General features: G+C 32.6%; 3 protein-coding genes across 3 annotated transcripts; all 3 read right to left on the bottom strand.

The window, feature by feature from the left end:
• Positions 1-8,081: 8,081 nt before the first annotated feature.
• Positions 8,082-9,902, bottom strand: LOC106717271 (carcinine transporter). The gene has a single exon (XM_014511075.2). The coding sequence runs from the start codon at positions 9,818-9,820 to the stop codon at positions 8,090-8,092; it is 1,731 nt and encodes a 576-aa protein (XP_014366561.2). The 5' UTR covers positions 9,821-9,902; the 3' UTR covers positions 8,082-8,089.
• A 6,157-nt stretch (positions 9,903-16,059) lies between these two features.
• On the bottom strand, positions 16,060-31,886 carry LOC106716998 (fer-1-like protein 6). The gene is made up of 31 exons (XM_045686132.1): positions 31,767-31,886; positions 31,217-31,357; positions 30,492-30,636; positions 30,065-30,218; positions 29,699-29,858; positions 29,320-29,506; positions 28,748-28,938; positions 28,301-28,442; positions 27,717-27,743; positions 27,453-27,625; positions 26,545-26,775; positions 25,919-26,089; positions 25,677-25,829; positions 25,268-25,450; positions 24,511-24,624; positions 23,967-24,098; positions 21,844-21,993; positions 21,462-21,601; positions 21,010-21,359; positions 20,627-20,880; positions 20,346-20,390; positions 19,823-20,037; positions 19,287-19,478; positions 18,872-19,042; positions 18,461-18,597; positions 18,094-18,248; positions 17,729-17,910; positions 17,409-17,529; positions 16,923-17,043; positions 16,435-16,607; positions 16,060-16,191 (listed from the first exon to the last, which is right to left on the bottom strand). Exons 1-31 carry the CDS (start codon positions 31,884-31,886, stop codon positions 16,093-16,095), a joined length of 4,929 nt encoding a protein of 1,642 aa, XP_045542088.1. The 3' UTR covers positions 16,060-16,092.
• Positions 31,887-35,507: 3,621 nt separating this feature from the next.
• Positions 35,508-54,678, bottom strand: LOC106717091 (LIM/homeobox protein Lhx9). Its single transcript, XM_014510804.2, has 7 exons — positions 54,579-54,678; positions 46,574-46,829; positions 45,964-46,098; positions 44,315-44,551; positions 43,464-43,615; positions 35,940-36,175; positions 35,508-35,794 (listed from the first exon to the last, which is right to left on the bottom strand). Exons 2-7 carry the CDS (start codon positions 46,654-46,656, stop codon positions 35,555-35,557), a joined length of 1,083 nt encoding a protein of 360 aa, XP_014366290.2. The 5' UTR covers positions 46,657-46,829; positions 54,579-54,678; the 3' UTR covers positions 35,508-35,554.
• Between the last annotated feature and the right edge of the window lie 17,411 nt (positions 54,679-72,089).

Genomic DNA, 72,089 nt, shown 5'->3' with positions numbered 1-72,089 from the left:
TTTATTTATGCTGGTATCTAGTACAATTGTTTCCGTCATTCCAAGTAAATTACTTAGAGGGAGCATTTAGCTTTTACAAGACGAAAGTTTTGGTGGCTCAGGGGTTTAAGCACTTGACTCGTAATCTGCAGATCCTGAGTTCAAATACCGCCGTGTACCAATGTGTCTTTCTATTTTCAATTAACATATGTATGTTAATCCGAAGTTTTTACAGTAAAGGAAAACATCGTGATACAATCCACATGTATCAGCAAAAAGAAATTTCAAAGATAGGTGTGAATTCCCGGGAGAAAAATACGCGGCTCGCCACCCGTCACTTTCCGTCTCCCGAAATGCGTTTGACCACATAAAATGGAAGTCCGTGATATCTGCCTACCACTCTAGGCTACAGGCGTGAGATTTGTATGTGTATATGTAAGACGTAAGAAAAATACTTATAAGAGTTCTGTGTTTTCAACATAATTACAAAACCAGGGACATACCGTGGTATACATCGGTATGTCAATATCGTGCGATGAAGAAATTATCTTTCGTCACCGACAATTTGCGAGTTAGATTAGAGCGCCAGGTATGGTAATCAATTTATGTAATTTGATGGTGACAGTATCAAGACAAGCATCGTTCATTGCGCTAATGGGACCACACCTTTGGTAAACTTTGAATGCTATGTGAATAAAAAACTGCTAGTTTATTTCAACGTGTGGATTTTATATGTAAACTCGTTTTCAAATTATTTTAGGTATGAAACTCTAAACATGTTATACCAGTAACTGTAAGAATAATCATTCATGTTTCATACATAACTTGGTAAAGCTAAAGTTAAATAAAATGAGGGAAAATTTGCTTCCATTTGAAATCAGGGCAAAACTTAATGTGAGATCAAAGATGTTTTTTTTTCTAAAGATAACATCTTATCCGCAATCGATATATGTCGGTCGGATGCAGATCTTAAATCATTAGAATTTTCGATTTCTTTGTATTGTTATCACATTTGAGATAAACACTTATCATTGTAATATTTATTATTTGTGGCAGAAAAGTTGAGATTTTAAAGATTTTATCAAATCTTGAATCTTTGTTATCGTCGCCTTAAATCAACTGCCTCTTACTTCTTTTATTGTTATTCACTTCATTGTCAATCATTTTCTTACCAGAAGGCCTAGCACGAATATGTGAAAATTAGTATGAGATATGTTGGTGTATTTTACAAATTAGTTTAAATTGAAATCCAATAAATCTATTACCATCTGCAAAAAATTTAATATAAAATTTTTCGACGACGACACGAATATTCGTGCTTATACACTTTAAGAGTTCGTTGAATCACTAGTTGCTGTACAAATTGATCGTTTCTTCAGAATAAGTTTACTTGACATATTTTTTTATATACATCATCAATCTTCCTGCCCCTATTCCAGGGTAGGCAATCTAACCATACTTTCGTCTGTCTTATTTTATTTTTGTAGCCAGCTACAATCAATGTCTCTACTTTCACATACATTTCAAGTCAAGATGCAAAACATAAAGGTGTATAATTGAGAAGTAATATCCTGGTCATCAGCCAAAACTTTTATCTATAAGTATCGTTAATACTATTCAATGCACGATAAATAGTAACCCAGTTTACACAAAATCGGTTATTTACTTTTGCTTTCAATGTCGATGCCCGCTAGACATTCAAAACTTTTATCATTTATCTTCGGCATTTATTGTCGCATCTTGACAGGGAATTTAATCTTAACTTGACATGATCGACTTTCGATATGTTAGAAATATCCTCTAATTTGTAGCAAACGGAAATAGTACTATTTCTTTGAAATAATCTTTCTTCTCAACATAAATATTTTAGTTGTAAGGGATTTTATTTCATTTTTGTAACATTTTGTGTCTCTTATAATGTTAAACTAGTATCGTATTTAGTAATCCATTAAAGCCGATGCAACATAAATTGTAAGATGGCTCATATGGTCGGAAAAACACACAAAAAAATTAAATCTATGCATAGGAAGGCCAATCGACACTCTTTCCCTCAGACAGCTTTTCGCCTAATCGACAGTGGCGCTATATTAAAAATAAATAGTCAAAAGCACGAGTCAACATAAGTAGTTTCATTTAAAATCCAATAAGCTGAATAGATGTATTAAAAAAAAACATAAATGGTATCTTTAAAATTTTAAACCGAAATACATTTTTTGGATAGAATACAATACGTTAAGATATTAATAACATCGAATTTGTGGCTTGTATATGTATGTATTTTATTTTAATATAAAGCATTGAATCCCCTCGATGTAGCCGATTGAGCGGGATAAAAATAATTTTGTTAGCAAAACGACAAGGTATTCTCCCGCAAGGTTGACGACGCGCGTTCTGTGAGGCGTCCACTCGCATTTAACCATTTAATATGCGCGACGCGGCGACGAGAGAACACCGCGGCGATCGCGAAGCGGGCGATTCCAGGTGGGCGAGGAGGGATCGAGTCCGCGTTAACCTTAATGAATTATTTGTTCTGTCTTCAAAAATCAAAGAGGAATATGAAACTGTTATAAGTTTGTGTTTGGAATGCATTATTTGTAGATCTGCTATCTAGCGTTTATTGCAGTAACAGCTTATGTCACCACAACACTTAACCTCGATAGTGACCGCCAATCCCACATGCAGCTTTCAATAAAATTTTACATCATTACGGCATTAGTTTTAAGTGCAATTGTCTCCAATGTACTCAATGTTCCTTATTACATCATACTACGAGTATCAATACAAAAGCATGTTTTGTATTCACAGTATGATGTAATAAGGAACATTGAGTACATTGGACAGAATCAAAGAGGTGATTTCTAAGTACTGCCATAAAGAGCGGAAAGATCACAATCATCATCAGATACTTATGAGTGTAACATAACTGATGAAGAATATGGTACAGTTAAAATAATAATAACTTATTTCCTTATGTAACTTATTAAAAAATAGTATTTGAATTGAATATATACCTACCATGAACAGAAACCGTTTTTGTATTGTAATATGGCTTGACGTTATAATAATAATAATTATGAATTAATTTGTGAAAGTGTTTTGTGAAACAATTATTAAGAAAGTTGTATATTAATTAACATTAAACGTAAGTAGTTTAAAAATCTAATAAAGATAACTGTCTACGTACCATTTCTATACAGAGTGACAACAATAAGCGGCATAAGACCTCTATAATTTTATTACTCTATATCATATCTAATATCAAATATTTAAATAGTTTACCTTGTTTATATTTGTACTAAAATTTCTTACTAGAATTACAAGAGGAATTACTTTGGGAGAAACATGGTTTACACCAATACTAATGCAATTATGTACTTACGTCGTTACTTTGCTGTGATATTTAATGGTTTAAGTTCAAGATTAGATTTCTATAACGAGAAAAAATAAGGATTAAATAGCATTGAGTTTTATATCTAGTTAGGAAAATATAGGAAAGAAATATTTATTATAATACAGAGGCAGACGCCAGCAACAAGATCTGTTACCCGAATTGACTGGCTCGTCCGGTGCAATACTACGACCACGCAGAAGACAGGCGTGAAGTGGAAACAATTCCAAGTTTCGTCTGATGTCAGTTGGTAGCGGTCGCTTCACTATTTTGGCCAATTCAGATGGCCGCTTGCTCGTTTGCCACCTTATGATATATAAAAAAAAAACTCTACTACATATTGTTTTGTTTGTATCTCAAAAAACAAAACAACTTAATTATGTAGAATACAATTAATTATTTAATCTTACTTTATCATCATTCATACTATCATATAAATAATAAAAATGCGTATGCTTAGATGGATGTATGGATAGATGGATGTCTGTTTGAAGGTATCTCTAGAACGGCTGCATGGATCTCGATAAAAAAATTGGCATGGACGTAGATAATAGTCTGGAAGAACACATAGGCTATTAATTAATCTTTTTTTATTTCCGCGCAGACGGATTCGCGAGCGACAGCTAGTCTAAAATAAATTGCCTAGTACACTTAACAGTTTAGAAATTTATCTATTCTTTACAATCATAATATTTTTAACGAAGTATCCAAAGTAAGATATCTCAGTACAATTAAATTAATTTCTTTGTAACATTATCGAGGTAACGTATAAAGGAAGTGTGGTTGTTGGAACTCGTACGTGAGACAACAAGACGCCGCAATCACAGACTGCCATCGGAAGAGCATCAGTCAACTGTATTGACAATTAAATACCAAAATGAAGATGTACGGTGTAACATCAATAAAATAATACAAAGTTTAAATGTTTTTCGTTTTATAAAGAATACATTTTTAGATTACGTCAATTAAATTGTGGGTGCCCTTAAGTATTTTGAAAAGTTATTTAAGCCCGCTACAGACGTTCAGTTAAACTGAATAATCGAACTGTTTATGTAAATCTGTGCGTGTGTAGGCAAAACTTTAACGATATCTATATATATAAAAGAAAGTCGTGTTAGTTACACTCTTTATAACTCAAGAACGGCTGAATCGATTTGACTGAAAATTGGTGGGCAGGTAGTTTAGAACCAGGAAACGGACATAGCATAATTTTTACCGCGTTTTCTATTTTTTATTCCGCGCGGACGGAGTCGCGGGTAAAAGCTAGTTGACAAATAAATAACAAAGTTGATCGCGTAGCGTAGGCTTTGTATGTTTACTAATATATGAAAATTATATATTTTTATTGCAATAATCTCGCAATGTACAAAATGACGTCACGGAATTCCCATGTGCGTTATCAGCCGTATTATGTTAATTTTTTGTACATATTTGTTAACTATGTTTATATTCACGTGAATATGCCACACTCTTACGTATATTTTTGAATCAAATTGGTTCTACGAAGTTCAGAGATATAATTTCAAGTGTCATAAGGATCACAAGAACTTTCGTAGATTTTTCTAGCACTAGATGTTGTTACTAGAAGGTTCCACACGGTTCCGCATACTTAAACCAGTTACTGTTTCACTCCAATAAACAGAAATTAAAAAAAAATGTATTAAAAAGTAACAAAAAATTTCATGAATTACTTCAAAAAACAGAAAAGTCTCTTATTGTACAATTGTTGTTATGTCGGATTCGGCTATTGCTAACCATTAGGTTATCCTGTTTGCTTTATTATGGTTAAAACCGGGTACAAAGTTTTATATCATGTTTAAAATGTTCCTATCGAGAATTTCATTTTTATTTTCAATTGAATGTATATGATAAGTACCCCATTGTATTAAATATACCAACAAACGTCAATAACTTAACTCCTGAATTTCTTTAAAATATATTCTAAAAAATCATAACGTGGGTTTCCACTAACACTTGAACAAAATCATATTGACATCATGCTCATTCTACGAGTACATGTAAATAACTGAAAAGACAAAAATTTTTACACGCTTTTTTCAGCGGAAATTGTCATTTACTTCAGACTGCTAGTAATGGTTTACTTTGATTTATACACTTAAAAAGATTAACTTTATCTTATCTACTATTACAATTGTTTTCTAAATCTCTGTGATTGAAACTTCAAGGATAAAATTAACGTAGGCTCCGGTTAAAAATACTCTGATAAAAATGACTAGACTTTGATCGCGTTTAAGATTGCGAATAACAGCCTTCAGCTTCTGCTGATTGTGTATATTGATAGTTTCTCCTATCAATGTAAATGATACAATCAGTACATCGTTTTAGACAGTAAGTTCCTTTTCTTAGACATAAAAACAAACCACTCGAGATTTAAATGTTTTTAGAAAATAGGATAACGTTCTTATTTACGATATTCTTACGGTAAAGGATCTTGATGCAACTTGCACATATCTGCTAAAATATTCAAATATGTGTGAGAAGTTAACCATTCCGCACTGAGCCAGTATGGTTGATTAGGGCCTAAGTGAGTACCTCTAACTTTGGGTAGGTTCGGAGCCTCTCGAGGATGTCGACGACCATGAGCTTGTAGTATGAGTTAGTAGTAACAAAATTACATCTTAATTCTGCTATTTCAAATAATTAATAAATCAAAGCCTTTTATTTCATATTTTAGTATACAATGTTACAAAACCTTCTATTATAAAGTATTACACTTAAAATTTATGAATCCTTGGACGACATGAAGGCTTACGCGTGTGAAATTTACGATATTCGTTTTATTTAGTGTACTTGAGTAAATTAGGGTCAGATTGCTTACTGACCTAGAGGATGAGTATTTTATAGACAATTAGTATTTTAACTCGATAAAGTAACATAGGAATCTTCCCTTCTCGATAGAAATATCAAATCATAAAATGTCGAAGATCTGAGGTAGAAGACATAGAAAATAATACAAGCTTCTTAGTAACTAGCCGTCACCCTCGACTCCGTCCGCGCATTTTTATAAAAAAACTTAACAAGTAGGCTGCGTTTTCTCCCTTGAATATGTAATACATCTGTGCCAAATTGCATCAAGATCCGTGGAGCCGTTTTGGAAATACCATCTAACAAACATACATCAATCCATCTAAACTTTCATATTTAAAATATTAGTAAGAAAGATAATCTATTTTAAAGATAATCTAAATCGCTTAGAATATTACTTATAAGTTACTTTAGTTAAGTATTTTTAATGTCATAAATGACATGTGTATTACAAATAAATACACGTGTATACGTGAATATTTAATCCAAGATCAAAATTGGAATAGATTTATGGCTTATAAGTTTTAATATCTTTATCTTAAGGCAATTCAGATTGCATATCGTAACGCGATATCAATTTTTTTATTTGGTATTGAATATTATGACACATGGATGTTTTACACTCGGTTACGTTTAGAGGATACGTTTATTAATGTGAATTTCAACTATGGTGAAACCTGAGTACTTGAGCTCTAATATTTGACGAAATATATTCATCTATTCGCACTCCATGTATTTGTTTAATTAAACTATTTTAGGTTGTAATTATTGCATGAATGCGGAATATAATATAGTTTAGATCGTCGGTGGCTCAGGGGTTAAGCACATGACTTGTATTCCTGGGTTCGAATCGCGCCATGTACGTAATATGTGTACGATTTACATATGTACATTTATCCGACGTTCTTACGGTGAAAGAAAACATCGTGATGCAACCTTCACGTAATTGAGTGGGGTCAGCGTGGTTGACTATAGCCTAGTCGCCCCTAACTTAGGGTAGGCACCGAGCCCCTCAGTGGGGACGTATGGTGAGCCGATTGTGACTATGAACTATAAATTTAAATAAGAATATGAATTTTTCAACTGTGTCACAATGTATTTAACATTTAAATTTTTAAACTTTTAAGTAACTATGAAGAATTTGGCAAATATTAAAACTATTAGCCCTCTTAGAAAGAATGGATGATGTTCTTAGTGTCAAACGCGCACATATGGGACGACCGAGTGGTCGGCGTCCAGTTGGCCGTTCCAGGTATCGCTGGATGGATGAGGTGGATAGGGATCTTCGGGACCTACAGGTCTGAGACTGGGTCGGGACGGCGCGGAATTGGAGAAAGTGGAGACTTTTGTTGTCGGAGGCCAAGGCTCACTTTGGGTCACTGCGTCACCCTAGTCAGTTAGTAGCCCTCTAAGACAGTAGTAGACTTAAAAGTCAATGAAATATACCAGTGAATATCATCATTTATCACAAAAAAAGCAATTCAGGGCTTACGTTTATGAGATAAGCCAAGGGTATAAGCCAATATGGACTAATAAAACAATAAAAAGAAATTTTATTATTTACGAATTTCGTATATTTAATTTAGTTTTTATGCAATTTGTACATTAAATTATTTGGTTAATCAATATTATTAATCTTACCAAAAATGACATTAAATCTTTACTCATATTTTAACAACCCTTTTTTACACATTAAAATAAAACAATATTAATATTAATACTGAACAGCAGGTATTTCTAAACTTAGTTTTTGGATCTTGTAATAAATATGTTAGATTATTCGCTGAGCCCTTGCATAATTAAGACAAGTTAGAAATATTAAAAAAGCGTAATATTTAAAGACATGTGACATTTCGCTTTTGCATTATGAACAACCAAACATTATGTTTAATACGTTTAACTCATTTGGAATGATGAGTTAATATGACCTGATGTCTCTCGTTTTTTCTTTTCTAAAAATGGGATATCGAATAATTTTTGATCTCTTATTAACTCCTCGGCTTCTTCGAAAGTCTGTGGCATATCTCTTCTTGCTGTTTCTGGCAAAATAAAAGCGAGCACTGCACCCAATCCCGCAAGAGAGCCTACTATGACGAGGGGAAGCCATATGATATAAGTTTCTAAGTATACTACATATGGAGAAATAACAGTGGCAAGATAACCGCAGATATGTACAATCGATGTACCTGAACCTCTCACTGGCGTTGGCAACATCTCTGCAGCCCACTGTATAGAGGTGTTGGTAGCTATGTTCACACAAAACCTGGCAACTACTGCACATAGAACTGATTGCAAGCCACCGCCAACGAAAGCAGTTGCGATACTAAATATACAACACAACGAAAAAGAAATAATAGTTAACCATTTTCGGCCAGTCAGATCCAAAACAAAAGCTACTATCACCAAGGAAGGAAATTCAGTTAATGATACCAGTGTAAAAGATAAGAAAAAGTCAAATCCTAAACTACCGACGCTTCTAACTAAGGCATCAAAAACGATCATACAACACATGTAAACCACACACATGGTAATAAAAATTTTTCTTAAAATAGGCCTTTTAAGTAATTCTAGAGAGCTAAGACTCTTTTGTTTTTTCTCGCTCTTAATTGATAGTTTAAACTGCTCGATAAGTTTAGATGGTATTTCTTTTTTATTAACTTCGCCGATTTTTACAAGTTTGTTTATAGCTTCATCAACCCGGCCTTTTGATAGTAACCATCTTGGGCTTTCAGGAACAATGAATGGTGTAAATATGGCCAATGCCATAGTAGAACTTGTTACCAAGCCAATAGTCTTCCAGTGACCGCATGCGAGGGAAATCCACGGCAGTGCACTCACTCCAAGAGTATAGAAAATAGCAAAAGGCAAATTGGCAATAATAGTTCTGTACTTAGGCGCTACAAATTCTAGTACCAGTAGATACATCATCATCATACAATTATCATAGGACATTCCCATGAAAAATCGGCAGATAGAGAACTCTAAGAATGACGTCGTAAATGTACTGGCCACGCCGGCTATACATCCAATAATGTTTGCAAATACGGCTGCCGGAACTCTTCCAAATTTATCAGCCACCCATCCAACAACGAAGCCTCCTAATATACATCCAAGAAAGAATACTGATTGAGCAGTAGCTTGATAACTGTCCTTATCACATACCCATCCCCAATCACTGGACACAGTTGGGTATGGTATTTCGGACTTATCGAATTCCCATCCATTTTGACAGCTCTCAGTTGGCCAAGATTCGTTTGGTTTTATTCCGCTTATTAAGACGTCACTCCAATTCGCCGAATAGACTGTGCATTGTGAGTACCCGAAACGGCCATCGTTATCTGATGGAATGGCCAAAGTCCGGCGTTCATGTTCACTCAAGTTCGCTAGCTCTGGAACCCAGCACCAATGATTTTGCGCTGGCTCTGTCATAAAAATTTGCGAGTAATATGAAAATGTACCGAAAATGTAGAACGGGAATGTAGCGAAGAATAAAAACCACTGGTATCGTCCAAACTCCCCAGCTGATGATAATAATTGATCGTAGTCCACTTCACCATTTGAGATGTCATCTTTCTCCGACATGTAATTGTTCGATGGTATTTTTTTACTGATGACTTTATCTTCCATTTCTATTGAAAAATTAATGATACTTTTCTTGCTTATATTTATTTTAAATGATATCTGTTCTTTAAGAACGTTTGTTGTCGAGTCTGACTTGGAACTGTGCAGTGTATGGTTAGCATTCTCTTTATATAATTCTCATCAAATGACGAAAAGATAAAGACGTTTATTTGAGTATCGTGGCTTACATTTTGTTTGTACTATCATATATAGAGATTAAAAGATTTTTATGAAGAGCATAGCACAATCCAATATAATAATATCTGTGTACAGGTTATTTTACAAACAATACAATTAAACATTAAAAAATAACTATATTTAAAAATAGATTTTTACATTAACCAACAGGTTGAATTGTAAATTTTCCAGTGTTTTATGATTTAGGTAGAATGTTCTAATATTATATTGTTTTATATATTTGCACTGTCAATGGTAAACTTTTTTTAGGTTCGTTATAAACTTTATCTATGACTAGCAGTTAGCCGCAACTTCGTCCTCGCGGAATTAAAAAAAGAACTAGGAATAAATATAGCCTATGTCACTTGGGGATAGTGTAGTAACAGTGAAAGAATTTTTCAATTCGGTTAAGTAGGTTCGGAGATTATTTATATTTGTATGGTTGGATGTAAAACATAGTCTATAAGAGCACATAGGCTGCTTATTACGTTTTTTTTAATTCCGCGCGGACAAAGTCGCGGGCGACAGCTAGTATTGATATATATATATATATATATATATATATATATATATATATATATATATATAATAAATATGAGAGAAATGTGTGCATCATTATAGTAGTTAATAGAAGCAATATTCTAAAATTAGAACATATTATCATTTAATTCTAATATTAACGTACATAAATATCGACAGTCAACAGTATGTAGTTTAAAAGTTTAAACCTTTAAAAATAAATTAGTAATATCTTTGCGATTTATCTAATTAAGGAGGTATAAGGTATAATCAGTATTCGATATTGTTAGTTTAGGTAAGTAAACCAGCTTATTGTATAATATCAATAGAGGAGATAAAAAAGAAAACATCGGGAAGAATAGAAATATAACGAACCTATAACATACTTTGTTATCACTGTTGATTTCGACTGCTATAAAACAAGCATTGACACTTATCGTCATTCCTAAAATTCTTTTCGGAAAAATAGGGACAACAATATATTGTGTCAATATGAACATGCGTAATCGAAACCATCAGTTATACCTAATAGCTAGTATCCTAACCGTCGATTTTCCAGAAATGCTGAAATACATATAAAAACCTATTTCCATATCTTTCCTTCTCTTTAGAATTACAGATCTAACTACATGTTTTTGTACAGACTTCTCGGCAGTGGAAACCTACCGTAATTGTTTTTTCATAACAATGACAACTCGGTAATAAAATGAGAAGGGCATAATAGGAGCGGAAACAAAAGCTAGCCGTGTTACATGTACAAATTGGTACAAGTTGTTCTACTAAAGAGAAATTATTTCTTAAAGCGAGTCCACGAAAAAAAAATTACCATATAAGATTAATGTTAAAGTAACTCTAAAATCTTAATAAATAATAATATTTCTTTGTTTTTAATTGACCGTTTATCTTGTGCACATTTCTTTAATTATTATATAGACTTTAAGGGCTTTACTATAAAAAACTTAAACGCTGTTTAAAAAAACATTCTAGCTTAAACATATGTCAACCTTTTTATACCATTACTCTAGCGACCGGCGCGGATTTTTGACAAAGGGTGGTAATTGAAATATAGCTGTTGCCCGCGACTCCATCCGCGCGTAATTAAAAAAACGTAATTAGTAGCTTATGTGTTCTTCCACACTATGTTCTACACCTGTCCTAATTTTCATCAAGATCCGGTGAGCCGTTCCGGATATACCTTCAAACAAACATCCACCCATCCATCTATCTTAAATAAATAAATAAATTAATAACATTATAAATAAATAAGTAAATAAATTAATTAATTAATAATACTATAAATAAATAAGTAAAGAAATAAAGAAATAATAATAATAATCCTTCTAAGCACTTGCATTAATAATATTAGTAAGATTATTATGCGTAGGCCTCCGAAATGTGATCTTTACCAATATATGTATAAATATAACCATGGTGACGTCAATAATATTATCAACTAGCTTTTACCCGCGACTCCGTCCGCGCGGAATAAGAAAAGTGCACACTCCTATGTCCGTCTCCTAGTTCTAACCTACCTCCCCATCAATTTTCAGCTAAATCAGTTCGACCGATCTTGAGTTATAAATAGTATAACTAACACGACTTTCTTTTATATATATGAATCAGCAGAGGTCAAGGGTTTAAAACACGTATTTAACTAAAGAGTGTCTAACAGTATTTTTGGAGTAATCCTGAAAACGTCGTTTTGACAACTTACGCCGAGTTTAGCCAAAACAATTTTAAAATCAATAATAAAACCGATCACCTAAATGTATCACATTTATTATTAACTAGCTATTACCCGCGACTCCGTCCGCGCGGAATAAAAAAAATGCACACAAGATAAAAAAGTTCCTATGTCCGTCTCCTAGTTCTAAGCTACCTCCCCATCAATTTTCAGCTAAATCAGTTTAATCTATCTTGAGTTATAAATAGTGTAACTAACACGACTTTCTTTTATATATATATATATAGATTTATCACACAATAGTGATAATGTTCATACATCAATCATATGTATAATAAATAATGAAGGGCTAATTATTTACATAATATGTATTTATCTATTGAGAACGCACATGGTAACTGCATTTCTGCTTATGTTCAAGTAAATTTTCGGTTGAAATAAAATTCATGATAAGATGTCTGGAAGATAATGCTCGAGATGTCAAAATAAAAATTTCGCACTCACTTCTGTTTATCTTGCTTAGGTACTATTTTTCAAACAAAAAGGTTATAAACTCAAAGTTGTACGTAATAACATGATGCAACAAACGTATAATTTGTATCTAATAATAAGAAATTGTATGATTTTACTAGTGCTGTACTATTATTTGTTTTATTGATATTTTAAAAGTTTAAGTCGCGTGACGTTGGATTCTATTTGATATTGAACCTTTGAAAGTTTATATAAAAACTTACCGTAGATGTAAGGACGATTTAGATTCTCGAACTCGATCGTGAAGTTGAAAACAACGAGCACTGTAGCACTTTATTGTAGCGCGGTCGCGTTTACTATGGTCAGCACGCGACGCGCAATAGCTGGGAGCAAAGCCATTCAATAGGCATGCGTGTAAACTACCTAATGACGGGATGAGATTCTCCATAGATTTCCGGACATTCACGATCAGTTAATTCGTTTTTCAGTTCATTCTTTGTAACGTTTGTATTATACAGTATCTAAACTTCTTAATAATAATAAAAAAAATCATCATTTATGGCCTGTATTTTATTTACAATGGTGGAACAGTTATTAAATCGTATGATCTTATTTCACCGGAGCATCATTCACAACTAGCAAATCAGGGTGATTTCAGTTTTGCCGTAAACTGCGCGCGAAGGCAACCTGGACTGTTTTAAGACGGGAACCAGATTCGATTCTTATGATATAAAACAATTTAGGTGATTACAAAAACCCTAAAATTATTTAAAGTGAGACGTCAAAATGCGATAGTTTGATAACTTATAGAGCTTATATCGTACTTCTTACTAATATTATAAATGCGAATGTTTAGATGGATGGATAGATGGATGTATGGATGGATGTTTGTTTGAAGGTATATCCGAAGCGGCTTTACGGATCTTGATGAAATTTGGCATACATGCAGAGCATAGTCTGGAAGAACACATATTGTATTTTTTTTTATTCAACGCACGCGGACTCGCGGGCGACAGCTAGTTATTTATAATTAAGAAAAAATTAATGTTAGATACCATATTCACGCATTTACGTGTTTGTATTTATTCTTAAGTAATTTAAATAACAACTAAGGAAAGTTTATTTTAACGTCGAGGTTTTAAATTATTAAGATAATTGACGACATGAAGTAATGTGTATGTATAATGTGCCATAAATAATTTACGATTATTTGCTGATAATGTAACAACGTCATCGGGAAAGATTACTTCACATTTTAATATTCAAGTAATAAAATTTAGAAGGCCATTGCCAGGAAACGTACATAGCTATTTGTTGATGGATGTTTAATTGAAATATTGTTTCCGTGAGTTTCCATTACCGAAGTCAAAAAAAAAAAAAAACAATTGAGACAAAATTATGATTTTCTTCAAATGTTTCAGATGGTCCGTGAGGAAAGCTACAGAGTTTTAAGACCTCAATCCTGCAGTAACATGTCAGAAAAACCATCTTTTTTTACAAATAATGTCATAATACATACGGAATAAAAAAATACTCACTTCCTATTTTTAAAAACCTGCAGTAGAGATATTAATGCAGACGGCCTTAGATTTCTTTGAAAATTTCGATCAATCTAAGAATTTCTCCGAAAAAACTAATAACACTGATATCGTATCTTTACAGACACTTTCAAGACGAACGCATTTATCAATTTGACAGATTCAGGAAATCGTAAAGACGCGATTTTACATAATGTACTAATCTATCTATATCATAATACAATAACAAGCACCGCTGCAAATTCTGGAAAAGATAGGCTTGATTATGACCCCGTCAGCAATACTGAAAAAATAAATAAATAGTAAGCTTGCATTTAGTTAGCAAAACTCCGATTTAACACCATTAAATTCATGATAAATTCGCTTTATACGAGTAATGTTCATTTACAATAAAAAAATGTAATGAACTCCATTTACTGCCATCTACGTAATATCAAGATATCTATACCTTTTGATCGTAGTACAACATTAATAGCATAGGGGGCGCACTTTGTTACTAGAAATTTATTTAGAAATGGCCACTTGGATATTTGCCAATGTTCACATAAAATTGGTTAAACCCATTGCTGCTTTTTACTATATAATAATATCTTTTTGTAGTGATTCAGCAGTGTAAACCCACAGTGAGACATGCGAAATTTAAAACAAAGTTATAGATGGAAATTCTTATTCGAGACAACCGATAAGCTGAATAATATAAGGGTAATTTTCTTTCTTATTTCAAAAGTGTTGGGGATAAAAATAAACCAACTATATTTAATATAATTTTATTTAAAATTATAGTAAATGCTAAAAATTATAAAATATCTATCTCAATATGACTAACAAATTATAAATATTTATAAAATGTATTTTTATTATGAAGTAAAAACCTATTTAATCGCCTATATTTTTTATTATCGAATTAATTTCATGTAAATGTTCAAAATAAAACAGTGATGTGAATGTGATAATTAGTGCTTTATCAATGTTAAACGATACCAAACAGTAACATACGCAACAACAGTTATAAAGAATACAGTTTCATATTTATAACAACCGTGAATTTAGACTGCAGAAAAACCTGTACAAAAATAGTCTCATTTTTTTTAAAGAATGTGAGCTTTGGCAACATGGTTTGTACAAGTGTTAAAGCAGTAAAAACCCACGTTAACATTAATATATTTAAGCCATATCACGTACAGTTGTGTTAGAAATATAAATCGTGGGTTGCTGAGACTGAAATCTCCGTTTCAAACATATAGAAAGAATCATTTACGAAGTGAAGAAAATGCTTCGTTGGCATTGAAGTGTTTACTTTTCTTAAAAATTAAAAAATATAGAAATTATATTTGTATCGAATTTCTTCAGTGATCAGAATCAGTGAACAAATCTTTTCTAATGGTATACCTCTATTTTTACAAACTTTATCAATTGTCAAACATATCGTAAATGATTTCGGGTAAATTAATTAAACATAGTGATATAACTGAAATTAGTCCGACGAATATTAATAACATAAGAATCCAACGGCAGTTGGTACGTTTTTTCTTAGGGCTTTGATTTTTACAAATCAGTGAGAACCTTGTCTTTTTCGCTGCGCATCTGTTAAGAAATACTGTAAAATTAGCAGTCACCAAGATATTATCTTATTATTTCAAACAAACTTCTAAACATTAGGGAAGTCAAATTCTATACATGGCTGACAGCAAATTATGTAAGAAAAATGTTTAACTAGAAACATTTAAGAATTTTAGACTTGTAGCAAAATATTATTTTCGGCTATTAAATATTTTCGAATTGTAAAGAAACAGGTAATTAGATATATTTAATCCTTGATTAATTATTTTTTCATGTCTGGTCTATCTAATATTAAAATCTATAAACTAAAGCTGCTGAGTAATTAAGTCTTACACTGTGGGGACAAATGAGCAAGACCTTCCAATTCCAAGAGGCATGAGTATTGCAGTTTCCTTGGGCAAAAGTGTCAACTCCAGTTCAATGGACCCCTATAAAATAGTATTTATTATAAAAAAGAAGCCTGACTGAATTTTTCCGGTATATTATAGGTATAACACTCTGAGAAATACTAATCAATTGAAAAAAAAACTTGTACGGAAGGTGAAGGCAGTCCTCGTACGAAGGTACATGCCCACATACATATATATACTCAGAATATAAAATCTTCTTGTCAGTTGGATAACAGTTAAATAGTGAAAAAAAAATAAAGAAAAAAGGGTACTCTTATTTACAGCAGGTTTATCATTTCCAGTATTTCTATCAATTAGTTTCAAAGGCCACCACGCACGTAATGTGCGCACAGAAAAGAGGCTTATCTTCTTTCCTTTGTCCATGGTATCCAATGTGCACAGTTGTGCAAGATTTACTCCCCGTGGCATGCAATTCAAATTCAAATGGAGGGAACCTAAATATACAGATGTCATTAAAAAAATAAACTGCTCATATCGCTTTACATTGCTATACTTAAGGACAAATGTTTAATATCGCTATTACAGATTTTTTTTAAACTTTACAAATATTTATTAATAAGTACAGCCGAGGATGTTTTTGTGCTACTCATTTTGGTGATATGTTACTTGACGATCACAACTCAATTCTGTCAAAAATCGTTAATAGAGACATATCACTTCCTTATTATAGTGACATTCTTATGGTGACAGATTGCAGATTCGATATAAAGTGAGAAGCTCATTTAATTAATTGACGGAACATAACTTACCCAATTCATTTCCCAAAAAATCATCAGATGTCGTAATTTCACCGTCCAATACGTGCACAATCAACACGGGTGGTATACGCTCTTCAACCTCATTGAACGGTCCCTTTTCCTTTATAACTAACTGAAAATTTACAGTTATTGTTAATTTACCATGAATAATAAAGAAGTCATTTGGAACAACCTAAAGAAATGTGATATCGATAACCATCGAGAATGGGGACGCATAGGAAGGGGAAATATCTTCTTTCTGTGCGTCCCTTCTTCTTTGATTAAAGGTAGGCAACGCATCTGCATTTGCGGATGTTTATGGGCAACGGTCGCCTCGCTATTTCGGCAAATCCAGGTGAACGTTTGCTCGTTTGTAGAAGTAGGGAAATATGTATGCCAGGATCGCGGCACGGCAATCCATCATGTCTACTTTCGCCTTTAGGTGACAGGCATAAGTGGTATATTAAAAAAGTGAATTTATAAAATCCTAAACTATACCTTTCCTTCGGCGTGTTGGTATTGAAAGTTGAATATCATACGCCAATTGAAATTGCACACACCACTCTGATAATAAGAGTGTACGTCTGTGTGTTGAACTTGTTCCACTGATCCTATCCAACTACAAAATAAAGATTTAAATTAAAGAAAAAGATAGATAGATAACAATATTTTTGGTAGAGATGTTTTGGCGGTAGGAACTAATTACAAAGTGCTATGACACGTTCATAGTCGCTCAAGTACAGGAGCAGAGTTTATAATTTTGTAGTATTATTTATTTATAAAATCTGAGAAGATCTGACAAGGAACTTTTTACTCACGCTCTCACGTATATATCGGTCGATCTTTTCTTTTCATTATCATAAAACTTTAAGTCATTAACATTCAAAATAACAGCTCTCAATTCAAAGTCCTCAATTTTTCTCGGTGTTATATCTATTGGACTTGGAACACACACATTTGAATCCAAGGGAAAGATGTCAATCCACATTTGAAGTTTACCCTAAAATTATATATTTCGACAGTAGCTAATAAAATTATTATATAAAAAAATTTATTATTGTTAAATCTTTAAGAATAAGATTAGCAGCCCATGGCGGACTACGTTTAAAAGACATAAGTTTCAATTACTCGTATGATTAGGTTCAAGTACATTTTATAAGCAGTTATTGAGTTAAACCAATACCATTTCGAGTCCTGGCTTCGAAGTATTGTATAGAGTTCTGGTCTCAACATGTTCCGGGACCAATTGATATCCGCAAATGGGCAAAGTATGCCAGTTGTGCAGCAGTGTTAGACAGATGTTCTCTTTGCGTTCCACTGGTGATGCATAAACCTTTTCTGTAGCAATTAAACTCGTATAATTAATTTTTGACAATGTTTTCAATTAAATAATGAAGCCATCCGTCATGTTCTCTCGAAATCTAACATTGGAGTCAAAATTTAATAAATTCAAGACATCAGAGTGTGGATTACATGCAAAAATTATCAAAATGAATAGCATAGGAATATTTATAAGACTGACAACAGCGATATATATGTACCTTTTTCGCTCTCTTTATACTCAACGCCGTTCACGAGGACTGTGGTTGCATCAGGATAGACTGGTGATGGAATATAGTTTCTTTGGCACAAATCTTCCAAAATAGCTGAAGGTTTGATGCAGTCGCGCCACTTATTTGGACCCATTCTAGAGTTAGAATTATTACATTTGTATTTTTATAGAGACGATGATCATTTCTTGATTCACCTAATATTTCGTTATCGATGGAAATTTGAAATAAATTTAACACTTCATTTTTATTCTTTTCTGCTACATTCAGTCGAAGTAAGGTTACGCCCTCGGTGTTGATTTATAATACTGATATGTTGAAACTAAATCTACGCTAGGAGACTTGCTTAGTAACCTCTAAAATAAGTACGCCTCTTAGAACATTTCGAGTCATCTCTAAAATGTAACTTACACATTATACTCCAATGATAGACCAACGCGAGCTCTATGTTTTGAAAAGACCCGATCTTCCAGATCGATTTGTGTTGAACCAATCATTTCGTCAGATTGGTTTTCATCGTAATCATAGAGAGCTACAGTTAAAAGATAGTCTTCGGGAAGGGTGCAACTAAATTCAATCATTCTGAAAAAAATTTAAGAAATAATTTCTTGTATCAGGAAATATCTGAATTGCTTAAGTGGCTTGTAAACATTCTACTGTATTCTAACTGAAGCTATTTTAGTAGTAACATTTACCTCTTTTCTTAAAGAGTCTAGAAAAGAAGTAAATGTTACTACTAAAATTTTTATCATTACTGTTTACAGTTTGCATCGACTTAGTGTAGGTAGATATTAAGTTAGTTTAAAACAATTTAGGAGATACACACTTTCCGAAAATAGGATTTAATGTTCTAGGTATATGATCATTCCGATCTCCCAGATGCTTGTTACCATTAGTCAGTACAATATAAGGGTTTGTTTTACCCGTGAAATCCTTTGATATTAAGTTAAACGCTTTCACCAAATAAACTCGTACTAAAAATGTTGCTGGTTCATTATTTGGATGATCATTAAAATACCTGAAACAGAGTATCCTTTATTAAAATTAAAATTACTCCAAAATTGACACAACGTCTCTTTTCGATAATTTTTAAATGAAGCGGAACGTATATATTTACCATGAACAATCATGAATCCTACAGAGAAATCGATATTAAGAATAATCCTAAGCTGTGAATTAGGGTAAACAGAAATAAATAATCTGCTCGCCTGCATGCATAAACCTCAGAAGTATTAATCCCCTATAACTCGTACGAATGTTGTTTCAAGATTTGTAAAGTGATTCATTAATTCTAAAGCCTTGTAAGATTTGTCAAAGAGAAAGACGTCGTACCGAGATACTTGTTGTTTAACATTTACTCACCCTTTATTCAACTCCACACCATACGGACTAACGGCTACTGTAGATGACGGTGGTGGCCATTTGTATATTGCAATACCGGCTTTAAGATAACCACAGTGTAGTTGTTCGTCCTTCTCTGGGATCCCAGTTTTGTTTCCATTGTATAGTTTGAGTGTTGAACACCAGTCTTTAAATTTAGAAAATCCAGACTGCAACTCTAGCTCCGAATCGTATATCTTCATGACCGAAAATACATATAATCAGAGTCTCAGAACAATAATCGCGAATGGTGTAATAACAGCCATATCATATTATGTTGGTGAACAAACCATTTATTCGAAAATTAAATTGTTACACTAATAATCTTCTATATACTAATAACTAAAAGTTAAACTAAAACAATATGTAATATTGTTTTCTCTCTCTCTTGACACTTTCGGTTTATTTGAATAGTAATGCATACAATGAAAACAATGAGTTTATTAATAACATAAGTAAATTGTTCTATCTATTTACGTGATACTAAGAACTAGTAAATACGTACAGTGATTTTATCTCCCGCGTTGACTTTATCTTCACCGATACCTTCCTAAAAATAAACTGTTATAATTAGTATCAATTACTAAGAGTTGTAAGGAACTCGTAAAGGTGTATTATACTTGATCACTTAAATAATAACACTTAGGTGATCAAAGTGGAACAAATCTATGTATGGTATGCCCAATGCTTGACTTGACAATCTGCTTCCGCTTGGCAATCAATACAGGAATCCTACATTCAGCTTAGGCTGACGATTAAGACTATAATGATATATAGTTGCATGACCTGCTGAGAGTACAAGTATCTCATCCACCAGTCCTTGTGTTCAGTGGAGGGTACTTCTTTTACAGTGTTCTTCTCTTTACTCGTAAACATCGGCAAAAGCGTATATTCTTCTTCGTCCGGCTCTCTTCTACTAAATAATCTACCCCATTTCCTTGGTTTGACGTGCGCCTTAACAGGAATCGCAATGTTGCTAAAGGTTTCGATGCTTTCTTTTATCGTCGGACCGCTTTTTCTAATGTACAAAGATTGCCTGACTGAAACCAAATACTTTAATGCAACAGGAATTTTCATGCAGTGTTTTAAAACATTATTTTAAAGTTATTGGCATTTTAGTGCAAAAAATAGTAATGAAGTTACAATTTCAGCGCAAAAACCATAAATACCTTCAGTGAAACTTGAAGACATTATAGATGCCCTTCGCAACGACGCCTCTCTTTCATCTTGGGGTAACCAGTTCACATAATACTTCAGTGGATTCCTAACAACATATGTTCCGAAGAACAGCGTTCTACCAAAGGTACTACTGTCGTACAATCGGATGCTCAGAGGTGGATAATGAGTATCGTCAAGTGGTGCCTCGAAGGTATGTGAGCATCTACCATTAGGAAAATTGCAACTATTCCTCTTATCTAATATTATGTCAGATTTAAGTGTTAGATCCTCAATTTCAAGGACAACGCAGGGTTTTCTTGTAACCGTCACGTCTCTCAGACCCCACCAGTAAATGTCAACCCTGGAAATAAGTAGTAGAATTGAGCAATTAGTAGAACCCGCGTAGCTAAAATAGCACGTCTAAACGCTCTAGTGAAAAAATAATGTTGGAATTTCACTGTACTTGTAAGTGCTATATTTAGGAATAAGTGTGTTCGGCAAAGGTTCAATCGCGTCGACGTTATCGAAGTCCCGAATTCCAGATGCAAAGAAAGTTTCTTCAATGGGGCTGTATGTTGTTGACTTTAATAATTTTTCTGGAACCTGAAATATAGCAACTTTATTTAAAATATATTTTATAAAATGTATGTTTCAAATATATTTTCAAACAATTGGTATAAGTAGTATTAACGCCACCTATAGTTAGGAACTAAACCTAGTGACTCAAATGTTTGTTTGTTTTCTTTGAGTTTGCCCTAGTCAAAAATAGATGGCGTTAAAGTCATATACTTAATGCTTGCAGTAGTTTCTAATTTTAATTTTATTCCTATAATAAATGCCGTTACCTGCAGCACTTGTACTGACATCAAAACTTGTCCAGTGACTTCTGCACCAATTGCTATGTTATACCATCTCAGTTTCGGAGCGTATTCATAGTCCGTTCGATCGTCAACTACAGGCGTCAATTCGAATCGTCCGATCAATTCATTTTTGTCCTGTATTTACCATTCAAATATTTAATATTTATATATCAAGGAGATTATCCATATTTTGTGTAGACGGTTTATAATTTTATAGATATTGTGTAGAATTTGTTTTGAGGATATCTTATTTACATTTTTTTTATATTACAAGGTGACGAACGAGCAAGCGGCCACATGAATTCACAAAAATGACGTTGCGACCGCTGCCCATAGACATTCGCAATTGCAGATGCGTTGCCTACCCTCAATCGACGAAGAAGGAGATATACGAAAACAGAATATTTAACCTTCCTATGCATCTCCTCCTCCATCAGATCATCTCCCCTTCCCAACCTTTCCTTATAAGAAAAGGGGTGGGAAGGGAAATAGGACTAAAATTAGGCCTCCGGCACCACACTCATCAGACTCAACGCGGAATTACTTCAACTTCACGCCTGTTTTATGTGTGGTCGTAGTATTTCACAGAGCAAGCCGACCAATTCGTGCAGCTGATGTTGTTGCTGGCTTCTACCACTGTAGTTCACTACATTTTTATTTATTTACTAATTGTAACAAAAATGTTATAATAATCGTTTTAATTATAATTCAGCACCAAATGGTGTTTATGTATAGGTATAGAGAATAACACGATGAGTACTTGTCCGTTCGTTAGCTATTGTAGGGCCTTCCTCAGGAAAGATAACGAAGAGAACATGACGGGTTCAGGGAAAACTTTGGACGGCTTAACAACAAAAAAATCGAGACAATATCGTGGCGACCGTTGCGTAGTTTTAACAATGTTAAAAACTCGTAACGATACCAGTAACGAACCAACACGAACAATCGTTATTCTGGCGACTGGATATTTTTTGAAAAATATATCGTGTGAAGAAACAATTAAAAATTTGTTAGCAAAAATATGAATTCGGCATAACGACCCTCCTAACTACTAACATCGCTATAACAATCGTCAGAATTTTTTGCAACGTAAAATTTTATTTTCGAATTCAAAGTTGTTTTAGAACATTGTTACAGAACTGAATATTCAAATATTGAACAGTTCTATTTTAACTTACGCAATTTGTATCGACACAAAGACTTTTTCTTTGACAAAAGAATTTAAAAGACGAAGAGAAAATTTAAAAAAGGTCGATAGGAGACGATGTTATTAAAAAGAGTATCTTTTTCTCAACCAGCGTAGTTGGGATATTTATTCTCCAAAGAGCTTTTAAACGCATCGCAAATTACGATCTTCGTCTAAATATTCGAGTAACTAATTTACAAATGTTATATTAATCCGGATTATATAAACTCTGCCAATTAGGAGCTACGTCGTTCCTAGTCTTCGAATATATACAGTCGTGCACCTAGACTTGTTGTATATTTTTAAAGTAAAATCTTTAAGATGACAGTCAAGGAAGATAGATTGACAAATTGGAACAATTCTCTCTGGAAGATAGATATAAAGTCTATGTTTAGTTCTATCATGTGAGTGTTCAATGTCGTTGTACTTGTATTAAAACATGTTTCTTTTTTAAAGAGAGATGCAGTTAAGTATATCAATATGTTATTATAAAAGTGTGGTCCTAGAATCCTAGATGGTGTAAGTGCTGCGACATTGTTTGGGATTATCTTAATCCTCTCGTTATTTTTTATGGCTAAAAACAACAAACGGACTTAAGCCTATTCTCATTATCATTGTTAAGATATTATTCTCAAATACTGTATGCTTATTTCACTATTATAGAGGTTAATTAGATCATTAATCTTAGGTTTTCGAGAATTCATATAAATCTAAAACACATATAGTAATTTGTTTTATATAGAGATTTTGGTCTCAGAAAGCAACGATAAAATGTAGTAACTAATATTTGTCGTATATCACTTTTACAGTTTAAACATACAGTTTAAATAATAACAAGCTTAAGTTATAATTAAAAAAAATATTCCTACGTTATTAAATAATACAGAAATCTTTAAAATAGAGAACGCAATATTATTAATACCTCGATATCGCAATTGTTCACTTCTACCAGAACAGTTGGTGGACTGATATTAAGTCTGTGCGAATTTGCAAACTGGATCCTGTGTATCCTGAGCACTTGATTCCATACCGGTGTCGTGGTTTTCTCTCGAACCTTAAAGTTATTTAGACTTTAGACCTTAGACTTTAGTGTTCTTATAGTTAGAATTTAAAAAAAGTAAATAGACGTGTAACTAAAGTTTTACATATACGACATTATACATATGTCTCGCTGTCGTAGAATACCGTATGTAAGTCTCACAGTGAAATTCTACAGCCGTGACACTTTTCCATATTGTTGTCTCTATTTTGTCAATGAAAATGACAGGGATGACAATATATGTCAGTGCAGTCGACTGACAGATTAAAGCACAAATAAGCATGTAAATACTTATGTGAGTTTTTAATCATCCAAGTATTCAATAAAGTTACTTTAAAAAATAGAAATGTATTTTAAAAACAAAATAAATCCTTAAAGTAAAATACATCAATAACAATGAACTGTGAATAAAATTACATAAACCTACTTGAGTTTCCTTAACAGAATTCATAAAGTTGATTCTAAGAAAGGGGTGTATCGGGGTACTTTCGTTAGCTTCACTTATTTTAGCTCGGTACACAAAGGCGCGACACTCAACCATCTGAAATAAAAAAAATATTGAAATATCTGAGACTCTCTATGAGCAACACGGTATTGAATACAATTACCTATTTGAATAAGGGCCACTGGACACGGATTGCTTCACTTCGCTGTTCGCGCCGCTCGTTTGCCCCCTTCTCTTATAAAAAAAAAGTAGTCGGTATTGAAAACTTTATGTCGACGTTCACCATTAAACGAACCGCAGTTTTCAGTGGCCCTAAGAACGCAGTTGGCATACGTCGACCGGTTAAAAACTGTCGGAACCGACTTCTGAAAGCAGTCCATGTGTGCCTTCCCTAACATCTCTCGCATTTTACTACACCTAATTTTTTTACAGAATGTATTCTATGTACGTGCCAAAATATAATTAGATATTGAATATGAGACAGTCAATTTATGATGACTCTTTCTCAAGTCTCGTATTATCTAAACCACCGTAGTAAGTCTTATATCTTAACAAGCTGTCGCCCGCGACTATGTTTGCGCGGAATTAAAAAAAAAATTATTATCCTTGTGTTCTTCTAGAATATGTTTTAGATTTATCCCAAATTTCAGTGAGATCCGTCGAGCTGTTTCGGAAATACCTTCTAACAAACACCCATAAACCCAAATTTTCGCATTTATAACATTAGTAAGGAGCTTACCATAGTGGACGCTCGAACACACATATCGTGATCCTTAACTCTGACTTTGTAACCTTGAGGCATGAAGTTATCAAACGCCGACTTGTCCCGAAATGTACCCATCCACGTAATCAACTCCAACTTAGCCGCGATACAGTAGCAACTGCTTGGCAATGTATTTATATGTCTTGGACACTTTAAAGGCTAAAACGAGATACAAATACATAAAACTGATTAATCAAATTAAATGTTATTGGGAAACTAGTAATGAAACAAAAAAAATATCAAAATATAGCGAAACAAATTCTATTAGCCTGTGTCTGCCCACTTGCATACAATGAATTTAAATAATTACTTGAAATAACATTGCATGTTTCATAGACCAATAAGTATCATGTGTGTTTTGTAAAATTATTATTTATTTATGTACCTTTAAATAAATCGTTTGTATTTTACCGCAATTCTTCCCACTTTGCTCTGATATCGGCGAGTAGATAATGTCTGCTGGAGGTATTTTGGCAAAACCTACCCTGTTCCCACCGTTCAATAACCAAATGACAAGATCTGGCCATCCTTCAGTAGTCTTTCAAATGAGAAATATAATTTTTATCACAAGAGAGTTGGAAAACAAATAATATGGACATATTAAATATCTCCATATTTTAAACTTACCTTGGACATGAGATTTTTCATACTTTGCCCTAACGATTTCGTCTCCGTTAATAATATTTTAACGAGTTTTTTCGTTCCAATAAAACTATCCTTAGGTAATTTGTCCATCGAATGTAAAGTTATTTCGGATGCACTATCTTTCCTTTTCATTAAATTTTTGTGAATTTTAATCTTAAAGAACAAATTTATACTTTAGTAGAACATCTGCACTTTATAGAATATTATATCATCTAATATTTGCTGAATAATCTTAGTGATAGCACAAGGGAGAATATCTGGAATCTCGTCGTGTAAATCAATACTCGATGAGGAAATGAGATAACGACAGTAGCAATGTGAAGTGAAGAGGAATGATGTTATTAATAATTTCGCTTCGAAGATTCGCTTGATTAGGACAACGGTGAGCGTTTCTCCTTTAAGAGAAGCGTAACTCTATTTATTAATATTATAAATAACAAGCTACCTCTCAGCAACAACTATATTATATTTATATCATTTTAACTAACAAATACCTTACCTTAGACTTTTATCATCGTTCAATTCTAGTTATTTTATATAACTTTACTTCATTTAGATTCAATTGCTAGTGAGATTAAAAGTGGTATAATAAATAAATTTTCTCTTACCATTTCCTCTTTTTGCAGATCGTTTTGTTTCATATCAAGTTCGGTTCCGCAATGACGCAAGGCGCTTTCAGAGAAGTTTTTTGAGAAAGATGGATATTCGATAAACTCCAAGAATTTGACGATACCAGTCGCTGTATCGTCTATTACTTTGCTCAGTTGATCTAACAGATCCATTGGACTGGTGTAATCACAACTCTCGAGACGTTCTTCTATATCTCTCGTTGTTGATTCCTGTTAAGAATTCTTGCATTAGGTCGCGAAACATACTGCATCTAAATATTTACTACTGCAGTTAAACAACCAGGTAGGCAATGATTTATTCCATTATCTAAATCGCTATTATTATCGCTATTGTCTATAAGTTTCTGAGTAGGAATAAATTCGTGATCAAACATTTCTAATGAAAATCAGATTGCATAAAATAAATGAGTTAAATGTATACATTTAATGTTATATCATCAAAGATTATTCATTAAATAGAGCTGCTAATTAAACAAAATAATTTTCATATAATGTTTGCATTTACCATTTTGTAATGATATGTATTTTACAAGAGCAATTATTTACTGTTCAAACATATAAAACATAAATATTTGTAAATTCGGAAGCTGAAATAAGGTTGGCGGTGGGGGAATGTGGCTACCAATAATTAATTTCCCAAGGGAGTTAAATGCTTGAGTCAGCTTTTGTCGCTCAACACATGATGATCTTACTTATTATTTTGTTGAAAGTTCAAAATTTTCATTTGTATTACACAGCGTTTAAATAAACGGATCTAACTTATGGAGTGGTAGTCGTAGAAAAAACTAAATATCCAACTGTAGAAAAGTATCACGACATTTACTGCCTCAAAGGGTCATAGATTTACAGAAGGATTCTTGATAATGCATTATTTGATGGTTACTCACAATATGCTGAACAATACAATTAATCATGTTGTTTCTAAACATTCTAAATCTGAAGTCCGGGAGTCTCGTCGCCAGTTGTAATACAGGGAAGGCGTTTGGAAACTCCACGTGGCCGTACACTGTTGAACTCTTTGTCACATCGAGATATCCAGTATAATAGAGCTTTCTGTGTCCTATGTTAACACACACACATTTTATAACACAATTTATAAATTTTGCTCTTTATTAATATTTAAACACAAATTTTAAATTGAGAATACATACTTATTTCCTCCGTCAGTGTTAAAAATTCTGAAAAAAAATATACAGCTTTGACGTCAACTCTATTATCGAAGTTTTTTTAAATTTAATATTACAACATCTCTATAAATACAAGATGTACAAATCGTCATAATTTACTAATGTACATATGATTGATATAAATATTGTATGTTTAATTAACTTAAAAGCTTCAGAGCTTTTGCAAGTCATGATCATAAAAGTTGTCATGTCAAATTCCAACAACTTCCAACAGCGTGTTTTTGTTTTTAATTATAATCGAAATATACGTGGTTATTTTGTAATTACCAGAAAAATATAGTAGAATTAATAATAATGAAAAACTAATTTTCTTTACGGTTTTATTTTTATTTTGTATAAATATCTGAGTAAATTATAAAAGATAATCATAAATTTTTTTAATTAACTTTGTTATAGCATGAACGCTAGCAGTTTGAAATTAAATTGAATGAATAATAACTCCCAGACTCGAAAACAATAGCATGTTTGTTAGTTCAGACATTCGTATCTCTAGGCTATGAATGAAATATAAACCGCATATTGTTGTATGTTAAAAAATATTGAATTACCTTCATCAGCTCTTTGTTCGCAGTAAACTTCACCCATAGATATTGCAACGCCACAAGTCTTTGGTACCAAGTCATTATCGACCATAGATATCTCCAGAAGTGGGCAAAAGACACAATAATCTCCGGATATCCAATGGTTATCCTATGGGATGTATATATATTTTTTTATAAATATCGGAGGAGTTATTAGTCTTATTATTTTTTGGAAAGACCAGAGTTTCCTAACTATTAGGTGATTATTACAGATTTTTGTTACATTATTTTTTAGTAAAAATTTGAAACTTAAAGTTACGAGCTTGTTTTAATTTCAGCAAATAAAATCAAAAAAACAAAGAATGTCTTCAAGTACCATAATCATAAAATACCATGTACCTAATGCTGCAGTGCTTACGTTTGATTCTTTAAAAGAAAATTACTTCGATTCAGTAAATACAAATAAAATAATACCGGTCGTATATGTCCAACAGGCTCAACGCTCGTGGCTCTAAGATGCTGCTTATAGTACGGTACAATAGTCTTGAGAGATACAAGTAAAGCGCCGCGATGGAATGGCCCGTCTTCAGAAGTAACGCCCACAGTATTAGAGCAAGCGCTTCCGTACATATGCAGAAGAGATGGACCAAATGTTGGAAGGAAACCTATGGAATACGTATTTTTTAACTAATTCCCTAAAAATTCGTTTATCTAAGAATTCAATTTATATCCTAGTATGTATGGTTTTGACTTGTTATAAGAAGATGGTGAATTAAAAGTGAAATTTATATATTATAGTTTATGATGAAACTTTTGCATATCTTATATATATAAAAGAAAGTCGTGTTAGTTACACCATTTATAACACAAGAACGGCTGAATCGATTTGACTGAAAATTGGTGGGCAGGTAGCTTAGAACCAGGTAACGGACATAGGATAGTTTTTACCCCGTTTTCTAATTTTTATTCCGCGAGGACGGAGTCGCGGGTAAAAGCTAGTTTAAAATAAAAGGTAACCAAATGATTGGTGTATAACAAATTCTAACCGTTTTCACCGTCATGAGATATTTGGCCGAGCTTCAAATAAGTGCTTGCAAGTACTTTATTAAAACAGCCGTCCGCTGCGCACACTTCGAAGCGTATAAGTTGATTCATGTTAGGAAACAACTCGACCATTGATATTTGTTCACAGTACATCGGTTGAGTGCTTCTCTGCTGAATGGCTGTCTTCGCCTGGTATTATGTTGTGAATAAAAGTATTATAATTAAAATATCCTATATTCGTGTGATATGGTTTTAATTATTTATTTTATTTGTGATTTAAGCACCCACTAAGAGTTTTTTTTTTAATATACGACTGCAGAAAGTGATATTCGTTAAAAAAAATATATTCTAGTGTATGAATGAAATAATGGACATAAATACCACAAGTCCACAAAAGGCAACTTTGACGAATGTTGACGGCGGTTTCCCATATCGCTTGTCGCCATGGCAATGAGTTCCATTTGGTAAGCCGAAAGCGCTATATATGGTTATGAGAAAATTGGCCCGTTGTTGTTCGGACCCAATGGGCAGAAGGAGACTTCTGGAAATCACGATTTTTTTTTATAAAATACCACACCGCATTGTTCTCTCTAGGTTGGAAGTTGAATTAAATAATTTTCGGCCTATAAATTTGCTTGCACGTTGACATTTTTTTGTTTTGCTCGATCTCACCAGCAAATACGATTACAAAAGGTTAAGTGACAAATTGTTAAACTTATTTCAAGGGTGGTAACGTATTGGACTTACTCTTCTCTATCTTCAACATTAGATGCGATTACTGGTAGTAGTTGTAGTTCACCTCTATAAATGATAGAGATATCAACTTTCAAAAAGCCCACTGGCCCAGCGGCGGGATCCCGCGGCGAGCACAACTGCGCCCACTTATGAAATACTTGATGATCTGCATTGATTGAAAATAATAATTACGTAAATAATTTTATAACCGAAAAAAAATTATAAAACTCCGTCTAGCTATTTCAAAATATCAAAAACCATAACGTTCATTCACGCTTAATCTCTAAAACCGTTAAACAGATTTGAGGAAAACTTTGCAAATGGAGATGCCGTCTGTTTTTCAGTGCAATACGCAGTTTCATAACCGTAGTGGCAGGAATGTTTCCAAACTTTGGTATTTATCATTGAAATTTTATTTTTAATAATTAAAAAAACACACGTGTCTGCAACCAGATGGAACCCAGGTCGACATTCGCTTCGCCGAGAAGTCTCGGCGGTGCACAACAGCGTGGCTCCATGACGGCCAGCCACAAACACATCTGGCGTATTTCTTCAATGCTCGTGTACATCTCAAACACGAAGCTCTAAGCATTTCAAATACAAGTGTAGTATACGGCATTTGATTCGACACGTCGCTCGGGAGCAAGGGGAATATTTTGATGTACGTGCCAACTCAAGCACCGAGTACTATTGTATTTATGTTATAGTATCAAAGTGTGCCAAACTGTAACTTGGATTAAACTTAGTTCATAATAGGATTTTACACTTCATAACTACCCTAACTGATAATGAACCAGTAACTGCAATTACTAGTGTTTTTATTTATTCCACACCCAAAAGAAGTTATTTTATGTAAAATAGAATTAGAGAAAAAGAAAACATACAATAAATAAGGATTTTTAAATCTGTCATTATCAAATTTCAAAGGCGTGAATTGAAAACTAATATTGAACAGATGGTTCAATCATCCAGCCATCTCAGACGATTTCATATCGATTTCATGATTTGATTCATATGTTTTCATTTGATTCATATGTTATTCACAATACATTAATATTGGCTACATTTTAACGGTATTATTACCAAATCTCTTGTTACCATTGATTACCCGGATAAGATGATAAGATAAAATCATTTTATCTTTCTATTAACAAATTCACATACTTCTCTATAGGACGGCTCCGTCATGTTCTTTCTTATGCTGGTGCGATGTTTCTTCTTATTGAGAACAATGATAACGTAGGAATTTGCTGACTGAGGATTGTGCCAAGCTAGCTTTTTCGCTTCTAGAACGTTCACCGACACCTATTCGTAGTGGTCATACAAAAATTTTATCTTCAGCAGTGCTTAATTTGCTATTTATTGAAGAACAAAAACAACATTCCTTCGTCGTTAAAACAGTATCAGTGGTATCAAAATAATATTAACAAGCAAATAGTTTGGTAAAATATGTATTTCGAAACAGGAAATCGGTGAACCCCGTCGCTTAAATAATTTCATAACTCACTCTACCAGTATTACTCTGACATATATTAAAGACGTAAAATGTCACATAAAAAAATTCAATTAAAACCGCTAAGGCGGCAATTTACATCGGTGCCTCATCGGTCGGCTCGACGTCAGGCGTCCATTGTATTTCCAGCAAAAACACAAACTCGCGCTTCTACCAATAAGGGCCTTTAATAAATAATTTATAAGACTCCGTGTACGTAACCTGAAAATACTGCGGCGTCGCTTCCGGATTGTAGTCGGTCTCGGTTCTGTATGTTGGGCGGACGGCAAGTTTTTGCAAGCAACTCTTCTCAGGTGACTTGGAACGCATGCTTTTGTACATTTTATAATGAATCTGTGCGACGAAACCGTGCACGGCTCTGTGTTAATAAATCTGTCGGTGAGAGTTTCTTTTACGTCATCCGGACGCAGCGTGTTGCGATGGATGACAATAAAAGTTTTGACGTTTCATATTTAGCGTATGCTTTTTTTCTTCTTTATGATTAATTAAGCAATCAATATGTCAACAAGTAGGTTCATTGATTTCTATAAATAATATAGTTAAACACTTCACTCCATGTTTGCATTATCAATGAAATTTTTCTTATACATCGAAAAAACATTGATAAGAGATCAAATAATATAATTAGGATATATTATATCAGTTCTCAGCGTCTGTGGCTCAGGTGTTAAGCACTTGACTTGCAATCTGCAGGTCCTGGGTTCGAATCACGTTATGTGCTTTTACCCCTTACTTAGGGTAGACTCCGAGTCCCTCTGTGGGGACTTAAATAAATTGCTTAGTTGCCTGATCAATGAGTTATGTTTACCAAAAAGTTGGTTGAACACTGTTTGGAGGTTAGTCAACTGACTTAAACTTACTTCCTTAAAGTAGCCTAAAAAATATATATAATACTATGAATTATTCAAAACAAAAAAAATATAGATATATAGGTATATACTTAATATCATTTATTCATACAATATTTCATTGTGATACCTTAGTAGTTACAGGTAATTTTATAAAAAAATCTTACAAAAAAAATTGAAATACACTTAGAAGGATGAACTAAAATAGACAGAGTTATGTGTAGCAAAATGCATAGAAGACAGGCTGCATTTTATCGCTGAATTGCTAATACTTGACCTTTGAGAGAGGATGCAAGTCGCTGTCTTAACGGGCAACAATAACGAGCTAGTTACGTTTCTTTTACAGAAGTATTTTTATCTTTTCAGATCTTTTTTACTGCAACAATTAAAAATCGCTCTTTTACCTTCATAAAACATTATGTGAATTATTTATTAGATTTTAGAGAACACAAATATCATATAACAATTTTAAGTATTTGTCGTTGAATTCAAAAAGGTGTTTATATCGGAAGATGTAAGTATAATTTGCCTTCAGTCAAGTCCACCGACTACCAAAATAATTGGTACGCAACTTATACAACAATTTGAATTTTAAAAGGTGATAAACGAGTGGCTCACTATGTTTATTACATTTATTACCGAAAAAAATGTTATTTGTAAAAGAAGTCAATTAATTAAAAAGAAAATATTGGTTAGCTAACGTCTAAGAACACAATTATTAAATAATTCGATATAGCTGAAAGAGTTTTTCCGTGAGTAACTCAGATGTCATTCTTTGTGTGTGAAATTATATTTTGTTTATTTATCTCGAATGTAGATCGTCGATCGGGACGTCTTTCAACAGAGCGTTTTGTCCCTCATTAAAATAACTATAGAAGTAAAAATGAGCCGATTCCGGGATTAAGGAGATACATGTATGAATACGTAAAAGATTTATCGACGGGTCCGTATCGAATGCTACCGAAAATCGCGGATCACGTCATCTTGTTAACATATTTCCACAAGATTTATAATGGCATCTGAACATTTTAATGAGGTCTACCTATGCGGTATGAAATAATGACAATCTGACGGCTATCTTTTCTAGTATGATGTCGATTCACAAGTTTAATATAAATATCATTGGAACTGGTCAATTTTTATTTTTCTCCTTATATTAACGCTGATTTCAAGATCTTACTTGACTTTTGTTTCTTTTCTTGCTTTGACTATAGAAAAAATGTTGGGTAACTTTTTTATATACATAAACTCGTGTACTTCTGTAGGTTTATTCTAAGAATAACAAATAAATAACTTCTAACATCAATAAATCACCTCGTTTTCGATTTGTTATGAAGGAAAAATAATTATGCTTTTTATTGAAAATCTGTTGAGTTGTGACTGCTCGTTAAAATGGAAAATGTTTATTTCTTTTAAAATTGATTGGAGTGATTGAAATAAAACTGTTTTCTTTTATTTTATACATTTAATTGGTTTCAATATTATGAAAGTTGATTTCTACATATATACTAAATACATATGTACTCATACTAAATACAGTTAAATATGTTGTGATAACATTGAGTAGTATTTTTGACCTTTCACACTTTTTAACTATTGTATACATGTGTATTATTATGTATAATATTTACAAAAACGATGTAATTCCTTTTAAAATATACCCAATAAACCAATTATGTAACAAAAATTGCAATTTATTTGAATAAAAAAATTAGTAGATAAGTTAATTATTGGAGGCTTACCAGTCCCAAAAATACGTTCGCATGGATACAAAAAATATTTTTATGTAGAGTTAGGAACAAAATTATGTATTTAGTTATGTTTCTTTAATTCTTGGCACATTTAATTCTGAATTGAAAACATTGGTAACATTAAAGCGCACTTCATATTAACAAGAGGTATACCTACACCCAGCTAAGATACAAAGTTTAAAGTATCAAATACGACTGTAAACTATACATATGACTCAGTAAAAAGACCTATCGTGAGGTTTCTAAATTCCCTACAGATGTATTTCTAGAAAATCTCATTAGTTCGCAATATATTTTTTTAAAGAATGTTACTTAGAAATCTTAAACGATATACGTGACATAAGTACCTATAATATAATCGCTTTCGCTTACGTCGTTTACGGCCTTGGTAAAATAATGAGAAGTCGCATGAGTATTTATTTTACCATGATTTGTTTAACTTAGGTTATTTCAAAAATAGAATTCAATGAATTGAAGCCTACATAAGCCAATGACTAGACCATTATAATGTTTATAAGAAGCCTTGCAAATGTATTTCTTTCTTAAACTTTGACACGTTTTTCAACATGAAAAAAAAAATGAAATTTATATCTTCATTATATTAATACTGGAATGTATCCGATATAGCCTTAAAAATACAGTCACATATGAAGTTAATTTTTTTTTTTCTTGTAACATTTAAACGTAACAAAGTGATGATCATTACATTATGATCGCTACATTAGAAGAAATATATTTAAATACATTTACTTCGTACAAATTCTATATTTAACATACAGTTTCATACTACAAGAGTTAACGTACATATAGTTCAAATTAAATTATAATAAAATACAACACTCACTTGCTATAATGTAGCATACATAGATATTAACCCTTAACAAAATTAATTTAAAATATCTACGTTGCATTTTAACATAAATATAATATATATTATCACTACTTTTGACTAGTACCACTTTATGTACATAAAGCTATTAAATAATATTTAAATAATACGAGTAAGGAATGTTATATTGAAGCACATAAATACATCCACTGTAATTTTATTATAGAGAACGGCAGTATTTTTGGAGAAGACCATTTGGTATTTATGCTTTAAAGTACTCTTTGTTATTACTACTAAAAACAAGATTTCAATATCTTATTTTATGAATCTTTTTAGCGAAGGTTTTTTAATGAAGGATAGTGAAGATATTATTACAACTATAACACATGATTGTAGTGCTCAACGAACTTGTTATCACGAAACATACTTTTATATGTTATAAGAACGATACAGTGACAAATTGATGCATGATATATTTATATAACAAGTCTACATAGAGCGTCGTTGCCGCTAAAAGAATACAAAGATAGTAATGTACGACTCGATTTTTATCATCGTTTATTAATACAATTCGTTGAAACTTATCGGATGAGGAGTATGTACTCTCATGTCGTCTATACCTTGGAGTGGTTCGCCCATCATCATTGTAGAAGGGACACCATTCGTCGACACCGGTCCTGGTACAAGAGACGTGTTCCCCGAGTGGCCCGGGTTGCCGTTCGCGGTCATCGGTACGTGCTGGTTCGATTCTTGACGCATGATGTTACGTCGCCACTTTGCCCGCGCATTTTGAAACCAGACCTGTCAAATTAAAAATATATTTCTCATGAAATGTATATGTCTACTAAACAAAAATAAATCAAAGTCAAGTATATGCCGTCTCTTTTCATCAGTGTGTTGTTTTTGTCTTTTTCATAGTTACTTAACGTTATATATCTCGACCGACCTGTAGGACTCGTTTCGAGAGGCCAGTTTTCTGCGCAAGCTGTTTTAAATCTTTGGCGTCAGGATTTTGATTAATCGCAAAGTAGGACTTCATGGTGCGCAGCTGGTGATGCTTGAAGCTGGTTCGCATTCGCTTGGTGCGTTGTGTGTGGCTCGAGACGCTACCTGGCGAAGCCACTGACGAATCGTAAGCCAATGATTCCATTGAGGAAGACAAATCACCTCTATGCAGTATTTCTGAAACAACAACAATGATGAATAAACTACTTCTTTTCACTATTAAGAAATCGTCGCTGTTATTATTAATTCGCTGTACGCTTAGCTTATTCACAAATATAATATTTTTCGCAGTGCCACTAACTATACTATTATTAGTAATCAATGCCTTCTTGATGAACTGATGATCTGGTCTAGTTAGACTAGGTCTGAGACTAGTTTTAGTGAAATCTACAAGTTGTGATTGTGATTGAAGCTAACAGGCGTTTTAAATGACTGCATTCTTATTACAAGGATTTCGCTACATAAAAGGAAATATTTTTAGCCAGTATAAAGAAACTTCCTTGGTTTATTTAAATCTTTATGTACAGTTTTAATAATCCTAAGCTATGTCAAGAAGAAATAAAAAAAATTACTTGGTTTCAGATTTGAGGATGAGTATCAAGGATATCAATAGATAGTATTAGATTTGCCTTAAAAGTGAATATTATATAGATTTCATATTAGCTAAATTATTGAAAGTTTGAGGAAGCTATGTTTGCAAAGTCTTCTCAAACTTGGACGGAACGGAACGCTGGCCGGCGCGGCGGCGAAATTAGACTTTGAACAGTCGAGAAACTTTGTCTGTCTGTAGCATTGTAGCGTATCGGTCACTGTCTGCTCGTCACCACATCCTAAACTTTTTCCAAGACCATTGTTGGTGAGAGGAAGCGTGAGGATTAGTGAACAATTTGATTGCGCACCTCCGCACTGCGGTTTTTGGTTCACGGATCGCGATCAATTGATTTTTTGCTAGCCATACCCACCGACTTCCTATACTTACCAAAGTTTCAACTGGCGTAGTGCCAATAATTTTTGGTTATTTTCTTTTGGTTAAAATATTTTGTCACTTCATTCTGTTTTACAAATGTAAAACATGGTTTGGAAATTTTGTTTGCAGATGACGTTGAATAATAGTCTTGCAAATGAATGTTATGGAATAGTAGTTACTATAAAGTAAACGTAAAAGAGGTGTCTTCAATGATTTATTCGTTTCTGAAGCTACGATAAGTCGCATGTTTTCACAGGCTATGAACTTTTGCAAGAAATTTGTATACCGAATATGGAAGATGGGACCTTTATTGTAACTGAAAATAGTAATATGTGCAGTAATATAAAGATACGTAATATACGTACGTAATATACATACGTAATATATATAATACGTGATATGATTGACCGTAAATGTCTGACAAATTTAAAACATTAAAGCGCAAAAGGCGTGAAGCTTATCTGAAGTTATCACCTCGAACCACTCGTCTTGGTCGTTAAAAAGCCAAATAGCCAACGGAATTTCATCAAAAAACCGAAAATTAATAATTAAAGGAAACAAGCCCGTACCCGCTGCTTACACGTTCGTCAAAACAAATAACATGCGATGATAAATGTACCGATAATTGGGCGTATTCCGATGTGAATGATATCTGCTAATGGCCGGTTCGGTCGTGTTGTAAGAGAACAGTGGTTTTTAATAATTAATTTCTAGATCCTTAACACAGCTGGGTGACTAGCGACCCTTAACGCCGCTGCTCCATGAGGCCAATTTATAATTCTTTAATATTAATGTATAATCATGGGTTTGAATAATTTATCTATTAACCATAGTTTAAAAATAGCTTAATTATTTTTGTAACGTAATTAAATTTCTTATTCGAGTGTTTAAAATAGAATGGAATCAATGAATAACAGAAATTATGCCATATACGAGTATTTAGATGTTATCGAGAAAGTAGGTATTTATTTTCAACTTTGAATCAATAGTGGATCTGATACCAACAAATGTTTTTTTTTATATTATAACATGGCAAACGAGCAAGCGGTTACCTTCATTCCCGCTACCGCTACCCATAGACATCCGCAATTGAAGATGCGCTGCCTACCTTTAATCGAATGTGGAGGGGCCTCACTGCAAGAGAATATTTCCTCGTCCTATGTGTCCTCCACCGTCAAATCCAATTCCCATTTTTATCTTTTCCGTATAAGAAAATGGTGGGAAAGGAAAGACGAATAAAATTAGGTCTCCGTCACGTACATTTTGCTTCCACTTGTCGCCTATCTTCTGTGTGGTCGTGTTGAGCCGATTTTAATAAAATTCTAGTATTACTTTAAAATTGTGTTTCGTTTAAAGGTTAATTGTTGTGGTATCTGTGATTCCTCTGGAATTGCAGATGTCCATGGGCGTCGATGAACACCTTGGTGTTCCCGCTACTCGTTTGCCCCTTCTCTTATATAAAAAAAAAATTAAACAGTCTCTATGAATACTTTTCTAATATTCTTCATTTTTAAAACTAAAATATTATTACTTCTTATAATATACTCAAACCTGTATTTAATCAATAAACCAAAATGGTTCTATCTATAGCAGTTTATGCTCAACGCGGTCCGTATTTGGAACTATAATTTACTACGGACATAATCCCGATGTAAATGCCGACCTAATCATAAAAGCGACCAGTTTGATACCACTTGAAATTGTTTCAATTTTATTGATAGAATTAACATGTTACCGACTTTACGTAAACAGCTTTTCACAAAAAAAAATAGTAATAAAGCATCGGTGTCGTAAAAACTTCGATATTAACGATTGGTTGTAAAAAAAATAAAGGAGCTACGCGGGAATACGTGTTTTATTGCAGTGATAGGCGCCGCGGAGGTTTGGTACAAACAAGAAGAGCGAGCGCTTTATTAAAACAACTTTTCAGTTGACAGTTTTCAAGATTAATTTCTATTATTATTTTTTTCGATCACCAGACCTGCAGACCTTACCTATACTCAGTCTATAGTGTATACTTAGGTAGTTTATTTTATAAACACGTGAAAAACACATAAACTAGTATCATTTTTTTTTATAAACAGATCAACAAATCTACAATAGAATTGCTTTTATTTAAATATTTAAACTCGATAGCTTATGCCTTGGGCATAACAACAATAAATAATTTGGTGGACTTGTAAGCCGATATAGAAGTGAAACGAAAGCTGCCGGTTTAGGAGCTCGTATTGATACAATATTTATTTACAGTTGGTTGAAATTTTTCTAACATATATGTGTGTAAGAGATAAGAATAAATGGTATTCGAATTATTTTTCATACATAATATGAAACTAGTTTTGCTATCCAACCATTAGGGGTCTCTAAAGTTACGTAAGAAATTGCGAAGACCATTTGCGAACTTGAATTATTTTCCGATGAAAAAATATTAACTAGTACCAACTGTTATGAAATCTCCTTTATGATTTCACCACACTATTTACAAATAATTACAAGAGCACACACAATGCATTCCTATTCCCGTTTAAATCAACCGTTGTTATAATTTTTAGTTACGAGGTGAAGGTTTTCTCGGCGGCCAGTTATTACATCAAAAATATTATATACTTAAATAATTATGTTTTTATAAATAACTTATAATCTTATGAATATAAATTCATGTTTTTAATTTTAATTAATATTTTATAACTTTTGCGCCTGTTCTTTAAGGGATGTGTCGAATACCTAGGTACTGACAAGTCAAAATACTTGAGCCGCAATACTGGTTTCATTCGATTGATTTAATCATTGATTATAAAGTGTTTGATTTTAAATGACTTCATTCTAATGCATAGAAATCGTCATAGTTTTTGTACTATATCTTGTAAAGTAAATTCTTACTTTCTCAAATGCGCGTTATAAAAGGCGAGGTTATCCTGTCCGGAGTGTTTCGACTGCAGTGCGTTGGAATGCCTGTTATCTTTGGTCACTATCTGACGACATCCGTTCAATAAAGTTGTTAGTAGCAACACCGAGCAATAAATAAGTAGCTGTAAGAGTGGAATACGCATAACGCTTTCTTATATCACTATTTTTTTTATCTGATTGACCTTCTCGACCCTAAAAACTTATAGCAATTAAAAGTTTGACAGGGCAGTGATAGAAAGGTGCAAAGTATGGCAACTTTTTCTGATATAAACGTTATAATTACTTATATATATTCGCAATATCTTTGAGCAAATTTTATACGTTTAATTTGTTCTAAACATACATGTTCACTTATATATTTTTATAAAATCAAATAATGTTGAAAATAGTTAGATTTTTAATAATAAACTCTTTTTCGAAACCGTCAAAAATGGCACCTAGTTTGTTGCCAAGTACAATCTCACTATATCTGACTAATATTATAATTGCGAAAGTTTAGATGGATGGATGAATTTATGAATGAATGTTTGTAGAAGGTATCTCCACAACAGCTAAACAGATCTCACTGAAATTTTTCATCGACGTAGAACATTTTCTGGAAGAACACGTGGGCTACTAATTAAGATTTTTTTTTATTCCGCGAAGTCGGTCTTTGTTGTGACAGCTAGTAGATATATAAAGTTAAGAAAAAGTTGAAAATAAAATAATTAAATGAAAACGATACAACAAATACATAAGCAATGGTTAATTATAAAAAAAAAAGTTAAAGTCAACGAAAGTCAATAATTTACATATATTAAGCGATTAAAAGTAATTTATTGGAAATTATCGATACGAAGTAACCTCAAAATGTTTATCTATAAAACGATAGCAATAAACAATATATAAATATAAAATGTATGGAGTAAAAAAAATGATCTAAATATTGATTCGGGTTTAGTACAGGTGCCACTTAAATTTTAATAAATTTTAAAGCGTAGTAGGTATACTTACTTATTCAAATGATACGATATTTCAAAATTAAAGTAAATCGACTTTAGTAATTATAGATCACAAGAAAAACATTTTAATTTTGTATTAATGTAACTAATACAACTTATACAGGTTTTGATTGTTTATAGATATGTTTTGAACACGGTTAATTGAGCTTTCAATGTTAATATTACAAGTGTACCTAACTATGGCTAGTGGCCCAAATTATTTTCAAACTTACTCATATAGACTCGTTTGATATACCAGCAGTTTACGATATATTATATCAGTTGAAGATATATTAGTTTAATATAGAAAAGAAAAGTTCCATAAAAAGTCTTGATTGAACTTTTAGGTGATACATCGAATAATAAATTTCAATTTTAAAAAGATCTCTAATCTCACAAAACATCGAGGCAAATAAATGCAAACGGTATGCATTCGTTATAATAAATAGAGATTATTATCTTAATATCGATGTTGTGTGCAGATACTATGATCCAATTATTTTAATCAATGTTATAATTACAGGTTAAATTTAATTAGTGTCGCGTAGATTTGTTTATACACCTGCGCGGCGTGGCTTGTGAAACTAGTATACAAAACACAAGTAATCTGCTACCGCAGGTGTGAATAGGTACGCTCATGAGAAATGGCTTCAAACACTAAATGACTTTTTTACCGTAAGCGACGGACCCCGATGATTATAAGATAAGAGTCGGGAATGTCATTTCGAACACCACGCGCTGTATTTTTTTGTTTTATTAAATTTTATTAATTAAAACTAAATTCTATTACGGCCTCTGTGGCAGTCGTTCCGCGTGAAGAACCCGCCATACATCTGCCTTTCATTTAGAAATGTTGATCTAATTAATAAATTACAAAGTGAACCGGGAGGTCCAGTTATTGCTTGTCTTATCTATTTTCACAACTTCTACACTAAACTCTTGCAATATGTACAGTTGCATAGAATTATTTTGCTTTTTGATCACGTGTGAATATAAAAATACAATTTTTACAAAAAAAAAAATATAAGTAATATAGTTCTTAAGTATGGGCAAACATTATTGTAATATTAAGTTAATTTTGTATGGTAACATTAATGTACAACTAGTTTTTTTTGATACAGTGTTACATGCAAAAGTGTTCATAGTGATTTTATAATTTATTTTTACTTTTTACTATTTTTTCATTATCTATTCATACATAAGTACCTATAATATTAGATCAATCTAAATTATTTCATACGTTTAATATGCAATCGTAATCTTAAACGCAATTTAAATTTAAAATTGAAAACAGAAAAAGTTAACGTACTTGAGCAAGAGGCGAACAATTTGAGAATTGATTTTTTTTTTCGATTTCCGATAAGGCACGTAGTTTTTGAAGAGCACTTAGTTACCATTATCACCGTCACGCGCAACGTTCGAGTGGCGTTGTTGTGCCAACAAAGAGCATTAGTTGGCGGGAAGCCACTTATTCATGTTCTGTTTCTGCACGTTGCACTAAATATTTTTTTAACAAAGTAAAATTTTATTTTATATGCATATTCTCTTCTATTATTGTGATTAATTGATAATTCAACTTAGCAGTAGCAAATATTTCCATCACTATTAAAATTACTTGTATCGAGTCACAAAAAAAGTAAGTTAATTGAACATTTTCCTGAGAAATATAAGATAAAAAAAGTAAAATTGAAATATTATAAAAATACATAAATGTACATACACACATTATGTTCAGCTTGACAAATTAAAGAAAGGAACTAAAACAATTAAGCTGTTTTTAAAACGATATTGACATTTCCACTCAGCTGTAAAAATTTTGTTTAAATGATAAATTAAAAACTAAGCGACTTTGACGGACGTAGAGTGATGTACAGTGCCGCAACCATGCACGTAGTGCCGTTGCGGCTGAATTTCCAAGTGCGTAAACTCTCCAATGGAAAGTATAACGAAGTGTCGTCCCGTGATCCATACAGTCCAGCGCCATGATTAATCGGGTTGAGGAGTCACACAAAATGAATCCAACTCAATGAGTGCCTCGCATTTCGACGCTATAAAGAATAATCCAGACGACCGACCCCGGCAGGAGACCCAACGCTCACGTCTACCCACCTCCCGCTCAGCCTTACTACCTCACGTTGCGCGAGAAAGGGACGAGAGCAATTTCGACAATGCGTCGCCTATTCATTAGTCGTGATTACGTTCGGGCTGGGATGAATTGACATCTGGGACGCCAGCGCGAGTAACGCGGCGTGCTTTCCCTTCTGAGATTTCTGCTAAATTTGAAGCGACTCTAGATGAAATATTTATAAATTTGCCAGTTGTTATCGTTTTCACAAAAAAAGTACAATAGTAGACTGGTCAACTCTAAGTTTCATACTAATTATGATCGTAAGAGCGTTTTTACTGCGAAACTTACCATGTCATAAGCGCAATCTCACAGAAATTGTTTTAAGGGGTAGCGAACGTCGGAAAGCTTGAATTTCTTTTTGAAATCTTTCAGTCGGTAAATATTTACAGACTAGCAGACCTTAATTAAATTAGTGAGTTTAACATTCGCTTTGGATGAAATGATTCGCTTTACAAATGGCACTTTAGGTTTTTTCTCACTTACCGAGTGCTGTGCTGCTCATTCGCATTGTTTGCACCTGCATGTCTTCGGGTGACCCTTGAGCTAGTTTTCTTTTCCTAGGACGTCCTTTGTGACTTGGTCCTCCGTTGTAGAACTGTGATGGAGAATCACCTCCGCTGTGCATATCTTGACACCTGTGTGTGTAAAGGAATGATTACAAAGATATTTTAAAGGATCTAACTAAATTAAGATGTTTCCTTTGATTTAAGTTAATTATCAATTCTATAAAGCTTTTATACCAAAGGCTTCGAAGGAGATATATTATTTATTTTAAAGAAGTCTTTTATTTGTATAATTTATTCTACTTTTCTTTAATAAAATTAATTGGTAATAATAAACAATTTTATAAAATGAACAAAGTTCAAAGGCGACAACATTACCGTTCAGTTATCTTAGTAGTAAGTAATAATTTGACGACAAATCCAGGAAACAGGAGTAACGTGGTTAGAATTCGATCCGCCCAATCAGAATCAACGGAAGCAAATTGAGACTAACAATCGCGTAACTACGACAGTTATACGAGTAGTAACGTCTAGTTTGTAGTTGCTCGAGACTGTAGCAATCGAGAAATTTGTGGAGAGACGACATTGGTTAGTTTGAATAACAACATGTAGGTCAAAAATAAAATGTTATATTAGTAAATATGTAAAATATTGACCTCTTATGCATCAGTATTCTGTGAAGTAATAATCGAATTTAAGAATAAAAAAGAGTTTTCCAATACAAGTTTTAGATGAAAGGTTTTAAATTCAAGGTGATCTCGAATTTGACCACGATATTGCAACAATAAGTTTATTGAAATCACGAACAAACGTTAACCTACTCGGCCTTACCTATAGACGCTGTTCGTATCGTCTTCACAATATTCATCCATACACGCGTTATCATAGTGTGGACGACAGTACACCAATCCATCTCTCATGCCGAACACGTCACCCTTGGACAGTAGAGTGCCACAAGTGAAGCATGTGAAGCAAGTTAGGTGGTACACCATGTCGCGTGCTCTCATCACAAGCTCGTTAGCGGTAATGCCATTGCCACAGCGAGCGCAGCGCTTCACGCAGAACATTCTGGAACAAGATGCTTTAGTTGGGGCAGATAAAAGCAGCATACCTACGATAGGGACGGAGACGGAAGGACACGTATAGTATCCAAGTTGCAGAACGCGTAGCATACGAGCAAGCGATCACCAGAAACGTGTAAAATAGCGTTTTCATAATCATCCGCTATAAGTAAGTTATTAAACTAGATCCATTATTAAAATAGAAAGAGCAAAGAATGTACAGAAATATTTCCCCTTTCCATACCCCTCCCCTGCTAATTACACTTCCCATACCTACCTTTTCCTTATTAGAAAACGGTGGGAAGAATATTATAAATTGGCCTTTGTAGACCATTTACTTCTTTAAGTTTTCTAATTTGTGTAGTGTGTGTTTGGGTAACATTTCTCATTTCAATAATAAACCCTCAATATATCCCATTCAAACCAATAGCACTTGGAATAATATAACAATTATACCATATGTTCCACTCAAGCAACCCCACCTACAAAAATATTTACCAACTTCTTTTAGATTTGACCCCCAGTTAAAATTATCATATGTTATTATATGTTTTTTACTACGTGTTACATAACTATGTGTCTTCATTCATTCGATTCTTGAGTGTTGGAAAAATATTTTACGTGGTTCTCTATGGCTTATACCAGATTTTTATTAAGAACAGTAAGAAAATTTGTAACTTGATACTGTTGTACGAAGCTAGACATCTGATAATTACTATAAACATATTTAATTGAAGATAGTAAATAAATATAAAAGTGGTTAACAAATTAAGTAATTGTTCCCGCTAAAAAGTACACTCGAGCTTTATTGGAATGAGACAGATGCATAATGTATTTGGTGTGTTCGACAGGTGTGGGAGCTACGCAAGTGTGTTGGATCGTGAGTGACGGTCCAAACGCCGCCCGCCTTAATTACGACCCCATGTTGACGTTCGACATGTCCACTACACTTGACTTTTCGTGCAATTATCGTAAAATATTTTAACTTTTTCTCCTTCTTCAGATATTTTAATGTGTATATCAAAATTCTAAAAACTTTACGAAGAAAGAGTTAGTACTTCAATAAAAACGAAAAATTAAAAAAAAACGTGAACTCAGGAATACGTCTTAATGTAATTGAAGAAAATAGTACAATTATTGAACTGAAATTTAAGAATTTCTTATAGAAATGATTTTATGGTATCTTCATTGGAATGAAGGAGGTGGTATTATTCCGAGACTAACAAAGATGAACGCACATATATTCCAAATAGAGTGGTACATAATTTTCAATATAATATGCAAAGCTCTGCAATAATTCGCCAGCTAATATTCGCTAGCACTTCGCAATGAACTTTAACATCTATACTTACCGTATATAAATTTTATGAATAGTGAATATCAAAAGTAATAATAATTTATAATGTGATGCTAATTTACCTATAGTAATCGTCCTTGCAGTAGATGTTTCCATCTCTTGAGAAGCAAGTCAGCTCAGTGTCAAGGGGCAATCGACACTCGCAGCATCTCAAGCAAGTACCATGCCATTGTCGGTCCACGGCAAGTAGGTAAAACCTAGAGAAATAGTTAAAATAGACATCAGTAACTAGATACGATAGGTATCCAAAATGTAGGTACGTAATTATATTTTCATGTCAAATATGCTTTAACAAAATCATACCCCATTGACAACTTCATATAGATGATTTTTATATGCCTTAAAAACGAAACATGATAACTGTGAAGAGTATATATATGAAACAAACTGCGTATGTATCTTAAAAATTGAGTACATAATATATGAACATACATTGAACAACTACACCAACCAATAATAAAAAGCAGTAGGCATGTTGATAATGGTGCGTCTACATGTTAGCCGCTGCATTTTTCAATCTATAATGCTTGTAAAATAACTATTAAAGTTTCCATTTCTATGCGAGGTCGTGTGCTCATATCAGTTTATTGCTGCATTTCAATTACTTGTAATGTCATTTAGTGCATTACTGCGCCATGTCTACAGCAGTTACGAGCATAAAGATCATCTCACCTGTCTTGTATCCTTCCCCCGCAGCCGGCGCACTCGTCTGGGGCAGCAGGCGACCCCTCCAAACTCTGCCGCTCCTTAAGCATGGCTTCCTGCTCCGTCGTGCCGCCCACAACGGACTCTGTTCCTCAAATAACAGAGTTAAATTCACCTTGCGCTGACTGTTCTCCGTTGCCGATGGCCGCAGACATAACTTGACTGATCTGTTTTTGCCTGATTGAATCAAAGCAGGATTCCAATTGTTTTGTTATAGCAAAACCTGTTGACGGATGAGAAACACGAGTTATAATGATGTATAACGAAGTAACTATATCCTGTTATTAGCACATGTTAGTTATGGAATTCGATGAAGAAGATTTTTCTACATTTCATTTATAAGAATTTCTCCCAGGAGTCGTTGCCTTTAATACAAAATTAGTTTCTGTAGATAACGCTTAATGGTATTTATTATATTGATGTCAACCTAATTTAAAATTTGTTGACCCAATCGTGCACCAGAATATATTATTTGCTTCACAATTCACCATGGTAGAAATAAATTAATGAGGCTTTATTAATGTTAATATATGATTACATAAAGCAAAAGTCACTGATTCATCTCGTTTATAAAAATTCTTTCGTTCCATTATTTTGTTCATAACGTACTTTTTTTGGTACCTCATTTATTTTAGTAATACGAATCTCAGTTTAATTACAAGCGAAAAATAATTTGTAAATGCTTTGTATAAATGAAAGAGTTTTAGAATATTAATACGACCTTAGGTCATAGCTTCCATTTGCCTCTGGTTTAATTCTAAATTGGCGCACATTTTTACTCAAAAAGTTTATTTCTTTTGATGTCTCTAAAATTTAAATACGCTTGCAATTCAAAGTCGCATTAAAAGACGTCTCCTTTAACAACTTTACTCGCTTCTTTAATTAAGACAAATTAAAAAAAAGAAGAAAAAATCTTTAATAGTAAACCGAAATAAAAAGGTGTACATGATATTTTTGATTGAGGATTTATCTAACGATTTTAGAATGATAAAATGATTAGACTGATGGCTAATAGTCGATACTTAAGATCAACCAGAAGTTTTTTTTCATTACTTTGTAAGAGAAGGCGTATAAAAGTGATCAATCAGCTGCTATTTTATTATTCAGGTTTTTATATTACTACTTTTATATCGCCTAAATTCGAAACAAACTTTTATGTTAAAGTGCATTCATGTAAATATGCAAAAAAAAGAAACGTTTTCATTTTAAATATTGTGTAAATAAAAATCACTGTACCTAAAACTTGGATTTGATCACCAATGTTTATAGTGCAATTGTATGCATATTTAATCATGTTTACTAAGACCAAGAAAATACATTAAAGCTTGTAGATAAATATTCAAACGAAGATCCTATACGAATTGAAAGTACCATTAAATAGATAGAACAAGGCTTTTCTATTATAAACTTTGAATGCAAGAAACAAGTATAGAACAGGGATTTGCTTCGAGTTTTCAACTCTAAGCCCTATCTCGGAGCTCCTTAGTATATCATTTATTATCCCTCCATGCGACTGGCACAAATCAGCATCCGTACACAATGGACTACCTATACATTTCTATGGAAACATATACGAGACCGCTCTTTTATTGGAAGAGACAATGGAGCCTTTTAGGTTCGTTTTATTTCAGTCTGAGGACCGAATGTCGCATACGTTTTAAAATGTAAATTCTTCAATTCACTGATCACTTCTCCGAATGTATGATAAAGGAACTAGAGAAGGCAAAAACATAGAAAGAAAATTCTATAAATAAAATTTTAATAAAAGTTAGTGAAGGGCAATACAATATTATATAATTATTATTATTTGCTGTATCTACTCGTATATCATATCTACTAATGCTTTGCATAAGGACCCGTTTCTCAAATGGTTTTTAAAGATAGTTTGCGCTAAAGCTATGGAAAATTGCAAAATGTTTTATCATAACTTCATAATGAAATTGTTAAAAGGTTAAACCTCTCAAACGTGATTCTATTGTTGAAGTTGCGTGAGTGATTATCGGATATACTTAATTTTCTTATGTTCTGTAAACAATAGTTTTCGACTTGACCGAACACGAGAGTCAGGTCCAAAGTGGGTGTGAAAATCACGAACTAAAACAATACTGATCGACCTTAAGTTTACCTTAGTAATTGAGGGATATCTTAGTTACCTCTAATAGAACAAAAATGCAGTTGAGTCGCTAATCATCATATCTAAATTATACTCTATGACTAATATTATTCGTGAACGTTATCAGTTGGATCTTAAAAATTTCTTTCTTTAGAAAATAAATAGTTCAACTAAGTAATTATTAATTAAATTATTATTTTATATATTTGATTAAATTTATGATTACAAATAATAAAAAAAAAACATTTACCGAAATCACTATTTCAAACTAGAAGTAGAAACAACAGCACGATACTTTAACAAATCACAAATGCGATGTTTGTGCTCTCAATACGAGTTATTGTATAGCTTACAAGTTTATTAACAGTGCACGTTAAATGACCAATCAATTGGCCATAACACTGGCCACTTATATAAAGACTTAAGATAAGAAGCGGTTATGGTTGCGACAATCTTACATCGCCATTTTATGTTCAAGTAGCTATTTGTTTTTTCTTCGCTACAGTATTTGTATTTTTAATACCACATATTTATATAGTAAATATTAAACTTCAGAAGAACTTTTTCAACATAATGATGTTTTTACATAAAAAATAAGCATTACAAAAATATTTTTCACTAATGATCTGTACTGAATACTTCGCGTCGTGACTTTGAAGCACAAGTACAAATAGCCTGAAAATAAAACACACTAAAAGTTCATTGTAAATGTTATATTTTTATCAGAAAAATCAGCCATTTATGACAATAAGATTTATTCTATAATAAGGTACCTTCTTGATATGGAGTTCTTTAATGATTACTTATATAATCACAATATTAATTATACCACAAAACTATATAATTACAGTTCAGGTATGATTATGTATATTGATATAAACTAAATCTTACTAATCTTATAAATGCGAATGTTTACATGGATGGATGTTTGAAGGTATCTCCAGAACAGCTACATGGATCTCGATGAAATTTTGCATAGATGTAGAACATAATCTAGAAGAAAACATAGAACACTAATTAAGATTTTTTTTAATACCACGCAGACGGAGTCCCATGCGGCAGCTAGTATAGAATGAAAATGTAATTAGTAGGATACATTCACTCACAGTCCTTTTTTTCGTTTAGAAATTAAATATTTAGATTACGTAAAATAACATTTAAACTGATCTTTTCGACGAACGAGAAAAATCTTTTGTTACGTATTTATACTCCCTCTTATTTTACAGTCGAAATTAGAAACGTAATTCTTTACAGACATTTGTTTGTGTGAGTGGTATTAAAATGCTAGATATCTTTTTTTTTTTAATTAAAAGACCCAAATTTAGTCAAGTAAACATTGCAAGCAAATAATCTACGACAATTTTTGTTTTAGTATTTGGTACTACGAGTATATTGAACCTTATGCTTAAGATATAATATTCACTTTTAAACGACAAAATATATTGACAGTTTCAATTTGTAAAGCAAATGAACACTAATTAATTAGTAAGATATTATGCACAGCTTAAACTATTTAACATTTACGTAGCTTGCAACGGCACGAGGAATTATAAGGGATAGTCCGTTTGTTCGTAATTTAATTGCCAGTTAGCTTTGATGCTTGTGACATGTTTCATTAGTATATTTATTGAAATGAATGAGTGTATCCCTTTTGACCGTGTTAATCTCCGAATGTGAATATTTTTACTCGACTCTGTAGCAAGGTTTTTGCGATTTTATTATTATCTATAATTATTAATAAAATTGGTCTGAATATATTTATAAGAAGGATCGAAAAAAAAAACTATTTTTGACGTAAAGGTAGCTGCTGCCCGCGGAAATAATATAGGCTACTTTTCTTTGATTCTATATTCTCTGACGAAGTCGCGGTTGACCGCTAGTATGTTTAATAAAATTTACGTGTGTAGGTTTTCATAAGTAGATGATCAATTGTTACGATATAAAGCAAATCAGGGGATAATAGTTGTTTCTCAATTAAACGTTTAATCCATCTTCGAAACCATCACTAACATAATCCTTTATAAACGTAGAATAGTTAGTACGGCAAGCCAGGCTTAGTTGCTTGTAACTATGACACTCAAACATGACTACAATATTAGTGATTCGTACAAATTAAAGAAAAAAACAAATACCGGAAAACAGTTTAATAGAATATTATAATTTATAATATAACTGTGTATAATCTGAGAAACGTTTTTTCAAATTGCATAAACTTTCTGTGCTGAGCTTTAATAAAATAAGCATCGCTGCTTCATATGAACGTATAACGTGGTTTGTTCACGCTATAATTATAGTTTTAATAACGAACTTATAATTAATTGGTCCGAGAATTATTTAACAGAGTAGCCGTATGTAGTTAATAATACAGTTTTATCTTATCTTAAATAGATTTTTTTATCAGGAATTGCGTTTATTTACTGCCCATTGTAAATATAATTTTACCGCCGCTGTTCGTTTTGATAAGGGTGTTTTAAAGTCGGAGGCTTTAATAATAGGAGCTATAAAAACACAGCGTTTTATGTTGGTCAGATATAAGCGGCTAAAAGTTACAATTGATAGATAGAACTTTGTTACACGATTGCACAAGTTCGCTATTTTATCCATGTATAAACCATGTCAAGAATGTATTTCTCTGATAAAATACACAAAATATATTTAATATTTATTAATAATTTTTATTTGGAACAAAATTCATCTCGTTAACTTCTCTTACTTATTTAATTATTACAATTATAAAAAGTAATCTTTAATTCGCAGTTAAAATTGCAAACGTTTACTAATAATTTAGTTTATTCAAATTACTAAATGTTTGTGTCCAGCAGTGGGCAGACAACGGTTGATGATGATGATGAAATTATTAAAAACTAAAAGTATGTCAATCAGATAGCATAAGTATTGATATTTCAGTGTTTAATTTTTTTTATTTAATGAATATAATTTAAATGACCTGCGCAACTGACTGCTTCCGAATATGGACTCCGATTCGAGAATTTTTGCAAACAAAATTGGCTACGTAAGCCACATGCGAGCGCATCAACGTTAAAACCGGAGTTGAAGATAGTCGCCGTGGCCGATAACGACCGGGATTACATCAATTTTAATAATGTTATCGAACATTTCCTTACCAACGTAACAATGCTTTGTCGGTTCTAAACTTTGCGACGTTGAAACCGTTAAAATTTTACGATATTATTAACAGCTAGCATTAGTTTCTAAGTATCGATAACTTTAATGACCATACCGTTTCCGTGCACAAAAATATGTTGAACTGAAAATTGTATCGATAAAATAAAATTTAATTATGTTACACGCATACCTAACCTTTAACCTCATTAATGTTATACGAAGCGCCGATACCGATAATAAAGTAAACCATTAATATTCGAATTAACTTTTGTGTTTCCAATAATATAAGTATGGACAATTTAATTTGGAAATTGTTCCATAATTTCATTATGACAATTTTTGTATACTAAAGGTATATTTATTAGAACAAGAACAATATATTTGTTATAAAAATAGGGAAAAAACCTGTACAAAATATTAACACCCAAATACAACACAATAATTAATCCGACGAACCAATTAAAACAAATTTAGTGTTAATTTTCACTTTTTAATTTTGCTTCCATACTTCACTTTTAATTAAAATCAAAAATACTGACACAGACACGGGTTTTTGAGCAATTAAAAAACAAGAAATAAACTTACAACCAACGGATACGCCAAATTCGAATAAAAAAATTGTATACGGCGAAAATCATGAGAATTGCAACTGCATTGCATTCGCGGTACGAATGAGGGTAACAAAACAAGGCCGCCCTGGGCCCCTTTGGGCGGAATCCCTCCGAAGCCTCCCCAAGCCACACCCTTCGAAATACAAACCCGCAGCAATTGTTGCTAAGAAAACCCTGCGATAGTAAAAGGGCAGAGACCTCTGTATGTACCCACCCGGGGAAACTTGAGAGAAGAAAGACTTTTACGATAAATGTTACTTTGAAATACCCAAACAGTGCGGATTGTGAAAATGAACTTTGTAAATTATTAGATAAAGTCGAATTTGAAAATGGACATTTTTAATATATTTCTCCAAAAAATAATAGAGTGTATTTTATTTGATCAGATTTCATATTACTTATCAAATACATTTTGTAATTAATGTTAATATTGCATTTCTTTTGTTGAATCAAATTTTACAAGTAGTTACATGTATGTATTTCTACTATATTGATAAGGCGAAAAGTAAAACTACCGTTTAGGTATAGTGTATAAAATCTAATTCAAAGCGAAAATATTCAAGATCCCAATTATGCACCCTCCAATTAATTTCATTGAGTTTGACCAAAACAAATTAATGTGCAAATAACTATATTGTACGTGAAAATTTATTAATTAAACTGTTTAAACGAATCTCGAAGCCCCAACAAATTAAGATGACGTTTAGTCAATAACTAAAAAAACGACTTGCAAGGTTATAGTTTTTGTGAAGAAAACGAATTGATGATCCAGTATATTTTAAATATCTGAATTATAAGGAACAAAAAAAATTATACAAAAAAGTAGTTTAAGAAATTAACAAATCAGCAGGATATGATTATGTATGTTGATTAGGTACAAAGTTTTTCATGATGTGTAATCTCATGGTACTAGTACTGAATTTCACTAACTAAACTAAAAAAAAGAAAAGCAGAGTATCTATCATCTATTTCTACTGCTACAAACTATATTAATAATTGTATACTTACTGGTTATTTATAATGGCTTAAAATATAAAGTGAAACTGAAAAAAGTGCTTGGAGGTGTAAGTCGCATGTTAAAATTGTTGAGCGGCGTCGAAGTTTTATTTTTCCAGAACATTACGCTCAGAGCAAACAAGTCATCTCATACAGTACACAGACAAACATTACAATGTGTTATATGTGAGCAAAACGATTCATTTCTTCAGATGGAGCGAGTTTCTTTTCATTTTTAATATTTATGGATAGAACGTAGCTCGACTAGTTCATTCATTCATTCATTCACTCGAGTGATGTGCCGTGAACTAATTAAGTGTTGCATTAACACGTTACAATGAACGTTAACACAAGCAATTAGACTGTTAAGGGACAAGTGTAGTCAAGCATCGTACATTGTAATTAACGATCCAGTAAGTGTACTGCAATTACATATATCTAGTTTTATTCTACAACATCGGAATGAGCTATGTGCGAAAATGCACCGTGTTTTCACAGATTAAGATTTACCAAACTAATCCTTCAATCGATAATGGACTCTATGCCATTGGCATACACTCGGAAATCGAGAATCACGAGTTACGGGCGATGACCTATTTAATAAACGCGAATTGCTAGTCTAGACTACTGTAAACAAAATGCGAATAATTGCACCTTAACACTTCTTGACTTATTTTTAAAAAGTAATTTTAATTGATATTTTTTAACAGTTTAGTAAATTTTTAACGTATCAACAGCAAACTTATTCAATCAAATTGAGATTTTTTAACCTTGTCAAGTTTTTCTGAACATAAATCGTTAGCTGCGTATAAATTAAACGTCTAATAGCTAATAAGTAATTATTTTAATAAGATTTAAGAAATGAGATTATTTTTATATAACGACTGTAGTGGAATAACTTAATATTTTTATATACTTGAAAATTCCGTTTTCAAGTTAAAAAAAAATCATAGTCTCTCATGGCAATGTCGTACATGCAAATTAATAACCATTGAAATAGAGTGGTACACTTAAATAACATACGCTTTAAGAGTTCCACGATCATCTGAACACAGCGAGGTAAGGCTTCATTGCGCCCTTTTCACGTCCGCGTACTAGGGGCTACAAATATCGTACTACAATTTACCTTATATTTCGTAGCGCGAAGTGGCAACGTCGCCAAAAGCGTCGCGTGGCGGTAAAATTCGCCGGCGAACAGTTACAATACGCATTCAACTGTTCGAAATTTGAACGCGGCACTGCTCGGATCAGAGCGACATCTGTGGGGGCCACGATGCTGCGCTGCCACGCCTCCATCTCCGCACTCGCCAATCCAACAGCTGAGTTCATCGAATGCGGTTTGAAATTCGAACCGTTAGCCGATGTTTTTGTCTCACTCACCGCAAGAAGGTCGACTCTATAAAAAACGAGATGACTTGATTATAGTGGTTCGGTTCTATTTCATGTTCAAATACAATGTCGGTGTGAAAAAATGATTTAAATCCTTTATTTTTTTCATATTATTTTGAACTTAGAGCAAGTATTGAATAGAGACGATATTGAAAACTATCATTTTTAAACTGAATTCAAATTTTCAGAGGTTTTTCGGTTCGAAAATAGTATAAATACATTAGTTTCGAATTACGGTCGACCCTCTATTACCTTTAAGCCCATTGCAGATAATTTACCTTAGAAATATGTGTTGTTTGGTTAGACAAAAAATGTTTCCTATCTACTTATTATTTGATTTTAAAAAATGTTGATTGAATTTATGTTTTAAAAAATTTAATAATACCAACAATACTAAAGTACTGCTATGTGCTGGAATAATGTATAATAATAAGTTTTAAATACTTACAAAAATGTTTACGCACTTTTCGAGAAAATGTCATAAACATAATTTAAGCACAAAGAGAATTGAAACACATGTTGCGTACCTACGAGTATATTAATAATAAGGATAGTTATTGAACGCTTTATAATTTGGAAAACTATTATTTCCCTCTATCTAACTGTATTGAAACACAATTAGAAATATATTGTTTTCTTTATTTTAAGTAGAATGAAAAGGATATAAGATATAAAAGATATATTTATTTATTTATTTATTCTTTAGCACTTGTATAAGATATGAATTGAAGATACTATTTTGTACATATGTATGTTTTGTACAAGTGTTTTGACGAATTACGACTTAAGGTTACTTTTGAAATACTTTATAACTGTACAACAGGGCAGACAAATATCGTGGTAATAACTTATCACATTCGAAAGCAAAATATAATCAAATTCACATATAGTTCTATTTATATACAGTAGAATCTGGATATTTCGAATGTATGAATGGATACGCAAAAAAAATCGACTTATTGAGTCTTCGACTTAACAAGAAATTCTGGATATGAAATATTTGATAGTCATCATTTTTTACTTACTTTGACTTACATAGTCTGATTTTTTTAATAAGCGAGTATAAATATGTACTTAAATTACTATGCAGGGAAATAACATTTTGTTCGAGTTACAAAGTCTAAATAAATCTAGATACCGAGTATTTAAGGGTTCAGTTCGACTTACTGAGGATTTGGACTTAACAAGGTTCAAGTTATAGAGATTCCACTGTATCTTTTTTACAAATATTGAAACGTCACCATTGAGAACGTAGCTATGTACTATCATAGACTACAGTAAAATACTACCAAAAAAAATCTTTTCTAGAAAAGAAATATTTAACTATAGAAATGTAAAGTACGTTAATAAAATAAATTGTCGAGAAAATTCTAAAGAAGTTTATTCCGTTTGAACGTTTATAAAGTTCCTCTTCGGTACATCAAATATCTACAATGTAAGTGAAGAGCAGCAGGTACAAGTTTCGCTAACAATCCTTTAAACTCTTTCCTGACTCGCACTTACTGGGGTAAGATAAAGTTGTATTCCATAACTTTAAATTAGGATTTCTATTTAAGTGTGTGATTTACACTGCATTTCCTTGCAAATTGATTGGACATTTTTAACACCCTCTTCGAATCTTTATAGAGTAACATATCTATAGAGTGTTTAGGTACGATTTTATCTGTTATTGATAATTAGAAATTGCTCTGAAAAGTTATCAAAACCATAGCAACTATAATTATTGGTACTTACCACATCTTACTTTTTCCTCTCAAGTCAAAATGTTTAATCGATACATCCTTAAAATAAGATTCTTTTCTGTTGTATACTGCCTTTATACCGAACTTTTGATAAGAATAAAGAGACTTCCAAGCTTTCTCTTCCCATGGTATCTTTTTAAACTTAGTTTCAGTTTACCTCTTATTATCACATTTCTTTCTCAACTTATGAACCCTAAACTCTACCACCATCTTTCATTTCCCCTAGGTTTTCTATGGACTCCAGTGGATCCATCTGTACCTCTTTTGGAATCACTACAATAGCTGGGAATGATAGAGAAAGGAGATAAGATCCTTATTCTTACTAGCTGCTTGGAGTATTTAAAATATTATTGTATAGTTCCACTAGGATCTTTTGGCAGTCGGAAAATATATGATCTAACAATGTTATTTTCACAGTGTCATATTTTGGTTAATGAGGGCAACTGCAAAATTTAATGTTGCCATTTTCATAATTTCGAAATTCTATAAAAAATTATTACTACGATACATCAATTTAAGTAAGAAGAAATTGCTGCTAAAATTCGGTTCGGTCGGATAAGTTGCAAATCAATTTCTTGGAGCTGCTTTGACGACTTTCGGAAGAAATTAGGAAATTTTTGCTTATTGCTTATCCTTAAAACTTGTAGTTGCCCCCCCTGCCAATGACAACAAACTGCAATAAGATCCTATACGTAATATTCTTAAATGTGACGTTCAGTTACCACTATTGAGCGGTACCTTGACGAGGATCTTCAAAAACAATAGTGATATTTGATTTTTACCCTTCTAATAAATTAAGGAGTTGACAGGTCTATATAATTAGACTGTCGGAGGCGGTAAGCGCGATATCGCTTCTACTGAGTAATAAATATTTTTCACAGTAGGTGTACCGCTAACACAGAGTTAAAATATAAATATAGAGAGAGCGGCGATCGGAGTCTCTGATAAGTTATCGTGCACTTCCGTCGACATTCGAGTGGGGCTAAAAAATAATCGGCCCTTTTATTCATTTTAATTTCTTCTAATAACGATAAAACAAATGAGTCGTTAACGGACAAACGCCCTTAATGATAAAATAGCATATTCGTATTCCATACATTTTACCAATATAAACTTTAAAATAATTAAAAGTTCACTAGTTGTTGAATATTCAATATAAATTTTGTATCGTGGCATTTTTCATGAAAACATTGAAAGAAACCGCCATAAAAATTGAAGGAATTCGTAACCTTTTCCTAATCAGTCTGTCGGAAAGGTTCTCTGGAGAGCTTAGAGCATTCTGCCAAAGTTTCGTTAAAAATCTATCCAGTAATTTAGGATCGCATAGGGCACAAATATAATTTTTTTAAATAGAGAAAAATAGAAAGCGTTACTTAGATATTACTTTGACGAGGGGTTCTAAATAAGCGTTCTATTTATCATTCCTACGTTTAGTTTTTTAGAAGATGCGAGAGAATGTCAACCTTAATTAGCTCCTACAACATTCAAATAGCTCCGAATCGACTCATTGACCACCCCAGTCTTAGATAGAGGGGGATAAGCAATTATAACTAACTATCTTACGTTACTTCGCTTGTTTCTGAACGAACCATGAGTTTTTGTCTAAATCTTAATCGATACCATAAATACGAAAAAAAATTATTCCACCTAACACTTAGATGTAACTTAAATAAATCAATAAACTTAAAGATAAATTTCAAATAATTCGCATATTTATATAAGACCCAGTAACGCTTCACCCTCTTTATTTTATTTGATTGAAAACTTATCATAACAAAAACAAGTTGTATCAAATTAATAGAAGAAAAACACAAAGCTAGAAAGTTAATTGGCGTAACGTAATCGCTCGTCGATTCTCTTTTCAATTTACCCTAAAAAATAATGTAGGGATTCACGTGATCTTGCATTCAAGATAATGACGGAATCAACATTCGTAATGTCATACTTAGTTACTGGATAAAATTGTGTACACTAATTTGTAGTACTCGTATTTGTCGAGAATTTAAAAAGCTAGATTTACTTAGAATTAGGTTTAGTGTGAGTGGGAGGCACTTTGTATCTTTGAATAATACCATTTTACAAACAGGAGTGAAAATAGTGGTTCGGAGATAATGTTGCGTTATATTACTCGACAATACAAACTCTACAAAGCTATAGTTAATTTAATTACATTACAAATAAATGGACGGATTCCTGCACGGTCCAAAAGTTTAAATTACGTATATCCGTATTAATTGAATATCTGGCCAATTAGTGAGATAAAAATGCCACTGTGAATTCCTACCTCCGAAAATTTCATTTATTCAATTTGATTTTATTAAGTTAAAAATTTTTCTGAATTTCTGAATTTAGCGAACCATAAGCGATACAAGTCAAAAGGTCCGGTATTATGTTTTGCCTCTTATTTATTTCGTTTCCTCTGTTATCTAACCAAACCGTATTGTAAATGCTGTTTCGTTGAAAAAACTAAAAGATCCAAGTTAGTATTGAAATACTATCTACTACTCGTAAAACGCGTATCGGAGCGTAATTTGTGCAACGTTTCTACTTCAAATTTAGAAATTCACATTTTTTCATTAGAAATATCTTGTCACAAGCTTAGCAAACGAACATTTTTAAGGATACTTCAAAAGTATTTAAAATATCAGTGTTTTCTAGGGAAGAAAAACTGGACACAATATAAGACAACAATGTCGGCAAATAACTTACTCAACAAATTATATTTATCTAAAATTCCGAAAGTTTGCCATTATATAAAAGGGATCCCTAAAATTACACCCTCCGTTTCATAGTTGGCGTGAAAAATATCTGAAATAACACGGGTCGGGCTATGCGACCGTATAACGGAACGTTTCTCGCGTGATGGGCACGTGAAGGCGTGATTGTGAGTACTTTACGTCAACTAATGGCCGCCCGGCGAGGAGTGATGCCGCGTCATAGAACATACTTGCAGACATGACACCCCAAACATGAAATCACATAGCAAATCTGCTAGAAGTAAAAATAACTGTGACATTGTAAAATTTTTATAAATCCAATTTTCCAAGGCAGGATGGCTTGTCTTAATTATCATGTAGAATTTTATCAAGCTTATTTTTGCAAATTCCCTGTAAACTAAAGGTTAGATCGTCATAATAGACGACATGATTAGCTTGTTAATAAACAAAGAAGAATCTAAATCGGTTCACAAGAGGCGTAGTTCTGACGTGACAAATAGAAAGAAAAAATGCAAACAAATTAAGAATCTTTTTCATTTATGAAGTGGCTATGGAAGCTACTAGTGGAATTATTAAGGTTTGAATTCTCAATTTAATTATAAAAAATAATGTACATATGAGTTTGATTTTTATATCTGTATATGAAGTCTACGTAGCCTCGCAGAAGTCGAACACGTCTAGGCAGAAAGTAAGTATAAATTGGTATGTTGTTTAAGCTACGTACAACATGTAAAGGGTAGGCGGTTGACGATTCAGCGAGCCGAGTCCCGCGGTAAACCATTGACACGTCGCCGTTGCCGACCGGCGGCGTCCTGATTTATACCAACTTTTAGCAAATTACTTTGTAAATTAAATTGAAAGTCCGATCAAATTTAATGCACTTAATATAATTATCTTCAATGAAATAATTATAAACTTTTGATTGCGGGAAATTAATTAAAATTAAATCCCTTCCTGGCCACAATTTTAAATACATGTATGTTGTAACATGTATGTTGTGTAATTACTGTTATGGTGTCGAATTAGTCGTTGCTAAATAATCTTGAATAATCAATTTCAATTATTATTTTACAAATCATAATACAATTTGCTATTAAATTAACAAATTACATTAAAAGAAAGTTCGACATGAGGCTTAACGACATTCTATTTTTGAAAGTCACTTGATTTTTATGATTGATCTTTGATCCCAAGTTTTACGACAGCGCATTTTCTGTTCTGCGTTGATACAAGTGAAATCATAGCATTTCCAAGGAATGGCCCGGAACTAAATTAAGGATACTATAAATATTGTATTGATTTAATGCTGGGGTGTGGGTTGTATCTTTGGTAATATCAATCACATACAATTCCAGTTCCAAGAATATTGCCTGCCGACAAAAATCTTATAATAATATTTCCGCGATACGATGCTCATGCTGAAATAATTGGGTATCGATTTACTTATAATTGGATGGAGACACGTGTATTAAACGAAAAAATGTGTAAGTCGACGACAACAGAATTTTAAAGGAAATATACCAGAAAATTTGTAATTAACATCCCTAACACTTGTCCGTGTGAATTTACACGTTCGCCGCAAATAAGACTACACAATGTCGCCCCGGTACTATGTTGACAGATTTATAATAATTAGAAACGTGACACACCGTCATTTAGTACATCATGTTTTTGAAGAACCAATAAATCAATTTTCATCTTCATCATAATCATCGTCATCATCCGCCCTCTATGTGTGTCCACTGAGGAGATCAGATCCTATCCTAAATTAGGGGTTACTAGGTCATTGTCACCACGCTGGCCCAGTGCGGGTTGGTTAACTTCACAGGTCATCTTTGAATTTTTTCGCCGATATCATTGCATCTCAATGTTTACCTTCACCGTAAGAACGTAATCAACAAACAAATTAAATTATATGTAATCCCAGATAAGCTTTGAATAATATTACTTTTGAAGATTCTTTATTTTTTTAAATAATTTACCTCAGTTGATATACTACATTGTTACTAACATACTACATTGGTTTTTTTTTAAAGTTGAATATCAAGAAATACCTACAAATTGTTAGTAAGTCTACATGCTCGTGTGTCACCTAAGCAACCGAAAATAGACACCGCCGCTGCTTTCATCTCGTTATACAGAGACAATTATATCTTTGCTGATTGAAGAAGTCACTTTTATCTTCTAACTTAAAGGCATAAAGTTTAAAATACGTCTACCAGATAAATTTAGAAGGATATGAAATATTATACTCGAAGATTTAAAGCAAAGCCTTGTAACGCATACTACTTTTAAAGTAAAAATCGTCTGTATGAAAACAAGATATGACATCGTATTAAAAATCACGTCATAGTTATCAGTAAAAAAACCAATAAGAGAGTAAATGCATTTTACCAGATTTATAAAATAGTAGGAGAAATAATAATTTCATTTTAACACATTAATTATTGGCGTAATGAGTGAAATATCCAATTTATTGAATTTATTGAAACTAAATAAGTCACACGCACCTCGTTATAAAAAGACTAGCTGTCGCCGGCGACTATGTCTGCGCGGAATTAAAAAAAACGTAATATGCAGCCTATATGTTCTTCCAGACTATGTTTTATATCTATACCAAATTTCATTAAGATCCATTAAGGCTTTCTGGAGATACCTTCAAACAAACATGATTATCCATCCATCCATCTAATTTTTTTATTTTTTCTGTGTTAAGAATCTTCTGACAAATCGGTCCAGCTGTTCACGCGTGTTGGCGTCACCAAGGGATATAGGGATTCATTTTTATATATGTATATAGATAGGTATCCAAATAATTGATATCAAATCATCATTTTTTAAACTCACTAGATGCCCTTAAAATCATTATCGACGGCCAGGTGAAGAAACTTTAAAGGAAATCTTAATTAACTGATACACTGTAAGCGGTTATTTGTTTTTCATGAGACAATATACCAATTTATTATGAGTATGAATTCCTTGAGAGAACAATAACACATATAGTCGAAGGTGCCCACTTCTGGACCAAGAGCTCACGTATAACCGCCATATTCGAAGGAATAATCGAATATTAATCAGGATTGCTGTAAAAACAGCACAAGGCTATCTTGTCATCGTTCGGACGCACGAACCGCCTGTTAGTTTTTACCACAATCCACTTCATGAAATTAATATCAATTGCGAGACCGCCTTCTATAGAGATATAAAAAGGTAGCTGCCTCATTGTACCGGCTCGGCGGGGACAGGATTGGATATCTGGCTTTTTGAGTATTCAGCAGGTGTTATAAGATATGCTGCATGCGAACAGTTGCGCACTCTTTAAGTGCTCCATTGTTTCGAGTTGTTTAAGAGTACGATGACCTCGGCTCGACGTAACAGCCTCCCCTTGTTCAAAGTTGATTTTATGTAAACGTGTGGCTTCTGCAAATAACATACTATTACATCAGTACGATTCCCTTATAAAGCATAAAAAAGTTTCGGATAACTGCATGGTCCGGTTCTGCTGAACTTACAGTTAAATAGATTTTAGATAGAAAAACAGAATTGCCTTTCTCATAACCATTGAAAATAATTTGAAATGTCCGAACATACACTGGGCACTGTATTTGGAATTTAGAATTTAAAATTATAATATAAAACAGTCTTTGCAATAGTCAATTAAAATAATAACAAAGCACGCTATCGAATTATACTTTATATGTTTTTATTGAAGGCCAAGCATAAAAATAATAACACATAAATTATTTTCCCCATAGATAACAAATTTATAGCAAGCACAAAAATATAAGGAAAACTTTGTTTACAAAATAAATTGAACTTGCGAATATGCCTTTTATAATATATTATATTATTTTAAATATTTATGTGGAACATTGGAAATAACATAGTGGAGTAAAACCAAGTCTGCGGTAACATTAAATAAAATTTAATTTTTTGTAATATATAACTAAATAATTAATAAAACTGGTCAAAAGTGAGTCGATTCGTTTTTTTAACCTTTTATTGAGTGTGGTAAAATTTTCTAGACAAATACTTGTATTCCATAATGTTATTGACAAAAGAAAACGCTGCTACTACTAAACAAAACAATAAATTTAAATGTAGATTTTTGTGTTTGTCACGACGACGTTATAATCTTTCTTATTATCATCGACTTACTGAACGTGCTACTGATCGCTTTTGTTTTTGTTTGGAACCCTATTTCCACTGACAAGGCGGAATCTAGTCAACAAAATTAGGGCCAATCACCAGTGGAGTCACGCAGTTAGCCGTTACGTGAAAACGGAAACTAAGCCCGCATTCGCATAGCCCTTTTTTTTAAGCCGCATTAAAACACGTTCAAATAAAACAAATGCATTTTATGTATCAGTTCATACGGCAACGCTTTTAAAGCGGTTTTATTGCAGCGTAAAAAAGCGCCCGTGCGAGTGCAGGCTTAATGTCAAGTACATTATATACATATATACAAGGACAGACACTGGATAACAAATTGTAAAACTATAAATAAGTGATATGAAAAGTGGATTTTCACTGTATTTGGATTGTTTGAACAGCGTTAACAGTCTAATGGTAGCAACTTCAGGTGTCAACTTGAATGGTTGCACGCGGTGCTCCCGTTACAAAGGGGAGGCAGATCAAAGGGCGCTTGTTGATACTCGTGCTCTCGGATTACCCGCTACAATCTCGACACGGCGCATGTGGCATCTTATTTAGCAAGGGGTGCCCTCATTTTGGATTGCAATTATATTCATGGGCATTGCCAGCCGATGATCTAAGAACAGGAGGAGGGCGGGCGCTAGGTGGCAGCTACCATTAATATGATCTTATTCGAAGTAGTTTTATATCTATTCACATTTTTCAATCGTCTGGGAGGTGCCCAAATACCGGAGGAAGCTACTAAGAAACACTACTTAATACTAATCACAAGACGTCATTCTCCTATACATCTACGAATATATCATTATCATTTACGGGTACACTCTATAACAATTACAAATTCTTTTTTTCGTATTTTTATTAAACCATTGAAGCTAATTTTATTATTAAGTTATTTTAAGCCGAGTTCTTATATATATTTGAATATTCTTAACACGTACGTTTTGTACAAGCTGGTCATTTATAAGTACACTGCAAATATAACATACATTGACTCATTACCAGTATTAGCAATTTTAATTACAACAACCGTATCATATAGGATTGTCAATATGTACAGTTATAACAAGGAAAGTATTTCTGTCGTACGTTTCAAGAATTATTTTAACGATATCGATAAAGTCGTACGTTTTCATTTTAAACAAAATTACGTTACAGTAATATACAAATTAATTAACTGAAGATTTACGAGTGATAAATTGTCGGCTTTATTTTAAATCATTATGTAAATATTTTTACATTTTCATTTTTATTTAATGAATTACGTAGATTATTTTAAAATGTTCTTTGATATAACTGATATTCTTTTAGAATAGGTTTCCACTGCCGAAACATTTGCATAAATGATATTTTAACCCTCTCGTTCTCTTTGAACAAAACATATTTTAATACAACAGTTGCAGCAGTGTATTTAGGTCAGAGAGATGTAATTTATTTTGAACAATTATTATTAAATGAAGTTACTGAAGGTATATGCGCAAGAGTGTTCACAATAACACCCACCAATTATCATCATGTTAAGAGACAGCCGCTAGTCCCTGTTTAGCACCTTCTTTATTAACGAAGAACAATTTATAAAACAAAAAGTCCCTTGTCCGCGGCAGCTGTGCCTGTTCAAAGCTTAAATTGGGACATTCACACCTAAAACGAATATTTTTATTCCTCATTGACGTTGAGTTCATATGAACAGACGATACACATTACAATTTACAACTTCTTGTATTAACAACTGCTTACATCATTTATGCTAAAAAATATTACGCGTCTTACACGATTTTAAGAGAAGAGATACACACAATGTACAAGACATACACACAATTATTTAATTAAAGGGTAGAATTGAAGGAACTAATAGGTAGTTATTTTTACTGATCATTTACTACGTAAATCTCTGCTAATTGTGTAATTTACTCGACCCTACTGACTGTACTGACTTCTCTCAGTAAGAACTAAAAAGCTTACATATTTTGCATACATTAATTTAAATTAAGGCATTGTAATAATTTTGAAAATTTCGCTACAAAAATGATCAAATTCGCTATAAAATTTGTAACGTATAATTGAGCAAAGGCAGCCCGTGTTAATGGAACTTAATTGATGCATTGAGGGGTGTAATTGCTCTGTCTTTGTAATAACATATGTGTTCCGGAATGGCTATTTCAAACCTACAGGTTAGTGTTACCTCGGTTGTCCCCATTTCACGTCGCCAATGTTCTGATATATGAACCCCTTGCATTAAATACTGTTCGACAAATTTGTCAGTCATTTCATCACAATCGAAATGATTTTATCCTTATAATAAAAATATCTTAATCTTAGTACATTCATTTTCATCACGAGCGTCGGTGGCTCAGGGGTTAAGCACTTGACTTGCAATCTGCAGGTCCTGGGTTGGAATCCCACCATGTAATGTGTTCTTCGAGTTTCGATTTACATATGTACATTTATCCGACGTTCTAACGGTGAATGAAAACATCTTGATGCAACACATCTGAGAAGATGTTCCGAGATATGTGTGAAGTCAACCAACCCGCACTGGGCCAGTGTGGTTGACCTGGGCCAGCCGAGTCACCCCTAAATTAGGGTAAAAGGGTAGGCTCCGAGCTCCTCGATGGGGGCGTATAGTGTCCTGATGATGATGAATTTTTATATCTATATATAAATCCCGGATTGTACATACAATATCGGCTCTTATATATCACGGATCGGGTCAAACGCTTAACAACTGCACCACCGATGCTCTGTTTATACGATGTACTATTATATATTTGTATTTGTTATTTATAAGGATTATTATATATTATAATAACTTATTATTTTTTTAAACGCAAAGTCTATAATCACTCTGCAATTTGTATCATAACGATGTTGCTAACATTCCTCATAGTATTGTATGTTTCAAAACAACACAACTAGTTAAGCTAAGCAACTATAAAATCGTAGACAGCGAACATTAAAATTTTCGCACATCATAAGAACAAAATTATAAAACATGTATTTGCAAAATTTATGAATCAAACAAATGCATATTTTAAACATAAAATAAATTTACATTTACACAAATACTGAACAAAACGAGATCATATTTAATTATAAAAGCCAATCTCGGTTTTATGCATGCTACTTAAATTATTTTGCAACCCCGGACACAAGCTGTAGCGGAAAATATTAACACATGGGATTTTGATTGAATATATATTTTTAGTATGTGCTTATCTTGCTTTTTAATTTGTAAAACCGAATAGTTTTTATTACTTAAATTGTGGTATATACATAAGAATAACATTAGTATTTAGCGAGAAAATAATATCAAAAGTGCTGTTTTCTGTATATCTCGAAAATTATCATAAAATTAGTCAATTTTTGCATAACATTAGTAAATCACATTTAATTTAAATGTATACTAAGTCTGTATTTTCGTGATTTAGGCCCGAAATTTCTTTAAAAATTATTTAATGTTTAATGTCAGTTATTTTAAGTTTAAATAAATTTGCTATAAGTGTTATAATATTTTTATCACGAATGAGTAGGTAAATGAGTATTATTTTGCTCAGTGCAGAACTTTTGAGCATTAATGACTGAAAAGCTTTGTTTCTGTTCAATGATACTATTCAGGTCTATCACTTTTTCTTTATTATAACGAGTAAACTAAGAGTATTTTAATTATTGCACTAAAGAGTCTGCCTACACTATCTCCTTCAGATCACTCCTTCTATTCTTAATCAACATTTTTTCTCCAGCCGTAAGGACATCAGTTTCTGTAAATTAATTACAATAGAAATGCAGAGCGGTAGTAGCTGATTTTTGAATATTTAAACTTAACTAACATCTTAACTCATAAGCCTTACTTAGTGTGTAACTGTGTCAATTTTATGTGCTATTTAATTCTGATCTTATGTCCTTAACGAGGTTACTAAAGGAGATGGGATAAACCTATTAAACTGCCGATAGTGCCATTAGTCATCAAATAAAGTTAAAAGTTGTAAAATAAAATACATTATATATATTATTATGTAGTACCTTACAGTACAATGTAACACCTATTATATTTTACACCAAAACAGTATGATAGCTCTAAATATTGTTCAAGTATTAACGAATAACACTCACGGCGTACAATGCTGTCAGTCGAAATCTGATGCAGCGTTGTTTCTGCAAGTTATATAAAGTTACAAAGCAGAACACTATGAAATACTTTACCAAGAGAATAAAACTTTTTTATAGCTATCTGCTTTTGTTTCTTCTTGTTTATAGGTACCTAAATTTCCAGTAATCGTTATAAACTTTTTCTTGATACCAAATTACTTTACAAGATGTTATTGATGAAAATTATCTTCCAATAATCAACTTAACTACTATCGCTACTAATTTTAACTATAGGGAAGGAATATGACACGTTTAGCTGTAACAAAATGACTCTGGCGAATAGAGACTGGGCGTGACTATCGGAACGCGAAGACTATTTTAATATTGTTTACCTAGTCAAGGAATTTAGCATGAGTTTGTAAAACTCTAGTGTGTTTCTAAGCGGGAAGTGCAGAGAAAATTAAATACTATTTTCTAGGTGTCGTAACTAAGTTTTCGCACTAATTCCTAAACCCTAATGCTATTATTCGTCATGTTTTACTATGCAGCTAAAGAATAATATGCTTATGTATTAAATATGGGAAGCGACTCTTTTAAAGTTATTGTATGATTTTTAACTTGGACATTGGCTGTGGTGGTAAATGTCTTCACTTACTATCAAGTCATAAGCTGACGTTTTAATTCTGGCATCGTACGCCACAATTTTGATACCGACGGTGGCTTAAACACCACCTTGAGGCGTCTGGTCGTTAAATGGGTGGTAACCTTTCATTACTCTCTGTTAAAACTCAATCTACCATTTTCTCATCTCGGAACTTAAATTAAAAATTCAGTTTTATGTCTCTCAATGATAATGTGCGAATAACGAGTCTGCCGTATTTATATTGCGCTTTTAAAAGCCTACATTTATGAAAATTGGAAAATAAGGATAATTATTTAAATTTTTTTACCTACCTTTGTTTTAGTTTTATACTTAATTTTATCTTATGTCTTTACTATTTTCTTCGACTTCAAAAGCGGCAATTTAAAACATAATTTTTACAATAACCAAAATTTTCTTTATAAAATGGGCAATAAGAAAAATATATACATATTTATTAATAAGTATTTAGGAACTTAACAAAAACCAACAAACTTAATTTTATGATAATTAACACATTAAACGATCGGCTCACAATATAAAGAGTCAAGAATTATCAAATCTTTGCAACTATACCTCCTATACATGGCAGCGATAGGCTGACAACTTGATCCGAATAAGGTCCGATGCCAAATGACTCAGGACAACTTAAATTGTATTCACATTTAAGCATCTCTTTATAGTTTTACGGTCATGACAGCATTTTTTAATCGTCAATTTAATTCTGAAAATTGTATTATTAAACATAAACATGGGCTTCCATTGCTGAAATACGAGTGTTAAAATATTAACAATCTGTTTTTTCATTCAACAATTGCCTGTTTACCTCTCGCCATTCCTTCCGAATCCGTCTTTGTAAGTAACTGTAAAAGAAATGTACAATGTTTGTTTCAAATATTGCACCTTTATTTAGGTAAAAAAATACTTAATTCATGGAACAAAATAATTTCAACGTACTATGTGAAGACTTATTTATTTTAGTCGTAAAATATATAATATAGTTTTACAGCCTGACGGCGCTTGCCCTGTAATCAACGATTTATTAGTGGTTACTCTATCAAATCCGAGAGCATGTATTTATTTACTGCCCCGTGAGAAAACCATCCCAGCTCTTCTGAGAAATGTTACCTTTTAATTTTCAAATAAAGACGAAATCCTACAAGTTTTATTGAAGGACTATTGGGTGCTGTATTTTTCCTTGCTTTGTCTTTTTTTTCTGCTACTCAAAAATAAGAGGCCGCTGTCTGATGATTCGAAATTTTTTCAAGTTAAGTGTTTGGAAAACGTCGATCGGCGCGTTTGTGTTCTTGTCTAACGTGCAGTAGCTTGTTTAAAAAAAATTGTTTTCTATCCAATAATACAGGCAAACTGTTGTGTTAGGACTAAATATGACATTACGTAAAGCATCTACGTCTTCTTATGATGTTGACTTGTCATGATAAAAGTGTCAGTCCGAAAAGAATATTAATTGATTATTGATTAGTTTAAAAACTTTTTAACCTTACTCTGTAAGTAAATGCATTCTCATGAGCTCCAGAGATCTTTTACCTCAATAAGATCAGAAAAGTCTCAATTATAAAATTTATTTTATTAGGTATATGTATTTTTTTGCTTACGCCATGTGGATATTCGCAGTGATGGAAAAAAATTGCGACAAATTAAAAAAAACACGATTTTAAAATTAGGAAAATCTTTTTATTATTTCATTTAATGTATGTATGTAAACATTTGAGTACTAAAAAGAAAAAAACATTACCGCTATAAAATAGTATTACCATAAAATTTCAACAAACATAAAAACTATAGCGCTTTAGCAGAATTCCAATTTTATAACGCTATATGTTTCTCAACAAATAGTATTGCCACCTTATGTTGCATTGCATAAAATTTATAATGGCGTAAAATAGCTTGACTCGACCGTAGTATATACCTTGGGTTTATTGTATGGCATAATAAATCAAAAGGATTCGTTGCGGTCAACTCTTGTTCCAACCGAAATCAAGCAATTATGAAACTTATATCCTCAACGTAAAGTCCTTAGTAGATGCATAAAAAAATACAAACCGGTCAAAATAAAACCGGTCACCACTTGTAACTTTATAAGTGGACAGTGTCAGTTTTGACAGAGAGTAAAAACTGAAACAATAATCCACTTTTAATTTAAAGCCAACATTTGATTGAATGCCTTTTATTTTAATTTCTGTGAAGGGTTTACGCATAGCCACAGCGAAATGAGAAATAAAAAAAAATATCGAAATATATATTAAGTTAAATAGAAACAATGCACCAGATACCTGTTTTTAGACAATGGAAGCGACTGCACACATTAAACATATTTTTTGAACCAAGCCACTGATGCCAATACAAATTGTGGATGAAATTAAAATAGTAAATAAATTAATAGTTTTCAAGTTTAACTATATAGTTAAACATGACAAAAATTTGCTTCAATCGAAACACAAAGCAATGGCACCGGACAGCGAATTCATTTGGCGCCGGCAGCCCATACATCAGACTCTAAACACACACGACCGGGTCCCGGGTTCGATTCCAATAGTTATGCAAATAGCGATGGAGAATGTAATGAGTGGCCGGCAGTTATTTAGAACCGCCTCGTAAGTCAAACGCTGCTTCGGGATTGAACTCGGGCTTGAGACAGCCGTAGAGTTGTTTGATATTTTTTTATCAATTTCTTTAGTTATCAATAATTTCGAGGTATATTTTATTACAGTAACTGTATTACAAATTGTTATGTTTTAGTTTCTTTTTAAACATTCGATGTAACTTGAATGAAAATTAAGTAAAGTTAAAATATTCTCACTGAGACTGCACAAACACATTATGGCATATAGTTCAGTTTTTTCGAATGATATGAATCAATTCACGGCAAATTAAACATACTACTATACTACACTAAAATTAGAAATTAAACAGAGAAAGAAGATTATTTATTTGAAACGAAATGTGTTCAAGGTTTAGTTTAGTAAATCATCTCAGACAACATAGAGATGTCAAAAATATTCATAGACATTTTAACTCTATGGATTTCGCTGTGATTTCATCTCACACCTCAACCGGACACGAAATTAATAACATGTTGATTTTTAATTTTTGTTCTGTTCCTGCACTTATTATTATTTAAACTGAATTTCGAGACATTATTTATGACTATTTATATAACATATGTTGATCATTTTTCAATGTTTCCACACAATTAACACTTCATTTCACTGTTAATCTCTTTTTGGTCGTTCGAGCTTTTTCGTTTTCACGTTACGAGCCTCGCGATCGGTACATTGTGCGTCAATAAATTATTGTTTTGCATCGCAACAATACGCTAATGGCTTTTAGAGGCATCGAAGACAAATAACCTTGCATATACACACATTTATTTATAAGATACACTACGTGTTTTAAAGGTACCGTTGTGATACATACTGATGCTTGAAATTATGCGTCTTCAACTAACTATTGACCAGATAGTTGATTTATTTTTTCTAACAAAGTTATTTTTAATTACTGTAAAGTCTTTTTACAAGAACGGTGTTTCTTCCTCATATAATTATTGAGGTTGCCAGAGCTACTTTAATGTAATGTAAAGCATTACCTAACAAGATAATAACATGTCTATAGATGTTAATTAGTATATTCCGTTATGATGGAATTAGACAAAGAAAGTGCACATTCAGTTAAAACGTCGATGTATCTCTATATAAACACGAGTGTGTTTTGATTCACCCGTACAATCTTACTAATATTTATAAATGCGAAAGTTTAGATGGATGGATGGATGTTTGTTTTGTTATAGACCATAGTCTGAAAAAACATGTAGGTTACTTATTAAGTTCTTTTCAAACAATGCGGACGGAGTCGCGATGACAGCTATTTGTAAGTAGTACAGACATTTA

The sequence above is a fragment of the Papilio machaon genome, chromosome Z, assembly GCF_912999745.1.
Source record: "Papilio machaon chromosome Z, ilPapMach1.1, whole genome shotgun sequence".
In the NCBI taxonomy this organism is placed as follows: Eukaryota; Metazoa; Arthropoda; class Insecta; order Lepidoptera; family Papilionidae; genus Papilio; species Papilio machaon.
The sequence above is the reverse complement of the archived record's forward strand: the minus strand, read 5'-3'. Positions and strand labels throughout refer to the sequence as shown.

Bases quoted from the DNA above. Each gene is read 5' to 3' on its own strand.
- LOC106717271 (XM_014511075.2), bottom strand. From the start codon at position 9,820: ATGGAAGATAAAGTCATCAGTAAAAAAATACCATCGAACAATTACATG.
- LOC106716998 (XM_045686132.1), bottom strand. From the start codon at position 31,886: ATGTACAAAAGCATGCGTTCCAAGTCACCTGAGAAGAGTTGCTTGCAA. The intron at 21,360-21,461 runs GTACAGTGAAAT...ACTTATTTCCAG, and splicing joins CCTAAATATAGCACTTACAA to GGTTGACATTTACTGGTGGG. The intron at 19,479-19,822 runs GTGAGTAAATGT...ACTCTGTTTCAG, and splicing joins GGTGTGGAGTTGAATAAAGG to GTATTTTAATGATCATCCAA.
- LOC106717091 (XM_014510804.2), bottom strand. From the start codon at position 46,656: ATGCTTAAGGAGCGGCAGAGTTTGGAGGGGTCGCCTGCTGCCCCAGAC. The intron at 43,616-44,314 runs GTAAGGCCGAGT...TTACACACACAG, and splicing joins GATACGAACAGCGTCTATAG to GTGTCAAGATATGCACAGCG. The intron at 36,176-43,463 runs GTAAGTGAGAAA...TTGTTGTTTCAG, and splicing joins AATGAGCAGCACAGCACTCG to AAATACTGCATAGAGGTGAT.